Here is a 72,089-nt window from a genome sequence, read left to right as displayed (position 1 = left end):
AAGAGTAATATCCCTTTACAAACTGCGGGAGTATATAAACTCGAATGTGAGTGTGGTTTATCTTACATAGGTCAAACAAAGAGAAGCATCGATACTAGGGTCAAGGAACATATAGGAGATGTCAAAAATAGGCGTTCTTCAAAGTCTGCAGTCTGTGAACATGCTCTGGATAAACCCAACCATTTTATTCGATTTGATAAACCACAGATCCTCGCTAGAGAACACAGATTCATTCCTAGAATGATACGTGAGGCTATTGAAATTCAAAAACATCCGAACTTCAATAGAGAAGATGGTTGGAGACTTTCTAACACTTGGGATCCACTTATTAAAAATTTAAAATCCCAAATCCAACAGACTGCAAGACCTAAAGATACAGTTAGTGCCTTCTGCGTGCAACCGGAACGCTACTCAAGATACCAATTAAGAAATCGTTGGCGGTAGTTGTAAATAATATTTCTTTTTAATTCGAACAGACAAATGTCACCTTAGTCTGCCCGTGACCACGAACACTGCAAAGTGCTCGAAACGTCGGGATGTTAAAATAAAATAATTAATATACGCGATTAAATCCGTTAAAAAACTAGTTTTATTTCAATAGCCTATGTCATTCCTAGGCGCTCGAGCTTGCTTAATACAAAATTTCATCATTCGATTCAGTGGCTTGGCGGGGATAACGTACCAGACAGAATTATTTTAAATAAAGTTTAAGTGTCAGTCAGCCTGTTCATATCCCCCCGGACTGAGGCTTACACTCTTTTTTTGAGCAGAAATTGCAAAACTTATTTCACCAATGCAGGTTTACTTGATGTAAAATAAAAATAATATTACACTTATTAATGCAGGTGACGTAACATAAACATACGACATAAGTAAATAAAAGCATATTACTATGCACACACACAGCGTAAGCGTCAAGGATCACAAGAGATTATTAAGCTTGTGATCGGGAAGGATGAAACGGATTTGTTTAAGTCGTGACGTAGAAAATTAATAGTCTAAGCACATGCTTGAGCTCCTAAACTAGATGTTGCATATTCAACGGGTGATTTGCGTAGGTAAGCAATCGCTAATATACATAATGGAATCTATGTATGTTCAATTAGACTGCGTATCTTACTTATTATTTTAAGGAAATTTATGTATTAAAGTTTAGACAAACTTCAAGGTAATTAGAAAACTTAATATATATGAAAGATGAAAACAAAAGCAAATCTAAATAGCATATTATAAAGAAAAGTTTGTAGGTTTGAACGGTAAACACAGAAACTAATAATTTAAAAAAAAAACATTACTTAATATAACAGTCCCTTTATATGGGCTATGATTTTATGCTATAATTCTTAAAATCTGTATAAAGTAAGGATGCATAATGTTTTATACCGATGAAACTACTGGGTACAGCTTGTTAGGTACCACCAGTTATTCAACAGTAACGCATCAGAAGGGTTTTAGCTGTGTATTCTAGTGTTGTGTGTGTGGGCAGAAACAAGGAATATCGTTGGCGGCGTTTCTTTTTTTATTAAATGTTATGTTTAATTTTAATGATTCTTGAGATTGGTTCAGTAAAGTATGGTGGACCAATGTTAATTGCATTGGTTTTTATACATATCCTTGATTTTCTCATTTCTTGTTATACATTATAAATATAATAAACTTAAAGGAACTTATGTACAAAAACAGATGTTTCCAAAAATATATTTATCTTACCCTAAAATCACATCCAAACATTGTTGATATTAGTCCGCCGTTCCTGTATTATATTCAATAACAAAATATTCAACATAACTTCCTTCATACTTTGTTACGTTACAAAAAATATATAAATATGGAGTTTTCTCAACACATAATATAATTCAAGAAATTTCTTACATGCAATATTCGGTAAAAAAGTTTAAAGTTATTCTTTCTTATTATTCCAGTATGCTGTTATACTCGGTCTATGCAAAAGTAACAATACACTATGCCCAGTACGTATATCCGGATTCAGGTCTTTGTAGCCGGAATTACCAAAAAGGTTTTAATGTTTTCTTTTTAATACAATTTGCTTTGTTACTTGTTTTTGGTACAAAGAAATACTTGAAAATGTATTTAAGTTATATATTAAACTTAAAATCTAAAATGAGTAATTAATAATAATAATTATAATTTAAATTTTGTAAGTTAGTTGAATTAAAACATATATACTGACAGAACTAAGATTTATTTTAATATATTAATTAAGAAATTATTCATTAATTAAATAGAGAGAAAAACTTTTGAGAGATAATCTTTACAGTTCATATTAAAGCATTAACTAATTTTAAACTTAACTCTAACGAAATCTTACTTACATAACTAATGTTTATTATAAATTAATAAATGTCAAAGGCTTTTTATTATTGAATGAATATGCGTAACTAACAGTATTTAAAACGGGATACTTACCATGTTTTTTATTATTATTCGGTGGAGCTCGATATTTCGACATTATCTACGAATGTCTTGTTCACGAGACTCGTAACTAGTTAACATTAAATCAACTAATACTCATAAATTAAAAATGGAGATTTTTACACTCTCCCGTAACATTTACAGCGCCTTTTTTTATTAGGCTGCTGAAACATTTGAAAAGTACCCGGCGCCTTGGAAAAGAATCAAGGTTTGGTTTAATAGTTCGTTGGTAAATACATTCAGACATCCTCTTTGCTGTTTAAAAGAACGCGCCTGACTTACATCCCCTAATGTGCCTATATGCATCAAGGGCATGCATTAGTTTGACAGACTCGTTTATTAGAAGGTGACTGATCTGTTGTCTTAGATTTTCGCGATTATTACACATTGAAATAAAACTAGTTTTTAACGGATTTAATCGCGTATATTAATTATTTTAACATCCCGACGTTTCGAGCACTTTGCAGTGTTCGTGGTCACGGGCAGACTAACCGTAATAATTAATATACGCGATTAAATCCGTTAAAAACTAGTTTTATTTCAATGTGACTGATCTGAATCCATATTCGTAAACTCTAGCTATCACTAAAAATAGTTGCACTTAGTGGTAGGGCTTTAGGCAAGGTGGGCCCCATTCATCAGAAATTCCACCGCCCAACAACAGTACTCAGTACTATTGTGTTCCAGTTTGAAGATTAAGTGAGCCAGTGTAATTACAGGCACAAGGGACATGACATCTTAGTTCCCATAGTTGGTGGCGCATCGGGGATGTATTGAAACAGGTGGCCAGGCGGTGAATATATTTCGTAGTATCGACAATATGTGAACAAAACCACGACAATAATATTAAAAGAAAATAAACGTTGGTATCGACAAAAAAAAACAATTACGTAATAAAATAAACACAAATAACACAAGAACATTTTTGTGAATTTAATGGAGAAAAGATACGTAACTTTTAGTTAAAAGTGTGAAAATGAAGTGATTAATATCGAGAAAGCATTTACAAATCAATTATTTTTTCTTACTTGATCAGTCGTCCCTCGTGAAAACAAAGCAATTACGACACTTGGACGTAACCAATGGCAATTAATTTATTTTTGGGTGAACGAACACGCGCTTCTAGGCATCGTGTCGGCCTTTATGTTTGTTTCAATAAAATATTTCAAAAGCCAAACAAATTCTTAGACTAACTGTTTTTAGCGGTTTATTTATTTCACTACATACTAATAATTACTCCGACCCCGCACGGGTACAATAAGAGTCAAACTTTAAGATATTGTAATTTTAGAGTGTCAAATAAAAAGTTAAGATTATAATTAATCATTCATGTATTCAATTAATAAATCTTAAAAAATCAATCTCGTATGTCTATGCACCATCAGTCACGATCAGTTTTCTCCTTAACTAACTAACAATAATTGTTGAAATTAGGTACACACAAACAATTTTGTTGATCAATAGTAAAGTAGCAGCTTGTATGTCCCACTGTTGGGTATCCGCTCCTTTTTGAGAGGAAGATTTCGAACAGGGTTTTCCATTACGGATAAAATAAGATAAAGGATATTAATAAATTTAAATTATAAGGAAAGGTTTGAAATTGGAACGAATATAAAAAATAAGAGCGTCATGTAGCATAAGAAGTGAAAGATTTCGTATAGTTAAAAAAAAATGACAAAGAAAATATAACGAAATTGGCTTTTATATTTACGATAACTTTTTGTATAATTTTGTACGAAAATCTGAAACATTTAAATTCGTAATATTAAATTATTTTATTAGATTACAACTTATTATATATTATGGGCCCAATAAGTTGTCACATTTATGACGATAAGTACCCACGAATAAGTTATGGGAACGCTTATAAATGTCTTATCGATTGTTTCAAGGGTATAGGGTCATTTTTTCCAGGATCACGAGAGAATAGGACGTTAAGTTGAAGCTTACTACGGTAAAACAGAAAATGACTTCAAATACTATGGCGTGATGAATGGACACCTAATGTGTTCTGTGTTATTCGAAAGTAATTTAAAAATGTAATCATTGATTCTCAAGCAAATTATCTGGCTTTAAAGATTCCATTGCAAAGCTAAGGCGTCCTGCCTTCTTGAAATATATTCAACACTGATAATATTACATCTGACAGACACCAGTTTTCTCAAGATATTTTCCTTTACGGCGAGCTCGAGATGAATTATAAACACGAATCAAGCACATGAAACTTCCGAGGTGCGTTCCCGGGTTTGAACAATCAATATTGGGATAAGATTAATGTGTTCTTACCACTGATTCATCTCAGCTCTCGAGTATAATATATGTAATAAAATGCTACAAGGAAGGTGAAATTCTTCGTTCGTTTCTAACGCCCCGTTCTGCAATTTCCGATTGCGCCACCGTATTTTTTAAATTTTCATCGAAACATAATATTCATCCTTTGATAATACTAATAGTATTCGTCGACACGAAGCATATGGCATCCAAAAGCATTTACAAACATAGCTTATTTGAACAACACTTATGTACCTATCTAAGATTTTAAATAAAATTTACGTATGTATTAATTGATTCGAATTTTAAAATTAATTCAATTTCGCATAGTATTTAATATATTTGAATAAAGTTTATTCGTACATAAAACATACGACTTAGCTTATGTACAATCTCGTTAAATTACATATATCAACTAAGATAATCTTCATACTTTAAGTATATGTGGGTAAGAAATATTCAGTGGGATAAGATGGGACGAAATATTCAAAACCTTTGTCTTTAACGAACTGAGAAAATTTACTTTATTTACTTTGTATTTAATAATTTCAAAATAATGTATATTTTTTGCAAAGTAATAAATAGGTAAGCGTTAAAAAGTTTTTACTTTTTTTTATGAATAGTTTATTTCTTCTGAATATAATTAATTGAACATCACTAATGCAAGGATTCGTTACACAAATCTATGCATCTAGCAATGAAAAAAAAAAGTTACAAAAATAATAAATAAAAAGTATTACATCTAGTAAAGATAGGAATGGAATTAATATATTATAATCTATCATTCATCAAATATTGAAAAATATACACAAGTACTCATTAGTTAACAAAGTTATAATTATATTCTAGAAAATGACAAAAACATTAAGGACTATTCAATTCTATCTCTTATGTCAACTAAATATGGCTGCCTCGCCGCGTGTGTCATATATTTTCTTATGCCACGTCGTCTGTCCGGTGACGTCACTTCCCAAGCCACGTCACTCAGTCTGCGTTCAACACGGCCTCTCCTGACATGAGAACGTCCTCGTTCTCTTTTGTTGAATGTGTCTGTACTTCTCTGCTAGGCCCCGCTTCTGACGAGGTATTAGGTTGAACATCTTCAGTTCCAGCAACTTGGTCTCGAATGGCCTCATCATTTGATGAGTCTGCACCTACCAAAAAAAACATAAAACATCTTAGAAGATAAATTACGCTATGAAGCTATTAACAAGTGAGATAGAGGCACAACGTGAAGCATATCTCATAGTTTGTGACATAAGGGAGGAAGCACGACGTGAGGCTATCCCAAATGTACGAGATAGAGGCACGACGTGAAGCATATCTCACAAACTAAACATAAGGGAGGAAGCACGACGTGAGGCTATCCCAAATGTACGAGATAGAGGCACGACGTGAAGCATATCTCAAAAACCAAACATAAGGGAGGAAGCACGACGTGAGGCTATCCCAAATGTACGAGATAGAGGCACGACGTGAAGCATATCTCAAAAACCAAACATAAGGGAGGAAGCACGACGTGAGGCTATCCCAAATGTACGAGATAGAGGCACGACGTGAAGCATATCTCACAAACCAAACATAAGGGAGGAAGCACGACGTGAGGCTATCCCAAATGTACGAGATAGAGGCACGACGTGAAGCATATCTCAAAAACCAAACATAAGGGAGGAAGCACGACGTGAGGCTATCCCAAATGTACGAGATAGAGGCACGACGTGAAGCATATCTCAGGTACATAAGACAGAGGCACGACGTGAAGCATGTCTTTTACTTACTCTCACATTATGCAGCATAGGCTTCAGCAGTTGACTCGCCTCGTCAAGGTACCATGGATCCACAGATCCCTCTGTATGCTCGGCTGTTCCTGACATAACTTATTGTACACACTTCTTGTTGATTGAAAGAACGCTTTCATAAAGTTATGGAAAATCGGACATCAGTTAAATTTTTCAACACTTACATTTAGTAGTAAACCTGTCTTTAATCATGTTACTCAAAATATCATAGAAAAGGACTTTACCAGATTCGACGGGGTGACGGAGTTTGTTAAAAAGTATCCACTGTTTAACAATCAGAGGAGGTAAAAGTTGCTCGCGAAAATCAATGCACATACAATGCGTGCCGTCTTTTTTCGTGGCTAAATGGATTCTCTTACAATCTTTATGTTGAGGAAGTCGCTGACACTTACCTCTACCTAAGAAAGGCGATACGTTCGAATATTTACTGATTGACATAATACCTTTTTTCTGTTGAAGTTCCCGTTATAAAATATCCTGAAAACTTACGAATAACTTTGTGTAAATGTTGTAAATTATCATCAATAACTTTGGTTTTTAAGGGTATATTTCTATGAGACTCAATCATAAACACATCAGTCACCTCATTGGAAACATGTTTTAAATATTGACGATTACACGTACGAACGTATGTAGCTTCTTCACGGCTAAGTACATCAGTGCCTATAATTACAGAACTGTTTATAAGTTCTGATGAAACTACGAATAATTCTACCTCTAATGTAATTTCATCAAATTCAATCGGTAAAGTGACATATTGAGTGGTTTCTATTTCTTGTCCTCCTATACCTCTTAAAACACGAAAACATGGTTTCCGAACACAATCAAAATGTTTCAGTAAAGACAAGGAAATTAAAGAAATAGTTGAACCGCTGTCAATTAAAATGTCTACTGGTACACCACATATAACTGCTACTACCACATCATTATCGCGTGTATCTTTTTTTTTTCTTACAGAAGTTAACATTGTCCCTATTTCGTGTTTCTGACTTCAATTTAGCAAAACAAGTATCAACGCGATGACCAGACTTTTTGCAAAAATAACAGGGCTCGGTTATCGTAACAGATTTTGAATTAGAACTAATCCCATTAAACGAAGAACCTAGTTGACCTGACCGACCCACTTTGACTTTCTTTTTACAAAAAGCCTGCCTATGTCCTGCATGGCCACAAGAAAAACATCTACCATCAACAAATTGACGTTTTCTATTATTAGTGTTACCACTATTAATTTTAACAAAATCATTTCTATTATGCGACACGGAAGCTACCACATCGCGTTTAGAGAAATCAGGTTTCACATATATAGAAAAGAATTCTACCAAATCATTAGGCATCAATTTCGCGTTAGTCGCTGCAGCGCGTATCTGTGGATCTGTGACACCACGAATAATTATTGCAGACATTAATTCATCACTTAATCCCCGAACGATTCGGAGACGAAGTAACGAACGACGTGCATAATCTGCATAGGTGGGATAATTATTTGAATCCGTATTCATGACATCAAATAAAATATTTGCAGCATCGGGTTTTTTGGACATAGTGGCTTAAATTCTCTCTTAAAATTACTCCAACTACGATCTGTTGTAACCCACTCATTAAGCCATAATCTAGCGTCACCTTTAAGACAATTCCCTATACGAGGGAGGCATTCATTATCACTCCATTTGTTAATAGCTATCGCGCGATCTACCTCACCGCACCAAACATCAATGTCATGAACACTGGGATCAAAGTTAGAAATATAAAATGAATGATTTACCAAAGTATTTATAGAACGAAATGCATCTACAATTCGCTCAGTGGTGGTCATTTCTGCATCAGTGATACCACTCACAGATTAAGTCCTCGAGGAAGACCCTGCGCCTGCCCCTTCTACATTCTTTGTCACCTGCGGCGTCCGTGTGCCAAGGTCCGAAGGTACCCGTGTAGTCGCGGCTTCCGACGTTGGCGATTGTTGCACATTATTACCTTCTAATTTATTTAGACGTTCAAGAATCAAATCCATCTGACGTCTAACATTACTAGAGGACTTGTCACGATGCCGGCCATGTCGACTTCGTCCTTTTTCTCGGCTACGTCTTTCACGCTTTTGGTCAGACATTATTAACAAAATACTAACAACGTTAGTATAACCATATAGCATAAAATCTGAAATCAAAAATCAAAGTAATCATCACACGTTTAAAGAGAAAAAATTTAAAAACGTTAAATTCAAAAAAATATATGAAGGCTATGAGCGTCCATGCGTGAGAAATATAAGAAAATGTCAGAAGGCGAGTCGGAAAGGGCATAAACCCAATCCCACTTCTGATATAATCTATCATTCATCAAATATTGAAAAATATACACAAGTACTCATTAGTTAACAAAGTTATAATTATATTCTAGAAAATGACAAAAACATTAAGGACTATTCAATTCTATCTCTTATGTCAACTAAATATGGCTGCCTCGCCGCGTGTGTCATATATTTTCTTATGCCACGTCGTCTGTCCGGTGACGTCACTTCCCAAGCCACGTCACTCAGTCTGCGTTCAACAATATATTTATAAAAAATACGCACATATATAAAATGTACCTTAAAACCTTGATAGGAATATTAATTACGTGAATATGTAAGAAGTATTTACCCAATTAAAGTCTTTCTAATATTATTTGGATACAAAATATATGAAACATTATTAATCTGTATTTCTTAGAAGCTTTGCTCTAATAGAATATCTATTTCTGTTCGTGAATATTGACATCAAATTGTTTTTTTGTGTTTTGCCATTCACTTAGCCAGAATATTTAAACGTGATATAAATTGAAGTCACCGATCTCCACTGATTGGAGTCTTTTGTTATTTTTTTAATTAATATAGATAGGTAAACAGTTTAGAGAGCAAGGCTTAAATATAAAACTAGCTAATGTAGTGATGATAATTGTCGATTCAGTCGGAGAAGACCTGAGAGCTTCCATAGCGTGCGTTTTGCTGGATAAAGTTAAATAAATTATTGAACATAAACTAGTGTCTAATTGGATACACGTCCAAAAAGACTTCATAAAAATGTTATGTCTTCTTATTTGTTCGAACTATTTGTATTCGTATAATCAATCAACAAAAACACAGCCCGATGAAGAAAAAGATTCAGCAATAGGCTGTTCGAAGTCACAAATTATTAAAATAACTTTAAATTTTTGCTTAACATAAAATATTATTAATAACGCCAGAATGTAGACCCGTATTACGAAAATTACAACATTTAACAAGGCCCTTTGATATGAAAGTCTGTCGGGTACAACAGTTACACGGTCAATCGAACACGTATATTGGAAGACCGGGTCACGGAGGGAGACGAACTCGCAATAAACCGGCTACGTGATATCTGATTTAGCCCATTTTGTCTTCTTGGTAAAAGGAATGCTCGTAATTGATGGTGTCCTTTCGGAAATGTTCGAAGGGAGTCCACGTCGTTGCATAATCACGTCATTGAGGTGATACTTTTCCAGTTTCGTACAAAAGTAAGAAAAAACAATCATTAGGTTATGTCTGATCACTTCTACGTATTTCAAGTGTTTATAAGAACGGAATATAGAAAACTAATAAATATAACATAAACACGAAGAATTTATTACTATATACATTATACATACATACACACTAACTGAACACGTCGCTTGACCTCGTGGAATTTGATTTGTGATCATATGTAACCTTTTTTAAAAAACTGTATAACCATTTGTACGTATTAAATATTGAAAATATCGATAAAATCTTATCTCCAACTTTATGAAGGGTTGAATGTGAAAAAGTAACCAATAAATATCATGAAAAATCTAGGAACACATACACATATATTGGAGCAGTATAGGGGCTTAAAGCAACCTCAAGAGGAGAGGAGGGCTTAAATTAATTGTATGCCAGAACTAGGCTATTGTATTATTTTATACATAGTTAAGAAGTTAGAACTGAAGGCATTTTATATTGTAAAAAGTAAAATAAATAATTCATGACACTTATATCACAATGCGAAAACATGCGTAACCCTATTGCGTAGAGTCAGCACTAGCAGCGTCCTTAGCATGACTGCGAGTAGATTTGATTGCAAGAATATCAATCATTATTCTGAAATATCTAATGGGAGGAACATTGTTCCTTATTTTATTTTTATTCATTGTCCTAATACTACGATAAGAAATTTGTTATTAACAAAATGGACACATAAAATAAAATGTATCTTTTGTATGGCATAGGTAGGCGATCGGACAAATGGGCCATCTGATGGTAAATGGTCGCCACTACCCATAAACATTGGCACCGTAAAATAAATTAATCAGACCTTACATCGCAAAGGCATCACCGGCCTTGGAAAATAAAATTTTATGGTACCTATTAAATAAAAACTTCGTTTTAACTATTATACAATAGTATATTATCAATAAGAAGTATTTATATAACTTCGAATGAAAACTAAGACATCGAAATTCGAATCGAATTCTCTAATACAAATTAACATCTGATAAAACTAACTTCAGCTTCACTCGCTATGTATGCTTTAGTACTTTTCTACTCAGTGTATTTTAACTCGCAAGACATGTTCCGCTATCGTACGGTATTTATTTGTTCCACTCGCGCACTGCAAGGTATTAAAAACTTTACCTGGTAATAGTCTAACGTGTATAAAGTTATATTGAAATCGTATTGCATTTATAACAAAACTGCAGCACTTTCTTTATAAATGTTTCCTAAAAAATCTTGTTGTGTATAGAAATACTCGTTCTTAATCGCGGGTTGCTTCTGTTTAATCTGTTTATTTGCGGATTGTTTCTATTTAATCTGTTTAACTCAAAAATGAGATGTATAGAGTATACATCTCATTTTCAGTTCCAACATCTCTTCGAACGTTTCAACTCAAATTAAATTAATACTCAAATAAAATAAACAATTTTTCATTCATATCAGTATGAAATTAAATTTGCATGGTGTAACTCGAATTAATACCAAATCGATTTCAGAAGGTGACTGTGTTTACAGTTGTCTCGACTCGTGTAAAGATTTTGGTTGAGCCTAATCGCAGTCCCGTCAGATTTTGTAATTTACTTTTCCTCCGGAGGGATATAATTATGTCATTCTGATACATTCCGTTCTTTCTTCCAGGGAGGCAGATGTTGAATTTGCATTATAATTGTAACTAGTTAGCTTACCATCAGGTGCCGTTCACTTATCTAATTTATCAATAATAATAATAAGCCTAGAGTTAGAACATCAACAAAAAGCAATAGTACAGGACAACAGTTCAAGCGCATCATTTATAAAATGAACACGAATGGCGCTATAAAGTGGAATCATGAAAGTTTACAACCTGCTTTAGCTTAGGGCGGACCATTCAATCGCGACGTAAAAAATTTACGATCACGCGTCAAGAGAAACACCAATGAGGCAATAAACAGTCTCCCCAATACTTAAGTACTTGTTAAGTTCATTAGCAATTACAAGTGTTGACTATTTCGATTGTCTAGTAGCTCGCTTATTAGACCTCAGATCCCGAGGTGCTGGGTTCCGGATCAGGCCAATAAAATATTGCGTTTTTAGGCTAAAAATATACAGTTTTAAGCCCGGAGTTTGGAAAATGGCCGTGTACAAGCCCGTGTCTCGCAAAGCACGACAAGCCGTTATTCCGTACGAATCGAATGTGCTTGAAGCTGAGATAAAATACATAGAAAACTAAAAATACTAAATAATACTCTTACATGCATTGCAATCTATATTAATATATTATATATTGAAAATAGGTTTTATCATAAAGAAGTTTCAACGAAAGTTTAACTACTTACTTTATAAACTTTTTTATAGATAAGAAAAGTATTAGCCGCGGGGTATATAAGTAAAAATGATTTTGTCATCTTTAAATGTGTACGTCACTCAGAAACTGATATGATTTTTAAAAGTTTCAAAACTAATACAGTGATATCGTATGTCCGTTGCTTAATTGTTGCCAGTGTTTGAGTCAATAGTATTTTCATATCCCTCTTCCATGTAACAGAGTTACGTGAACCCTCGTTGTGAAACTAGATGACTTTAACGATACATTGGTAACAAGCTGTTACCCCCTTTGAACATCCACAAATAAAATTTGCTTACTTTAAAAAGTTTAAAAAGTGCCCAATATTTACCCCCCTTTTCATGATATAATCAACTTCTATGACAAGCTGTTGCTGTTGATGCAATGCCAATTGTAATACTTATAATCAATTATGTAGAATTATCTCTACTAATATTATAAATGCGAAAGTAACTCTATCTGTTACCTCTTCAAGTTTCAACCACTGAACCGATTTGGATGAAATTTTCCATGGAAATAGATAGTCTGAGTCCCGGTTAAGGATATTTTCACCCCTGGAGAGGGTAAAATGAAGGTGACGGTTTGTGTACTATAGGTAAAGTTTCATATATTTAGCGCGGGTATAGCTTGTAATAAATATATCCACATATTGTGCATTATAACTTTCATTAAAGTTTTTTTTAAATTAATAACAAGTAAATCGATAATATAAACATCTATTAATTAATTTGTTTATATTTTATGATAAGGTTTTGAATCTAAAAAACCGTTATGTCACAAAATTAAATTTTAGGTTATTTTTAACTTTTGGTACATATAAGTAATCTTCTTGTTATGATGAAAGTATTTGTGAAAACTACGGAAAAAATATAGCAAAGGTTAATCATGACGTCATATTTGTAATGATAACATATTTAATTTTAAGAAAAAAAAACTATAATGCATTTTAATTATACCTTATTTATTAATTTATAAATAAACCCGTACTATTAAGCCTTTAGTTAAAAAGGCTTTGAGATCTGACATATGAAATATAACTTTTACTTATTAATACAAACTGAATAATTTTAATATGACTGATTATACTTTATGATACCAATTTAAATTATTTTTAACCTATAAGATATAACTTTTCAATATCTTTAGAATTTTTAGAACACCTATAAAAAGTAGTCAATTGACTCTTCTTATTTTGTATATTTGTTCTACTATTTGTTGATTGGTTGTAGTTGACATATAAAATATAACTGATAAGTTGGTAGTACCCACCCACATAACCTAACAAGCTAAGTTAGAGTCGTATGACATAAAGTGTACAATCAATATTGACTATAGATAGGGATGTTAAATGTTTTATTTTTCTCTTTATTTACCAATTAATTCATATGTCACATTATAAAATATGTTTAATACAATGAAAATTAAACTATATTACAATACCATTAGGTTCATTTTAAGCTACACCACAGTTGTAATATTTTGATATAATATGATTAAAGAAATTTCTTACCAAAACGACACTCAAACACACACTCTTGTTGAAGGTAAATACATATTTTTTTTGTATTTTTATATCAAAGTAACTCAAATATTTGGTCAATGAATTGTACGTCAAAGACGTTTATGATCTGCAAATCATTATATATTATTCAGAAAAAACTTTCTAACTTTTAGACAGTTGCTTCGATAGGTCAATCAATCTGTCAATTATATCAACCATATATTGGAAATCTTAAATATATTATATTGCCTGCTTTCAGCTCTTATCTTCGCTTGTTTAGATTACGCAATATATTCATTTTGTTTGTTATGGGTAAATATAAAATGTATTAATAAATTATGTCCATCGGACTAAGATTTTGTGAATATCATTTTTATCAGTACAGTCATTCATGTCATTGCTTCTATTTGTGATTAAGAATTAAACATATTTTGTTATAGTGTCATCTATCATCCTACAGATATGAACTCTTTTCTTGTCAAAACAAATATTATACATATAATATTATGAAGAGACACGATAAAAAACATAAACACCAATAATTATTATATCTTTTAGTGTCTCCTCTTTGCTTCTGTGTGAATCACAGTCATTTAAGGTTTTCAAAAAAACATCAAGTGTATTTCTAATGTTTCGTTTGTTTGTCCTAGCAGTAATACTACGAGTATTATATTTTTTATGTCTTTTTGCGTTATATCTTGTAAAACACACACCTTACACTTTCTAGACAATTTTCGCTGCCTCAAGATTAAGACAAGGAAGATATCTATGTTTAAAACAGCCTTATGTAACATCTTATTATTTTGACTCATTTTCGTTTTTTCTCGATATGCAATATGGTTGTATTAATATTCTGTAATAAAAAAAAACTTTTGGTCCATATTGTAAACTGCAATTTTAATGTCAAAAAACTTTAAATGAATACGTTGTTTATAAGGATTAAAACAGCGTGGCGAATAAATTAAACTCCAGTTATCTTTTAAATTCCACCTTTTTCGCAGATTTATTCGTAAAATCTTTTTTATTTTCACTTAATCCAATATTTATCATGTTATCGCTTATCGGGCGAACACAATTTTTCGTATCACATTTTGTTCTCAACAACTGTTGTAATAGCAAGGTGAAAGAAGTAAAGAAGAAGAACAATAATTACACTGGTTCACTCACCCTTCTAAGTACAATAAAGCGATATAAATATGATAGAATAATTGATGAGTCCGTGGCATCTATACCGAAGATGGTGATTTTTAAACAGCTGCGTAAAACATTTTACTATACTTATTGTTAGATATGTAACCCTTTTTTAATTGCAAAAACCAATTCATTACTTTAGCCAACATTTAATCATATGATTTAAAATTTATAAAGAGCAGAGAATTGGTTGGAAGCGTGGTCTTATAAATTTACACTTAGAATGAGCCCGCATGTAAAAATACCTGAGGTAGAGAGAAATAGTTTTTGGACCAAAAACTCGTTTAAAAACGGATATTGCATTCGAGAGCGTTCCAGTTAGATCGATGCAACATATACTATAAACCTGATGCGTATTACAAGCGCACGAACGTCAGGGACATAAAGAAATGCAAGTTACAACATATTATAAAGGTACATTTAATGTAATTTATGTATAGAAAAAAGTAACTTGGTATGTACCACAAACAGTGTTAACCCGTTTCCTTCAGTGGGAGCTGAAGGTAAAGGGTTCCTCTCCTCATAAAGTGAAGATTTAAAGCTTATACCACGCTTATCCTTATCGATAACATGTCGAGCACGAAATGAATTATAAATAACGTCTTAAGTACGACTATGTCTATTTTCAGCAGAGTTTAAAGAAAATTATCGTATTATAATAATAATTGAACGGTGCTGCTTGAAATAGGCTAGGCTGTTAATTGAATGGCTACTTAAACTAGTGACTTGCGTGATATAAATACAAATGAAGCACTTGAAATGTCAGTAGTGTTCAGACTTTATACCTTGGTCATTCGCGGTATATACATCGGGCGATCGGATCTTTAATGAAAATCAGGGTCAATGTCCATTTTGCCCTGTTTTTTTATTCCATATGATGATTTTATTTATCCATTGACTTGTCTAAAGGTTGAGAATCAAATAGTTATATCAGTTCTATTAATAATAACACTTATCAATAGAATAGAGTTGAACTCGGACGGGACCAGAAATCGATATTTCCTTTCTTAGTACATATTATTAAAAATTAGGGGTAACATAACGTAACAAAATACTTCTTCAATTTTCAAGCCTTTATGTCGTATATGCTATCTTTAAAATAATGGGCGAGGAGCCTGTAAAGACATTTTGTAAATTAAGATTCATATTTTATTTTAGTTCAGTTTAAATCAAACATGCCATCGGTGCTTAACTATTCATCGTCCGGGATCGAAGCGAATCCGCCTAAAGCCAGTATGACTCTAATATATTTACCTACTCTAAAATTGCTAACAGAATTTTAAGTGAGCTCCTGCTTGATCCGGCAATTTTTTCATTATATCCAGCGAACCAACCAGCACCGCAGTCCGCAGATGAGAGCGAATTATTAATTACCTTCTGGCCCAGCATTTAATATTTCACCTGACTGGATCGCCACAACCGCCTAAGCCTTAATCCCCTCTTAATTCGTCATATTTTGTTCGTGCCAAACTTTGTAAGCAAATGTTATTTATTTATAATTTTATATAGTTTAAGCAATGTTTCCATAAACAGTATGAAGGATACAAAGATTGGCACGTGTTAAATTTAAATGGTAATTTTCTGTAAAATATAGAAGTTTTCAAAGACAAAACTGTGTTTTTATTATTATATAAAATAGCCTCCCGATCGTACGGTGACTGAAAGTGTCCATCTGGTCACCAATCTTGAGATCTAAGATTTTATGTCCATAGTGCCTGTTACTTTATGCTGACTTGCTCACTATTCTAACCGGAATACAATAATACTAATTATTGTGGGTGAGTGTGTGGTGACCACCCAGACGGGCTTGCACAAAGCCCTACCACCAAGTGGTAGAAGAAGAGGAATTTATTTTATCCATATCTATATCCATCACACGCATACGTTAATGTTTTACGGTAGTAATTATTCATTAATTATTATTATTAGTCTCATTGTGCTTATAATTGATAATTTTAAAAGCTTTTTATATTTGCTTATCAGCATCAATTTGTTTGTTTTTTAATTTCACTGTAAAAATAATTTTCTGATTTTCTTTTATATTATTATCATGCATTAAACTTCCTTATCATTAATTTTATAAGAAGGACGATGTTATTGTGATCTTTTTATTTTCTTTTATTTTTGAGAAGCAGATAGTAAGCAGATGATACAACAGCTGATTATGACATATTTTAGTCAAGTGTAAAGTTCGATTACTGAAGTTAAACTAATTCTTCATCTCTCAAGACTAAGTACGTCTAAGTACTAACTGTATTTGGTTTGAGGTTTCCTTAACGTAGACTAGATTGAAACTTCGAACTTGTTTTGCAATCACACGAATCGCTTGCAGCATCTAATCTCTGACCAGATCTTGAAATCAACTTAAGAAGGAACTTTACCATGCATTATTTTACACAGTAATGCGGAATTCGTAGTTTGCTATTTTCTTTTCATATTTTTATTATAAATCATAGCGAGTTTAAATAATCTTTAAAAACTACAACATTATAAAGTTAAACTATTATATAGAAGTTTAAATTAAAAAAATATTAGTAAATTTTATTTTCATATAGATTGGCGGACTGGCAAATAGGCCACGTGATGGGATCACCACTGCCAATAGACGTTAGTACTGAAAGTAATAATATTCATTCCTTATATTACCTACGCGCCACCAACATTCGGAACTTAGATGCTATATCCCTCAGATTTGTAGTGTCTGACTGATGTCGTGCCAGATTAACTGACTCACTCATCCTTCAAACCGGAACAACAATACTAAGTATTGCTGTTTGGTGGAAAGATGTATGGCAAAAGAATGTATGTTTTTTGACGTATAAGCGGAAGCAAGTGAACTGACATCTCAAAATATATTTATGATTTATTTCCTATAATTTTCAATGTTAGAATAAATTTCTTATCCACAAGCTTTAATCCCTGAATTAGTATGCATAAATAGCAATAAAATGTCACATCCAAAATCGAAGTTCGCCTTGTTATAACTTCCTGAAAGAGCCATCAACAAATATTTTGTTATTGTAGTGTAATCCGACGAGAATGTTCTCGCCCAAGTAAATAGTCGAGCTGAGATCGATTTAATAAGTCAATAAACCGGCGTCAATTGAACCAATCTCTTTTTACGACTCCCCCGACTACGGGATCAGACATTCGTGTTAGAAATACACATTTTATGAATGTACTGAAACAATAAATAATTTATAATCTATAGACAATTGCAGATTTAAAGATTCACGATGAGTCTAGAATCATCTGGATTATAGTGAGGTCTTGTTAGAGCTCGCGTAACGTTTGATTGACAACTGGACGTAAGTAATTAACATGGAAGTCGTTTGAATTTTTTTTTTATTACGTATGCATTATGCAAAAGTGAGAAGAGGTAATCTAGCGGATAAAATACATTCTTTACAGAGCGAACATACATACGTATTTTACGAGAAAAAAATTAATAAACATTATTGTATTAAACTTTTAATTATTTTCATTTGAAATCGAATTACTGCAGCTAAGTAAAAGATAACAACACTATTGACTATACAAATAACCACTATCTCCTAAAAATATAAGGCTAACAGAAGCGATGCAAACAGTTAAAAATTCAGCCACAAATACGATTTTTAAAACCAGTAGAAACAAATAAACGAAACAGCAAAGACATAACCGACCGGAACTGCTGCCAAAGCGCGAGATCGCGTGAATTATATCCCAAAGCCCCGAGGGCGACACAAATTTTTACTACCTTCGCCATCAAATACTACGCTTAAGACTTATTAGATGTTTCGTAACATTTAACCTAATATCATATCAATGCAATAGTGTATATATAGATACTTAAACTATCGAAATACTTTAACAAAACATTAACATTAATTGTTAATTTTCCATTTCGAACTTCGATTTAAATGATTGTAGAACGCATTTTAAATATTGAAATTATTATAACCTTAGTAACAAAAGAGCGAAAGTAGATATTCAAAAGTGTGTTTCCATAACTTGAGTGGTATTGTGGTGTGGGTTTGTTTTACGTTAGTGGTCAGTCGACTGCGGCTTGACAATTATTAGCAGGCACGTACCCGAATAAAATAGCTGCACGGAAGCGGGTATGAAAAACTTGCATTATAAAAATTAAAGGAAAATTACTAAATTGTTTAAAAAAAATATGCAGTCTTTTGAAACTATGAATAAAATCATCATTACTTGCTTAGTTTGATGCCTTCTTGTAATCATATATATGGATTAATAAAGAAGGTTTGTTGTAGCACAGAAATAGGATCATCGGTTGCCAGTTCGAGACCAACTGGCAACCGACACGATATGCGACCGAAGCGTGATGTGTTGCGAATCGGTATTTTATCCAGCGAGATTCCGAGAAACAAAGTTGCAAGGAATCAGACCTTGCATATTCAAAGTATCTATCCGAAAGAGAAGAGCCTATTCCATAATCTTTAACGTGTTGATTAACTTTTCAACACATGCTTAAGAAACTTTTACGGAAAAAAATCAAATTATAATCATAAACTTACTTGTGTTGATAACAATTTATAAATAATTTTCAACTTTTATATTCTAATTATAGACTACTAGTAAATAAAAGTTAGTTTTCGAGAGAGTACAATTATAAAAATTAAAACAATGAAGAACTTGTTTTAAAGTTCTATTGCTTTTTAAATGTATTTTTATTTCGCCTTCCGTAGTTAGCTAAAAGAAAAATACATAGATTATACATTACATTTGTTATTCAGTTTAAAACATTTTCATCTGGACAAAAGACCTTCTATCCGCTAAGTCCGAAATGGAAAACCCGCTTTACACATCCATTAGACATTCTTTCACAATTTCTAGAAAATTCCCTTTATAAAGTCTTGCACTAAATTGCATAGTATTAAAATGTGCTCGTTAAAATAAAGAGGCCACTGCGAAAGAATTCCGCAAAAGACAATTTTCTTTTAACAGTGTTTTATGTATATTAATGACAAGAGAACAAGAACTGAACGTACCGGCGAACGTACGAGTCAACTCTCTATTGGAATTCTTAATTAGTAGATAGAATAAACAAAATGTATATATTTATTAAATGTTTATAAATATATAATCTAAGTTAATAATGGGACTAATTTGAAAAGGAAAGTTTCATAAAAATTATAATTTCTTTAAAAGTGTCGCTTGCGAGTTTTACTAAGTTTTTTTTTTTCGTTGACTATTTTGTCAATTTTTTAGCATAATACGCATGCCAACTATATATATATATCGTTTTTTTATATCTTTATAATACAAATCTAAGAAGATTTTGTATTGGAATTTTTACTTCTGCTTAGGCAGTTTAACTACTAATAAAAGTTCCAATAACGACACAACCACAGCTGTTTCGAGACATATAAGGTCCTTTATTTCTAATTTGTTCTCCTTATTTCTTATTTCTTTTCTCTGCTTTCTGACGTTCGAATTTTGGTTTTCTTTTAAGGGTAAATAGTTATCTAATATTGACTCATTTTGCTGTATTATTCCTACTAATAAACGATTATGCCCTAATTTTTTATACAATTATATAAGTTCCAAGATTTTACCATTGCCGAATGCCATTACTTTCTTCTATATTTTTGTGTTGTTCGGATCTGTGTATCTGGTCGTTTCGAACTGCCTCCTATTCGTCTTTAATATATATCTAAAATAATCTACATGATAATTTTTTCGGCAACGGTGGCATATTTAAGTGTGACAAACCGACAGCTCAAGACAAATTATAGAGTACAAGCGTGTGCGCAAATACAGATGCACTCTACATTCCCTCGCTCTAATAATCTGATGGGATGACAAATCCAATAGGATCGGTGAGAGTTCAGGCGCTGAAACTATTTTATTTGCTTACTAAAGACAGGAGCGTACAAATAGCTCCCGCACTAAGACATTTTTCAGAAAAATAAACTTTTAGAGTATAAAGTAATGACACTTTTTTTAATTAAAAGTTAATTTGATCGAATTCTCATTTATATTATGTACATTTATATTTTTATATGATATAACATATAACTTCAAAGACACTGAGAAGGTTCTTTAAAACGACACGTTTTAAATATTATTCTACGTATGTATATACTTTAGAAGTTACAACACTAGAACAAAGGAACATATCTGTATACAAAATTTTTTTTAACCTTTATCATCTTTTCTATATTACTTTTACTTTCAGTTGTACTTCTTCTAATTTGATATGCTTCACTTTTATTTAAATACATACTTTTATTTACAAAAAGACAAATGTCAAATCAACAACATTTGACATCGAATTGACGCAATATCATTAGTTGAGAGCTTCAATTATCAATAATATACATTATGAATTATCGAAAAATAGTTAAGTTTTATAGTGCTGTTTTATAAATAAATAAATATTAATCAGGAACTGTTAGGAGCACAGAATATAACTGTTCTATTAGAAAATCGCATGGAATACGTAAAATAATAATTTTAAATAGGTATTCGAACATGTTTTCATTTATATTTATTGTGATTATGTATTAATATTCATTTATATAAAATACAGAATGGCACTATTTTTTACCAAAACAAAGTATTACAATATTCTAATAATTAAATGACCTTTCGATTTCTTTTTAATCAAAAAGGCCAAACCATAGACCCGATGCTCCGTTAGATTACCAGTAACATTATTTTCATAGACACGCCTTTATATATATTAATTCATTATGCATCCGTTCTTTTTGTTTTCTCTGTCTTAAGTTCGCTCGAGCTCCAGCGAGCTTATCAATAAGGCCGCCTCTCGTACATAATCCTTGTCTATATTGTATGTTTAAAAAATACATTTTTCTCATATTCTCTGTTTTCTCGTACGTATAAATCGCCTAGCAAACTATTCCATGAAATATGTGCTTAAACGTAGCGTTTACAACTAATAACTAAATTACTGAATCGAAAGGTAAATACAGGCAACACGTACCCATTAATCAAATATTGAGCTGTTTAATATAACATTTTGAATGCATAAATAAATATAATAATTGAGGCATAATTAATAACATGGTATTAGTTTCCTATAATATTTATATGATTAAAATAGACATTGCGTGAAATTAGATATTTCTCGTTTTAATTTGTTTTCATGTGATTATACATTTTTGCGCGTAGTGATATAAGCCGATGATACCACCGATTAAATTGAGTTAATTCAACAATTACATTATAAGTACGATAGCCCAATAGTTAGATGAAAATATTAACACGAAAAAGAAAGAGAACACAATACTTAATTCGAGTTACATTGATTTCTTTTGTCCCGATAATCGTTACCGGAAAAACTAGTAATGAAATATTTGTTAACCTACATTGTATAAAATTTTCTTTAAGTCTCCAAAAAAAAATAAAACAATTAATAATAAGTATGCAAAATATTTTTTATTTATTTGCTTTTTTTTACTTGATATATTAACTAAGGGATTATTCAGATTATTTTTGCTAAATATATGTATTTTTAAATAATTTAAAGATTTTTTTTACGTTACCGGTAAGTGCGAATCGCAGTGCAACCTATGTAAATCAGTACGAGACGAGAAGCACAATTCGCGTGGCATATTTTTCGGTACCACACAATCGATCAAGGTTAACAACGTATACCTCTTAATTTGCGCTTGTAATTTGTCCCATGCTCGACGATAAAGAAAAATTTCCTGAGAAAACCTGTGCCGGATGTAAATCTGTCACTTTGGTCGCCAAACAGCATTGGGGCAACGTGGTGGACTACGCACGAAAACCTTTCATCAAATGGAAACTTAGCCTAGCAGTGTAACATTAACTTACTTCAACATAGTTGACTCATGACTTTGTATTATAAACCAGAACGCCGCTAAATAATTATTGATCTCTGTAAATTGTGTCAATAAATAAAGCTAGCATAACGGTGACTGTTCGAATTACTTTTAAAACGTATTTTTCTTATCATTACTCTATACATATAAAATCTTATTTAATTAATAATAAAATTTGATAGCAATAATCTTAAAGTAAAAACAAAAACACACATCCAGTATTCATGTGCGTAGGAACTATATGAAAACAAACTTTAATTGAATATCAACATGTTAGTGTGTAAGCAACTAGCAACTGAATTTTAAACTAGTCCTACCCAGCCGATTGAAATAAAATCGGTATACACTTTTTACCATACTAAAAATAAAATCTATTACAAAATTGTACTAGTTTTAGTCTATGGAAAATTAAAATCTTATATTTAAATAAAAGAGATTCTAATTTATTTAAATAAAATAATAACAAAATATGCATATTACATAAACTAAATGAAATGTATATAACGAAGTCAAAAAGGTAGGTATTACCATGTTAATCGAATTTAGCTTTTCCGAGTTTTAAACAGGAAAGTCAAAGTAAAGGGCTTACTTCGGAGGGTAACAGCCTCTCAGGATGAGTGGACGTCTCGTGAACATCCCTTTGATCCCCCTCAGTTCAGGCTTCTCGCCTAATGATCCGACAGTCATTTGAGAAAAATCAGCCAGCTGTACTTGTAAACAAATCGTTGAAGTGCTTGTCTGTGAGACATCCAAAATATTGAAGTAGGCGTATATTACAAGTAAATAGAAAATTCAAGCTGCTTAAATGTTTTACCTATGGACTCCATTATATTGGATTAACAGGACATTCTTATTAAATGTTTTTTTCTCGTATATAAAATTTCTAAAGAAGCTGAAGCTTACGACCAATTTGTACCACTAGGTATTTAAAATATATTAAGCAAAAACTTTTTACCCTTGCAAAGTAATTTTACAAGTTACATTTCATTTAGATAAAATAAAAGAATGACATTTAATTTTAAAATAATTCAAGTATTAGATTTTGCGGCATAATAAAAGATCCCTTAAAAACTCATTCATTAAATTAAACTAGTTCCATGCCACTAATATACATTGTAATTAACCAGACACACGATTTACCTTTACGATATTCGAATTTCAAATTCTAAAGCTGATATCGGTAAATATTCATTTTTATAGCGAATGCCACTAGCCAGACTTACAATTTTGGATACATCGTTGGACTGACTAATATGTTTTTTTTATGTTAGAGTTGGTAAACGAGTAGGATCACCTCCTGCTCGTTTCTCTCACTCTTTCTCATAATAATGTTACTTTCTGTTATTGAAAGATAAAAAAATAATCGAAAAATGAATAAATATAGAACAAATTCCACATTAATTCATACATTTAAGACTGTTTCAGACATTTAATGGTTATTTAAGAGTTAGGAAGTTAAAAAACACTATGTTTCTCTTGTTAACCGGGTGTACTGTGAAATTTTTGATACTTAATGTTTATACGGAGGAGGAGTGCAGAAACCTAAAATATATATTATATTATTAAAATCGATAAATATTTTATTTCGACCAATTTCGCGTGTTAAATCAAATGTTCATGATTCTACACGAGAGTCTAGTATTACATACGTAATTATATACTTAATTCAAGGGAACCGTTTTTCTAATTCCTTTATTTCACTTACAAAGTAAACTTACACACAATGTTTAAACTTATACAGCCGTATACAAAATGAGAGTAAACAAATGCATATCAACGTTTTCCTTATATAAATATAAATAACCAAATAAAAATTATTATGTATTATGCTATTTGATAGGAGATATTATAACCGGAGCTATTTCTATTTGCAATAATATGCGCTTGACATAACAGTGAATGATTACGCTTATAACCTTATGAGTAGAATTTCGATATTAAGTGAGATTCCTGGCGTTCATCCAAGTTTAAGTATAAAGAGTTTCTCAATAGAACGATCTCATTCTAATGTCATATAATACAATCCTATTATTTATTAATAATATTAAATTAAAATTAATATTTTTACTTGTAAGTCATTAAATTTATTCTTGTTATCAAATTTACACCTATGTTGGGTTATATAAAATAATACATATCTACCACGATAAACAATAAATTAATATATAAAGATATACAAACTTACACAAGTAAACATTTGTAGCGTACGTCGACGTACTATCCTACCCTAATCTAGCCGTACCGCTCTGAGCATCTTGGCTGCTAGCGACCGGCTACTAAACGCCTCAAATGATGGGCGACTGGATTTCCATACGGTTCCGTTCTGTACTGGGACAAAACTATTTCCAGATATAACGATGAAAATTATGTCAATATATTCCATATAAAATCTCGTTATACTGATACTTTTTTCTCTGCCTCAGCTCTCACGATGATTGTCAAATAAATGGTCTTTAAAAAAAAAATTGAGTAGCAGCAATGCTCCATTTATTTTAAGGAATGACTAATATTCCTATTTACACTTCCATTTAAGCTTAAAACTTGTGTAAGAAATGGGGACGACAATAGCCCAAGGGGTCAGGATCGATCCTGAGACTTTTCTTTATCGCTAAGCAGCCCTTAAATCATTAGGCTATAGACGCTTCATTATTGAGGCCTCAAACGGTACAAATGGTGATAAGTGATCACGCTTTCGTTGTAACAATTGTACGTATTTCGCTATATTATAGTCAAAGCACTGTCTAATAGAATATCAATTACAATGATATCGTATACCTTGAGCGTATAATTACACACTGAATTGTATCTAAACCAATTCCATATATTCTCATATTTCTCAGTTATTAAAACCACCAATCACCGGTTTGGATTGCAGTTTCCACTAAAAATAACCGGCAAGAAATTCAGAAGTAACTCCTATCTATAAATTAAATACGTGGATATGTTAATTCAATACAATTAAATGTATATATACCGCATGAAAGTCAACGATATCCTTTTCATCATTGTAGTATTTTATCGAGTAATGAGCATTAATTTCCTATTGATATTTTTACTGTATAAAATTTTCTGATACATACTTACATGTAAATAAAAAACATTAGAGCAGCGTGAAGCTACCAAACATTCTAAAGAGGAGGAGTGGAAACACTTAATCAAAAATTAGAAACCCATATATGCATTCAAAAGCTGCTATTTTTTGTAATTACATACAAAGTCAAACAAAGTTTACAAATTCATATCTAGCTTCATTAACGAAACTGATCCCGTTCTGGATATTAATATAAAAGAAGACTCCTGTCGCCTTTTCAATTTTCTCCCAAATGTTATTTACCGGAAAAGTATAATAGCGGGAAAGATCGTTAGCATTTACATAGGCCAACAATTTTTTTGTTTAGTTAGTTAAATTCTTTCGTGTTCCTGCTGCCAATAATGCTATTTCAAGAAATAATAAGCTGGTATTACATTAGGGGACTCATTTGGACTTTCTCATTTCGCATAATATTAGGTTGACGAGGTATATTTGGTCACGCTACGTCGGATTTTCCACTTCAGCGATTACTATCAGAATGTTTGATTATATTCTGAAATATAACTAGATTATTAAATAACCTGTTCTTTTATGAAGTTTACTAGATATCGATATTTATGAAATCTTTTAATTATTTAATATAAATGAAAATGATATTTGTTTTGAAGTTTTTGTAAGAAATAATAGTAATAAGTATTGTTTAAAAGTCACATAGTGTAATTCGATATATTTAAAAATAATCCTTAATACGAGTTCAGTAGTGATTTTGCATTAAATGATTAATTATAATTAATTAATGATTTTTTATTCTTTCATAATTATCTGCATGTAAAGTTTAAAACGTAGAGATTTAAGAACAGGCTGTATTTATAATTATCTGACAAACTCAAGATGTCTCATAATTTATGCAAAAGACAGAAACAAAACTCTTCATTAAATATTTATCGTAAAACAAATGAGGACAGTTTAAACCCTCATTCCGAAATAGGGCGTACGTAACGCACAGCCGTAATAATTTGTTTAACGCCTGAGACATAGTTAATGGGCCAGTGAAATGTTAACCACGAAATGCCTCAGGAGCAAACGAGTGCCCCTCGCCGCATCCCCACTAATTTGCTTAACATTTAAAGGCTAATACAAAATAATTAAAGCTTTATTACCAAGATTACACCATAAAATTCACCCAATTTAGTTAGTAATTCAATTAATCATGGATTGCCAAAAAATATCACTTTTACTAAAAATTAGATATTTTTTTGTCAAAATATGGGTGCGAATTTTTAATATTAATCGTCGCTTTTTCGTGTTTATTTCCCAAGTTACAGCTTGTTAACTTTGTAAAAGGCCGCTGGGGAAATATACTTTCTTGCTATGAATTTGTTTCTTGACCAGCCATGCGAGAGTTCAGTACTTTTCATATACCATAAAGAGACACTTTAAAATTCCATATAACAAGAGCCGTAAAGTTTTACATAAAATCAAACATTTTTCAATTTATAAAGTCCAATACATTTACGTCATTACATTTTTTTTCATATGTTATGTTCAACGTTGTCATATTCTCCTCATCTCATATGTTCAATATTATTTTAGGCAAAACCAATTTTATCGAGTTTCAGTCAACAAATATTTTGACTTTATTAAAAGTTATTAGGCTAACGATAATGTAAATCATCACTTCATGTGAGCTAAAATTGATTTATTAAAAACTTTTACTAACCGCACTGAAATAGCCCACTCCATCATGCATGTTCGGTCCCTGGGTGGAAGTCATATTCATAAACAAGTGCAGGGAAAGTTTGGCAGCAAAGTTTTTCTGTATTTATAGCGCCGGGAGGGCCAAAGCCGGCCACTATCAATATGAGACTTTTGGCAAACGAACTCGATGTGAAATCGCTTTATTGCGCTTATTGGGGGTAAGAACATAAATGACAGCAATAGAGATTAGAACACAAGTAATGCAGTGGAAACGTTCAAGTATTCTTTGTTTATATAGCTTCAGCGAACTGCAGTGTTATTCTGTAAAATCTTACTTTTCTTTCTCACTCGTGACCTATTAGAAACGCTATTTTGATATAATAAAATATACGTGTGTACGTTGTATATTTATAACAATTATTCTGTTTTCTGCTTTAAGTTTCTAATTTGCTCTTAAATAACAGCTCTACTGTTCCGAAGCATCTATCATCTATCAACGTGGTCAAATGAAATCATCATTATTAAATTTAAATAAATTTCATAACAAAAGACAATACTTTAATGATATTTAAAACTATATTTTTATCTCCTCTCTTAGTATACAATAAATCATAAGTATACGTCATAGTCTATTTTGATTTAAAATACTAATCTACTAACTATCTAGTATAAGTTTGGTCGTTTATTACTTTCATGCAATCAGATGTACATAAACATGGGCAAGTCTATGAGATAAACTATTAATGTTTACTTAAATTTCATTGATCGATTAGTAATGATTATTACATTTAAAGCATTTTTTTTAATATTCACTATTAAAGTCTTCTAACAATATAGGTACATGACCAATAATAGCTTACCTTTACCGTGTATAGACTATTCAATTAGACCTAATACGGCACATAATTTAGGCTCCATCTTTATATTTTATGGTAGCATAAGTAACGTACTAAGGACTTCGCTACTGTTGGGCAACTGATTTACCCAGAGCTTAATTTAGTCATTTCCAACCTCAAGTGGATAAAAGCCAAATAAACAACATTTAACATCGAATTGACGAGGTGTCTCTATGATATTCAATATGGATTTACGTAAAATCCGTTTTGAACTTCGACTTGAACTGTTATCGAAACTTTATAGTGGAACAATATAGTGGAGCCATTAGCAAATCGTATGAAATACGTAAATCTAAGGTTTATTTATCTTCATTTCTTCTTCGATTGGAATAGGCTATAGTCTAAATTGTAAATGGCTATACTATGAATGATATGCCTTTTATAAATCTTAACAAATATACAATACATAAACTTACTTTATGTCAAATCCGCATACTAGCTCCGCTCGGTTCAAATGCTTTAACCGTTGCTGTTTCGCTTCTGTGTATCTTGTGTGATATCATGTTATTTATATAGTTTATAAAATTTCTTAATCAAAGGGCACGTTCTGAGATTAACATCTTAAATAAGATTTACAATCTCTAACTCCAGCATTAATTAGTACATCCTACGAAGAGGATAAATGTTTTTGGGTACCCCTTCGTATTCACCCGTCTATTGTAGTAATATAATACTAAAATAAACTTAAGAGTAGAAGATATTTTGGTACCAAACTAAAACCACCGTAAGTATTGTTTCATAATTAAACGAAACGCAATCGGTAAATTTAATTGAAATTACTGAATTCAAAAAGAAACAAATAAATATACCTACTCCAATAAGTAGGGGGCGGTACGTTTATTTAATCTGCATACAACGATATCCTAGACTTTTGATATACCGATAGAATACTGTTAAAAGTTTAAATAACCCCATTAAACAGGAACTTCTTTACTGCTGCACGTAAAGCAAACACATAAAAAGTTTCTCACGCTAGTAGTTTTGTACTGCAACGTACAACCACGGGGCATGGACGTGTCGTTCTAACTGCACTAAACATAAAAGTCATAATGCGAAGTTGTCAGTTTTAAACGACGTTGAACATACATTTACAACTGATTCTTCTTATGATAAACCAATGACATCAAAATATTATTCGTTCGGTCTGAGATCATTCAGACGCGTATCCAATGCCATCCTATTTTATTGATAGTGTCCAATTGCAAATTTAAATTATATTTCATTTGACATATAATTTTTTATTGTGCAAAGTAAGAAAAGTATTTTCGATAAATATAATTCAGCTGAGTATCTGCCGACGGAACCTCGTAGACGCAAGACGACCCGTTTACCATTTAAAATCCATCGTCATCTGCTGTAGCAATATTGTAGCAGGATTTGACATTTCTGACAGTATAATTATTTTTAACCGGTAAGTAGAAAATATAAATTAAGTTAGTTTCTAATGTAAATAATTGAAAAAGCTATGCAATGCCTTAGCAAAATACTGACTTCAGACATATGAAGCTCAGTTCTATACAAATATAAAGAGTATTATTCTCATATCTAATCTTATACCCAATTTTAACTTTCATAATAACAATTGATGCACCGTTCGCACTATCATTGTAATAAATAAATAAATTGTACATCTATTGTACGTATAAGGTAAATTATTTTTTTAGTTCGTTTGAGACTTTTTTAATCGCCACAAAATGGAACTTGAGAAATCACATCTACGGGCTGTTCTTTGAGATCAGCAACACATCAATATTATCGTCAAGGATCGTCGATTAGTAATTTAAGTAAAGTAGTATTCGAGTATAGTTATTATAAACATTTAGCTTGATAAAATAATTACAATATAATATACCTAACTATTATACTGTCGCTCTAGTCGAGTATTCTAATAAAACCTTCATATATGGATCCGACTAAGAAAATCAGTAGTCTATATTCTATAACCAGTCTATAACGGCTAGTTATTACTAGTTATAAAATTTTTAGAACATATATTTAATGAATTCCATAAAGTTTCTGTGGAACAAATCAATAAATATAAGACGTTATTAATAATAAAATCTAGGTTTAAATTATACATCATGAATCACGGTTACTATAGAACCTTTGAACCTTTAAACCTAAGTAATGATGAAGCGCTTTCCTTTTAAAGATGATTTGGGCCACATCAATGGTCCGTATCATTACGAAAATCCCGCATCTAGAATGTGTCGATTACGGATCTAATAGTAATCAATCTTTGTAGGAAATATTCCAGATAATGTTAGAAATCGTAAATAGGTATACCTCTATCATACTACTGCTTTATTTACTTTTCTAGCCGACTTGAAACGCGAGTTAGGTTATAAAATACTCGATATTTTTGCTGATTGAAAACCGATTTTGATGATTCCTTCATTGGTCGAGGAGGTTTTATGACGATTTAAATTATAAAGATAAAATCCACACATAAGAATAGTACGCACGAAGATTCTATCCCTTGTATGCGACGTTGTCTCATTCGAGTAGTGCATTTAGTAAGTATTATAAAAACCATGTATAACCATGACTTATTTAACATATGTGAATATTGAATAATAAATATGTTATTAAAAACTTGAAAATGACGACAATATAATAACTAATTAAAAATAATTAATTAGGTAATTTAAACAATTTAATATATTGTGATAATAAACTTTTCTTCAAAGTCATTAAAAATTTTACGTATTTGTAGAGACACCTGTACAAAAGTCACTTTTTATATTTTATTGCCAAAATTATTGCTTTTGTGATAAACACGATTGTTTGTTGGTTTGTCCTTCCTTCAGGAGCCATTAATAGACAGGATTTTTTTTATAGATATAGTTTATGACCAGCGAATACATTTATTAAAAATTTTAATTTTAACACTAAAATTTTGATGAAATTTCACACCAAATAGAGATACTTATAATTTCAGAACAATGCACAGTCTTTGTGAGACAGCTTTATAGCATAATCATGAAATTAGCTCATCACGTTTAAATTACATCTTAGATTTTGAAATATCACACAACATACTTTCTATGCCGAAAACATTTAAGGTAGATTTAAAATCTTCCATCATCAGCCATCAGTCACAATTCAGCGTTACCCACTTTATTTTAAAGCGCCTGAATAAATTTTAATAAAATTTCGTATGACGGTGTCTTAGATCTTGGAACACATCGCCAACATACTGGCCGCTTCACTTGTCGTAAAATAAGTATAAGTCAAAAATTATCATTTTGGGCCTTAAATATAATGTATAAATACGCAAATATATAAACTTTCCAACTCTTGGGATTTCATATTTTTTAAACAATAACCTTTTTATACTTTAAAAATTTGACACCATGACTCCGAATTTGTGTTTTGATAATAATATTTTAGCAAATCCCTACAAAGCTTACGGAACCAACCTGTACCTGATAGATAGTTATTTTATTAGGGTGTGATTCTAAATAAAAACACCTCCATAACGCTCGATTTAAATAAATACCTAATATAACTTTTACACATTCGTTCCTGACTTGTGCAGTAATAAAACATTACATTGATATTTTTAATACTGTAAAGACAATTATTTGAATTTTTTTCACTAAAAATCTATCGACGTTTTACCACGTAGAATATTTTCTGTGTTGTATAAAGTATATCGCAGTAGTTTAGTAGGGTTTAAAAAATATAAAATCCTGAGTATGCGAATACGTTACATTTTCGTATTTTTTAAGTGATGACCGTTTGCAGTCCATGGCGGCCATTTTCAAGGCAAACTGTCATCTGCCCGGGACATATTATATTACACAAATGCGCGCACAAATGAAATGAATCCAACACGACGGAATAGAGTTCAGGCGCAAGACCAACAGCTTTACGTGGTTTCCGAGGCGAAAGAGTGTCATGTCAACACTGCCACCTAACTTGGGCAGCATTTTATTTTTTATTATTTCCTAGTCGTGTACTCGATGGGATGTCCCAAATGGTACCCATATCTTAATATCAAACAGCGACATAGACACAAATTTCATCCCCAATATAACATTCTGTAATGATAAATTTCCAAAAACGCTGTAACAATTGTCTTTTATTTATTACCAGATATATAAATAACGACTGCTATAGGTCTGGCCTTAGAAATGACAAACTTTCATCCTAAGTTCTATCCTCTTAAGTAAAGAATTTTCGGAAAAACATTACCAAATATTAACAGCATAAACCAAAATACCGATTACTAAATTTCTAATATAAGAAATGATGTATTTATATACAAAAATGAGGGAAAAACCAAACAGGATGCAAAGAATAGTTGAGAAAAAAGCTATTGTTAAATTTCATTGTTATTACCATAATCTTATTAGGTCATAAATTAATGTACACAAATGTGTTAAATGAACCCACATAGATACAACAGTTATTTTATACTACTTGAATGTATTTTAAATTATTATTTGTAATTCATTCTCAAAAAGGGTACAACAAAAACTTTAGATGTTTTTAACCGACATTTAGGGAAATTTGGAAGTTGATCCTAGGGGAACATTCTATAGGAGTTGGCATCACTGAATAAAAGTCAAATGGACAAGCATTCTTTAAAATTCGTCCTATAAGAGATTTATAAATCTATTTAGTATTTACTTACAATACGCACTTCCACGTTATATTATCGGATGATTATCGGCGTGAATTAATGCATTACAGCATGAGTGACGCTTGACAGCAAAAAAAAAACGAATTAAATTATATTTGTTAATGCAAGCCGATAGTATAGTATTAATCGGAGCATGATCGGAGCAGCCCTACGTGAGTTAACAAATCTTATAATAGGTTCAAGATAAAGATTATAAAGTTAACAAAAGAAAAGAATAAAAAGCTAAACACAACACAAGATTATATACATAAAAAATATAGTGAAGTTATTACTTGTTGACTTTCAGGCAAAATATTTAACAGTATTACCATAGTGTATTTCAAATGTTGGAAAAGAGTAAATACTGAGTTACTTCCGTTCTTCTCGGAAGTATCTACAGTAAAACCTGGTGGTACATTTACTAGTCCTTTAAATTAACGATTTAAATCTCTGATAAACACTTCTTGATAACCCACTTAATAAATAAAGTATATTATAATTTTGAGCACGAAAGATTAATTAATTATTATTAGTTAATAGTAGAAATATATATATTGGTGTTCAAGTAACTTTTTTCATGTAAATTAGCGATGTTTTTTTTAACTTCCCTCTTTATAAAGGTCTCACACATAGTAAAGCGCATCATTTTCGAAAACAAAAATCTGGAATTCCTGTAGTCTCTCTAGTTTGTTTTTAATAACACATAAATGAATACTCGCCACAACCAAAGGACGGACACTAATAAATGTAAAGAGTGGGCAGTTGCCAACAATCCATTAGCAAAGTCTTGATATTTCCTGTGATTTTACTAGTTATACCAACCATAAATTTCTTCAAAAGGACCTCATTAAGTCAATATTTTGAATTGAGATATTTAGGTTGAATATATTTACACCTTAATTTATAAGACCTTTAGCTTACTTATTACTATACCACAATACTACCAACATATCCAAAAAAACTAAAGTATATTAGTTTCACAGATTTCATATTAATGGTTTGTTGTTGTTGGATGTTTTAGGCAGAATTTAAAGTTGTTTTCAAATTAAGTACATTTATTTTAACATACTTTACTCTGGACCTTAAACAATATGTTCATTAAGACGTAGTAAATGCATTTTTGTATAAATTAATTTGTTTTGTGGATGTGAAACAGACGAAATTTTACATCTAAGTGTGTTCTAAAAAAATTTTAGTTCTTACAATATTTATGTTTTATAAAGAAAAACAGATTTATTAAACCAAAATAAATATAATATTCACTCTAGAGAGAACTTCATTTAAAAAAGAGGAAATACATCTGAAAGTCAAATATTACTTATTACAAACATACTCTTCACTCCGTCAGATCAAATTACAACTTCACTCTCTATGTACTAGTACATAAATTGCTAAACAGCCAAGAACAGCAAACTGAAATAAGAAAAAAAAAAAACATTTTTAAATATTTTTATAGATAGAATATTGGATACATCTTTGTAATAAAAAATTCGAGGTTATTATTTTGCTAGAAACAGGAAGGCCAGCTTAAAATAGACATGATGAAAACATCCATTTCAGTAATGAGTACTATATATAATCCACCCATAGACATTGGCACTGTAAGAAATAAACCATTCCTTACGCCAACAATTTTTTACCAATGGTGGGAAAGCAGAATAATTTTTGATAGCTTACCAGATGAACTTGCAGAAAGTTCTAATAAAATTATACCTCCAGCAATATAGCAATACATGGATTTTCTTCTTATGGAGGTTATTTTTAATGTATTAAGCAATGCACAAAATATTAGATTAACTTTAAATTACCTTAAACTTAGGATATTCATTCATATAAATTGTGACCATTCCAACATAGGGTAAAAATCCTCTAGTACGACCAACAACATCCTTCTTAGTCAGCCAAAGCTGACCCTGAGCATACAGACCTCGATCATCAACACTATTATTGTCACCTTTAGTCAAAAATTTAACAGTGCCATTGTTCCTAAAAAAAAATGTATAAAATAATATTTCAATTATAAGTAGCTATATATATAATATAAGTTCAAATAGTCTTGATTTAAATATAATAATTAGAATATATTGTGTTTTACTAAGCAATTTAATAAGAATTTAAGAAAACCACTGTATACTTTAAATTAACTATAAATTCATATTTTAATATAACTAAAGATTTTGGTCATTTGAGCATCACCACTGCACTTCACATGTGCTTCACTTTAGGTAATAATTATATTAATAACCCCATGCTTAAAACAGTGTAAGAAAACATGCTGTGGAAAATAGCAAGTGTTGAATTAAATTTGGTGCAGTTGCTTGGTGGGATAAGTGTCAAACCTTCTACTTAGGCTGTAAATTTCAAGGTATAACCAAAGACCCATTTATGTATTAAGAGCCCTTGCCATGTATCACTTTAAAATACTTATTACATTGAATACTGAGAGCATAATTATATAGTATGTTGAAAAATTGTAAGATACCACCATGAGTTTGTACAAGTCGTAGCTATATCACTACATAATATTTAAATTTTTGAATTTTTTTATGTCAGGATACTTACTTTTCATGAAGCTTCAAAACTCTGTGAACAATCGGAATGTCACGGCCCTCCACTTTAAAAACTACAATTTCACCGACACGCACTGGTTCGTCGGGATAGTTAGTGAGAAACAATAAATCTCCTCTATGAAAAGCAGGTTCCATACTTCCTGAGAGCACAACAACAATAGGACTCTCACTGCCTGTTACGACCATTAAACCCTTCCATATCATAAGAGCTGACGATACTATCATACCAAAGCTAAGAACTTGGTAAATAAACTGGAATGAAAAAAAAATCATGAATAAAGGACCGGTACATGTTCACGTCATCTATACATTAAAATAATCAATGAAAGTCACCTGTCTCTTGTTCATTCGCTTAACATCGTCAAATAAACTGTCCAACATTTTTGTTTCTTGCCTTTTTCAAGGGTGCTAAAGAAAATAAAAATCGTACGTTTTGGTTATCCTTAATGTAAAGGAAAGGTAAGTTTCTGATTCGACAGCTCGACAGCACCACGTCAGATACAAAACTTCAAAACATCCAAGCTAACAGATAAAAAATATATCATTCTAAACGTTATTTATTAGGTAATTGATTGGCTCTGCTCCGTGGCTTATTTAAACAATCGATTATATTACTTATCGGACACTTTTATGAAGTATAAAACTAAAACCATTTTATTATTGTGATAGTAAATTGTGTATTGCATCGTAAAAGTAAAAATTATAGGAATACAAGGCTGCTAATATTTAAATACCAATTTAAAAAAATATTTCTAAAAATATAATTATTAACAACTTTGCATTAATAGTCGGTCAGAAAAATAATTTTATAGGTATAGAAGTATTACCAATATTCTATAGTTTGACAGATTGTATGGTTCGATTATATTAAATACCTAACTCCTTACCTATAGCCTATTCCAATGGAGGTAGGAAAAAAGATAAACAAAACTTATATTTACGTATTTCATACGATTTGAGAATAACTGAGCTACGTTGTGCACTACAAAGAATTTATGATTAACATATCTTTATTTATAATATAACACTATTGCACTTAACCAATTATTTCCACTTTAATTCTACTTCTAAAATTCCAATAACAGTTTCGTCGACGTTCAAAACCAATGGTATATATATGATATATTTCTAGGCTACATACTATCTATAGCTATGTATTGTTTAAATCATAGAGATTATTATTATTAACGTGTTTGTTATAAATATTTGTTTCAATTATATGTTTTTTATGGAAAGTACTTCTCAAATAAAACTTATAGAAACAATTTTAAAATAATTTATTTAACTTCTTATGTAAATAATACAAAAGCAAGTGAATACCATTCACAGCATTCAGCAATTTAAGTAAGTAATTAGAAATTAGTCTTTTATCGCCCCATATCAACATCAGAATTTTCAGAAAATTTCAATTTTATTGTTAAAGTGTTAGGAGTTGTAGCATCGGCTACAAGTATATCACATCCATTGTATAGTCCTAACTCAGTAATTTTCTTTTTTAAATTATCTCTTGTTTTTTCTTCAATACTCTTGATTGATGACATGTACAAAGTTTTGTTGCGACCATTGATAATTGTTGTAATTCCTTAAAAAAAATTTATTGAAAGATTAAATATCTGATAATGAGTTAATGTTTAGTAATGGAAAACCTACATGTCGGAAGAAATTCTATTAGATAATTATTAACCCTCTCACTCTCTTTCTATAGGAGGATTTTTAATAGATTCAAGTACATATTTTATAGTTTGTTGAAAACGTTACAGGCATTTTAAAATATAAGTAGAATCAAATTCAGTCAAAATCTAACAAATCTATCTATATACAAAATATGTTTTTGTTAAATCAATATAGTTACATAAAAAAAACATTGAATTTAACTGAGTTTTGGTGCAACAAAACAGTGAACTTACCTGGACTTTTCATTAAATATCCTTTATCTTCACACAATTTATCATAGATTGCCTGCAATGTTGCATCAGATTCAATTTCCATTACTCTGGTAGTATTACTACAAGCAACACAATCTTGACGTTTCTCAGCCCCAAATGTATAGGTATACACTCCTTCAGACATATTGAGAACCATGTAGTTGTTCATATTAGTACAGCAGGAAGAAGCTAATTTGAATACCTGGAACAATGAATTTATATATCTTTAAAATATAATGTATATATTAATGTAATATAAAGGATAACATGTATATACTGTCGGTAGCTCAGTCACCATCTGAACAGTGAAGGTAACAGGTGTATGTAATTAACACACTTAATAAATATTATTACAGTTTATTTTATATTTTAGAGTTTCTTCTGATAAATTACCTTAAACCAGCAAACAAACATGTAATTCTTCTTATGATCTTGCAACAACTTTGAACAAATACTTAGTATGTAAAAATTATTATTTTTAATGAATCTATTATGTGACATTAATCACTAACTTATCTATGTACCCTTCTATACAATTATTGTTTACCTCAGTTGCACAAGTAGCCGCAATTGCAGCATTAGTACTGGCTACAGCTGGTATAATATTCTTTAAGACACCCTGAGTTAACCTATATGTAACTGAAGTAATCCCATATTTCATGGCTCTTTCTTGTGCCTTCTCATACACCCAGGCAACATGCTGTGGATCGTCACCATCAAGTGTAGTTGAACTTCCCCAGGGATTTTCTTTCGCCCATTGTAAAACTTTAACATACTCAATACAATGCTCTGGTAATCTGCAAAAGCAAGAAATAATTTTTTTTGTAAATTCTATATTGAATATTCTTCATAAATGACATGGGACTAAATTATTTTTACATATACATAGAATTATAGCTAAAATTATTTTCCATTAATGGTGTAATGGTAACTTTATTCAAAAAATCTTCTAGTTAATCAGTAATTACATTGAACAATTAAATTCTTAAAACACTTCTACCAAATTAAAAACTTGAAGATATGTCATTATAACCTGATCAGGTTATAACATACCTTGGAGTGTTAGCAATAGTACATAGGGGGAAAGTCTTCTGTGGTGGGTAAAGGTCTAGAGTGCATTCAATACAAGCACTCATTCCTGGGAGGATGACTCTTGCATTTCCTTTAAATCCCTCTGTACCACCATCAACCAATGGAATAACACTACTTTGATCTAAACTTCCTGTAAACAAGAATTGTTAATTACTTACGAATCAACATGTATCATGCAAATATATTCACATTAGTGTTACTAAATCTTTACTACTGAGAATGCATTCAGTAGATGACGATATATGTCAAGAACATTCTTTTAGCGACTATATCTACTATAAATAACCTGATTATAGAACAGTGATAGATCTGATAAAAATTTAAATACTTTATAATATAATATTGACACATGAAACTATATAAAAAAATTAAGGCCTTGAGTTTGTCTTGCTCAGTTACAAAAGAGCTGATTCACAATTTGCAATGGATATTTGAACAGTATAGAAGATTTTATGATGTTATGGAATAAAAAAAAACATTACTATCATCATTGTATTGCAGTAAAGAGACTAGCATTCCATTTAACCAACGCCTTGCAACAATTGAGTCAAGTCCGCAAACTACAATATGAAACTGGCGATAAAATCCTTCATCTAGGTCTTGGATGGCACAATGATGTGCTACTGCTTCACAACCTGGAACCCTAAAATATATAATGAATATAAATTACAATAATTATTACTAATGTAAAATGAAAATAGGGCTACTTTTATTTTTATTAATTACCTCTTATTTACAAATTCAACTGCACATTTGGCTTTAGATAACCCAATATCATTTTTTCGAAATAAAAACTGCCTATTCAGATTTGATAGTTCTATAGTATCCATATCCACAATATGTATCTTCTTAAAACCCATGAGAGATAAGTCCTTTAGTAATTCGCAGCCGAGACCACCAGCCCCAACTATCAAAACTTTGCAGGAATTCATTATGAAATCTAGTATTTCAGCTGACGGCTCAAAATCAGGATGACAGAAAGGACCAGATCTCTCTAATAATTTTCTTATGTTATGCCATCTTCTCTGCTGGTAATCAAGGGTTTGAGATTCTCCATCTGCCATTCTTTATGTTATGATTAAACAGCAACAAGAGTAAATTTAAACTTGAGTATTTTTACCGGCGATCCGTAAGCTGCATCAAAAAATATATTTATATACAAAAACTACAAATATGCCGCTAACTCCCATATAAGTTTGCATAAAACATGAACTCTATCACTAGAACTTTTTAAAATCGAAAGAATAGAAGTACAATTACTCTACCTACCATTAACCTTCTAACTTAATCTTATTTAAAAGTTTACATAAATTATTGACTTTTGTCTTGAGTCTTCTGAATATTCGTAAATGTCAAAACCGAATCTGCGAACTGCGAAGAATGACACATGCAAACATTAATTTGAATGACTACGTCTTAAAATATTTTTGTGAATATAGAAATCTTACAAAATATTAATATTTTTTTAATATTTATTACTTTATTTTTAAATTGCTTTACAAATAAGTTATATTTTTTTAAATTTTAATATTGACAGATATAAATACATACAAATGTGTTAGTAGATGGCTGGTTAGCTATATCGTTTGATATGTATTCATTTGTTAAAAATGGCGTGATGGTGGTGAATTTGTCGAAACATAAGGATTTTCAAGTTCGCAGTTTTCAAGATTTCCTTGTAAGTTCAAAGGTTTAAATACTTGGTTAGTTTTCTGCATTAAATTCAATATTAGTCGGGCGTGTTTTTTTAAGATGAGGATCAACGTTTTCGTCGAAATTCGAGGGAGAGACTGTCAGACTGTGAACATCTTATAGCACGTATACCTCGTGATTAAAAACCATGCTTTAACTAAGTTTCACCGATAGTCTTCCCGATTAAATAAAAAAGCTCTCATTAGAACATGATATCAATTCAGTCCTTCAATAGTGATTATTAGATAATAGATCCTTTGTAAATAGTAAGTTTGTATAGTTACCTTGGATGGTCGGCATTAATCGTAACAGTGCCAATTTATTATCTTATGTGTTGAAACGCGGTTTCCAAACTTCAGAAAAGCTATAAATCTATTAAATCATTTGTATACGTTTCATTCACGTGTTTATAATAATAGTGATATTTATAGATGTCAAAATGGCTGGTAATAAAATAAACACGAAGAAAAAAGAAGACAAAAATAAGGCAAACAGATTAAGTGGACAATCAATTGAAGAAAATGACGAAACAGATTTTTCATTACTTAGGAAACCCATACAGACAAATATAACTGGATTTTCTCAGGCTAGGAAAATTTTTGACCAAGCTACTGAAGAGGTAAAAATTTGATCTCAAATATTAAATGACATGAAAAAGATTTTAATCGAAATGTTTATAATTTATTTATTTTTTAATTTCAATCAATGTTATTAATTTATTTTGTGTTATGTTTCAGCTGAAAAGCTTGCTGACTAATGAATGTGATCTTTTATATGAATGTAAGGTGTGCCGGAATATATTTAGAAGTTTGGCAAATTTTATATCACACAAACGTGTGTATTGTAAAGAGAAATTTAACTCATCTATTCATGGCCATTTCTTTAAAGAAACTTGTTCCGTAAGTATTTAATAGAAAAAATTTGTAAGAAATTAATTTGTTAATTGTATGACCCAGTGGTTGAATATTTTCAAATGAGCACAGGTTCAAAGTTGACACTCATTTATATTTTTCATTTGCTATTTTTCAAAAGGAAAAATTATCGTGTGGAAAACTGTATAGACTGGGTTTACTTAAAAATCTTAAATTATTTTAAAAAACCTTATGTAAGACATAATATCTAAAGTAATATTAAAAATGGTAAATTACCTAGTTAAATATTAATTTCTACTTACAGATACAGGAGGTGTTAAAAATAAGGAAGTTAGAAGAAAGTTATCAGGAATCTTTGAAGGATATAAATGATTCAAACAGCTTAAAGGATGAAGACTGTGACAAGCGGATTCCCATATCCAAGGACATAACCGAAGTAGTAGAAAGAATAGTTAAACACAAGGGAGTTCAGGAAGAAAAATTACAGGAGCAACAATTGGTTTTCCAGAAAATTCCAAAGAGTTCAGTAGCCGTTTACCAAAACATTGCTGGTATAGATGATGAAACCAGCAGTGATAGTATGCAGCTCCAAGTAAGTTTTTGCCATCTTGAAATTAATCCTTAATGTTATCAGTCAGTGTCAGTTACATTTTGTAAATGGCTAAAGTCTACTCTCTTTTAAAGAAAAAGGGATGAAGCTTATTTCACCATGAAATCCCAGAGTTGTGTACTGCTTGTAAAAGCAGAATTTCAATGAACGCATACTGGTTTCCTTGATATGTCTTCCATTACATGATGACTAAAAGCAAAATTTAATTATTCAATAAGGTGCTTGTTCAGATTCAATCCAGTCTTGGGTAAAGGTTATTAACTAGTGTGTATATAGTTTAAAATATATTTTGTTATTAATTGTAGGTAAAAGAATTGGATAATATTTTATCACAAGAAAATGCAATTCTACAAAGCGATGGAACATTTAAAGTACAAAGTAATAACAATGTATCTTCAAATGTGGACAATGTAATACAAATAAGTGATGACGAAGAGAATGAAGATATGGATGAGCTTAAATGTAGAATCTGTAAGTATTGTCTCATCATAAATATATCAATTTGTTTTGTATATGTCACAGGCAAATAGCTTAAACAGCCATTCCATTTATACATTCAGGCCACTGGTTGAACAGCACCATTTAGTAAAGCGGCTAGGCGTTTAATTGGATGGCTGATTAAGTTATTTGTCAGCAACGTAAATAATAAAAAATAGTATTATGTAATGTTAAATAACATTCAAAGTATATATGGTTAAACACTATTCAAAGTAATCATTTTTAACTGTAAATTAAATGACAACCTGTAAATGTTTCGAGCCTATTGCCCAAACTTATAACAATTGGTACTAGTGGATATACATGAGGCAAATTTTCATCCAAAACTTACTAGAATTATAAACACAAATTAATATCTTGCAATAAACAAAATTCAGTAGATGTTCATCCTCTAACCACTGAGCCATCTTGGTTCTATTTATTTGAATGAAATTTATTTTATTTCTCTAAAAATGTTCTCAATGTGAGTGAATTAAATTGTTTAATAAATATGTCAAATCTATTTATAGTTTTGGATTGATAATTATTTATCTTCTTTGTTTATACACTAAGTATAATTTCTTGTCTAAAACTTCAGGTGATCTTCAATTTTCTACTCAAAAAACATTAAAGTTCCACATGAAGTACAAACACCTGGAGAGTAGGCTGGTCTACCCTTGTCCGGATTGCTTGGATATATTTTCAACCTCTTGGAGTGTTTATCGACATCTATTTAAAGTTCATAGGTAAGAACACATATTGTCTCTTATTTGTTATATTTATGTTTTTTCTTTTATGCTTTTGCCAGATATTCATAATGTAATATAAAATAATAATTTTTAGAAAAACAGCTGCTCAAATTCGTCGACTGCGTGAGTCAATACAAGCAAAAGCATTCCGAATGAACAATCCACCCGCATTTTATGAAAAGCGAAAGACAATTCCCAAGAATGTTGCTCCCCAGAAAATAACTGAGGAAGAAAGACTCGACCAGGAAAATCAGGTACATAACATTAAGCATACCATGATTAACAAACAACCGCAAACTCTACCGCCTAACAGCAATACTTAGTATTATTATGCTCGGGCTTGAAGGACAAGTGAGTCTGTGTAACTACAAGCACAAGGGACATAACATCTTAGTTCCCAAAGTTGGTGGCGCATTGGCGATGTAAAAATGGGTGGTGGTAACCACTTTTCATCAGGTAGCCTATTAGCGCGTCCAAAGTTTTTCAAATCCATAATAGCTATCACTGACAAAAAATCAAATATGTTGTAGGCGTGGTTGGAACAGTTAGACGGCGAAGGTGATGGACGACGCTGCGGCGGTTGCGGACGAACCTTCGAGCGTCGAGCTGCACTTGCTGCGCATGCACACACGTGTGCGCGCAGGCATCGCCGGCGTATACAAATTCAGATTCGGAAAGATTACGACAAGACACAACACAATCCCTACCTGCCTCAACCTCGCATCGCTTCTGTCGCAGGTATTTCGCGTTTACGCCACAGTTACGTAGGAAAACCGCAAAAACATTACTTTGTCTCGTTTGTTTGAAAATTTATGTAATGTAAAAACTAACAATTAAAAACATTGTAAATAAAATATTGCTTTTTCTTTTTAAGATTCTGCAACAGTTGTTGAAGATATTGAAATAGATGAAAAACCTGAAGAAAAAGTCAAAATTGAGGAAAAGGATAAAAATGAAGAAAAGGAGAAATATGAAAAAAAAGATGATCAATTAGAAAAAGATAGAAATGACGAAAACGATAAAAATAAAATAAAAATTAAAAAAGACAAAGATGAAGGACAATTAACTGAAGCAGTCATGACAATCATAGAGGAGAAACAGGAGCAGGACGAAGACACTAAAGATATGGAAATCGATAATACTTCTGTCCAAAATATACCATTCTTTTATGACAGTACACTAATGAACAAATTGCCATTTGCTCAACAAGCTGAAAAGAGTAATTTGAATGCTCTTAAACAAAAAATGCAATTAGATACAGAAATAGACCAGCTTATTTGTAAAAAATGTTCCAACAAATTCAATGAATTCCTTGATCTCTTTGATCATATGGGTGCACATTATAAATGGGTGCGATATGCCTGTAAATTATGTAATTTTAAACATTTCAATTTTGATAACCTTCTAGAACATGTGAAAGTTGTGCATAAACTTAAAGGCAATACTGATTTTTACTATAGCACGGTTAAGGCAATTGATGGAGCTGAGGCTTTAGAGCTTGCAGAAACAACTGATGAAGTAATTGTTGCAAATGAAATTAGTCCAGATTCAAGACGCCCTAGCAGGTGTTCTAGTGATTCTAGTCGGTTATCTGATGATAGCTCCAGCAGCAGTACACGAGTAATCGAGGTCGGGTCTCGAAAACGAAAAGCCAACCGTTATAAGAATAATTTAAAGAAGAAGAAAGAAACTTTCATTTCAGGTTTGCATTTTTAAGGATACTTTGAAATGAACATTATATAATGTATTTTTTTTAGCATATTAAAAATGTTAAATCTCACTCATAATGTAACAGTTTATTTTATTATTTTTCAGATGATGTTGATGATCAAAAAGCAGATGAAAGTTTAAAAGAGGTTATTGTCATAGAAAATGATTCTCCATCGAATCCTAAAATATTTGAAGAGAACTCTTCAGACTTTGATGAACTTGATGAGAAAACCACAAAACGTCATCAGATTGAATTAGCTACTGTAACTTCTCGTAGACCTGTTCGTAAGAAAACCAAACCGAAAAATGAAGATTTTGAATATGATTTGTCTAACTTATTAAAACTGGAAGCACAAGGGTATCGTGATTATCAGCCGGTTACTACCAAACCAACACAAAATAAAAAGAAAATACAGCAAGACGTTCAAAATAACTATGATCTAATAAATAAAGATTGTTGCGGGGCATTAACAACTTTATCCCGTAAGTCAGTAGAAAATGCACAAAGTCATATGAAAACTCTTGATTTATTTAATACTCCTAAAGAAACACGATCATCGACTGTTTTTGCTCGGCCAATGATACCGAAAGTTACCAGAGTTGATAAAATATCCCCAAAGAAAGATGAAAAAGAATTGAAGGATACACCTATTGTAAATAAAGTATTGGAAACATGTCACTTGCCTAGTTTAACTAAAGTCGTTCCTGATAATGAAATTTCTAGTACAGATTCTCTAAATAAAAAGTCTAAAACTGCTGAATCAGAAATAAGTAAAGAGTTACAAGACACGTCTATTAAAGTATACAGTAACGATAAGATTAAAGTTGACTCTAACAAAGAGGAAGTCAAAGATAAATTACGTGTTGAAACAATAAAAGTTGCCGGAGTTCCGGTAATAGATTCAGCTAAATCAAATTTAAACGTGCCCATGGTGCCTATAAAATTTCGTCGACAAAGCTTAGAAGTCATTAAAAATCCTTTAATAAAGAAAAATATAACGGATTTTACAAAAGCTGGTATGAAAACTAAAATTTTAGTTATAAAACCCATCAATAGAAACTCCGATGGGACTCAAGCATTAAATTCACCTCTGAAATTTCAAACTATTAAGTTAAAAGATCCTAATAAAAGTATAGCTTTGAATGAAGATAAAAAGGATCAAGTGGTAGTAGTCAAAGTACCTAAAGTTGATTGTAATGTAACTAAAACATTATCAAGCAACATTGTAGTCAATAACCTAAATCCGGCAACTGTTGAAGAAAGCAAAAGTCCTGTTGGTGATGAAGAAATCATTTTAGACACAACTTCCAGTGAAAATGATGAAGGTGTACTAGAAGATAATGTAAATACTTGTAAACAAATAGACTGTGAACCTACTCCTCATGTATCTGTTATTAAAACCACTGAAATGATAATTAATAATGATACAACAACAGCAAATGTATAGAGTTAAACGCTTTCGCAAAGTATTATTTCTTTTTCTGGAGAAGATAATTTTATGTTTGTACAGTTCTTAATATTGTAAGTTTAGGTAGAAAAAATAAAATTTAAGCTGCCAGCCTCTTACTTATTTTTAATATTTCCAATATTCTAAAAATGAATACATCTACATAATTCAACCTTTGTTGTGGATAAAATAATAAATAATGTTATTAATTATATGAAAATAGTTATTTCATAATTTAAAAACGCATATTATTTATGATGGAACGGTTAATCAATTTTGCTTACGAAAGTTGGTGGCTCATTAACATTACTTGTTAAAATTTCTTAGTGCCAATGTATGTTGGTGGAGTGACGATCCATTACAATTAGGTGATCCCTTTGTCAACCTATGGTAATGAATATATAATAATATGTATAATAAAGATTTGTTAGTTATTTTCTGGCACTCTACCTAAATAAATTCGAGGGTTGCCAATTGGGCTTAGACGCCATACCAATTAAGACATTCATTTTTTATTTATAAAATATGTATAGCAAGCTCATTCATGGTCATGCTACACTATCCTACAACATTACTTAAGTACAGGATCTAAATAACTGCATGACATTCATTTCAACCGATTTATTCAAAGTAATATACTGTAACACCTTCTGCCTTAAACCAGGTGTGGGGCATTTACTATTGTAATGAAAAAATAAACTAAAATTATGAAATGAAGTTCTCATAATAAGCATTTTGCATGATAGTTGTTTTACGGTAATAATTAATTTCTTAATTAGATTGACCGAAAATAAGCCACGTTGTATTTAAATAAATAACTTAAGAAAATCGTAATGGTGAAATAGCTATTTGACCATTCGAGTAAGAGCATATTTAAAAACAAGTTTTATTGCAGATAAAACTTTTAACCGTAACATATTTTAAAAATGCACCTTTATGTCATTTTACAGTTATGATACATCTACAAAGCTTTATTCATATTTATTTATTATATAATTCATTTATTTTATTTTAATGCAATAGTTTTAAGTTATTATTTTTTAATTTATTCATATTATTTACTCTCTATAATGGAGTATGTTCATAAAATATTGTATAAACAGCTTCTTTCATTTAGGTTTTTCTTAAAATTAAAATATTAGAGTAGAACAAGATTAGTTAAATAAAAAATCTAGAACCCTCTTAAACTATATGTTTGTAGCAATAAATAGACATCAGTTACAGCTAAATTTATTAAGAAAGAACATTAATTACAATCTTTCATTCGCTTGATATTTATACATTTTTAGCCAATGTTTCTGCTTTAGCTACAACTTCTTCGATTGGTCCAACCATGTAGAATGCAACTTCTGGTAAATGATCATACTCTCCTTGAAGGATTTGAGAGAATCCCTTAATAGTTTGCTCAAGAGGTACAAGTTTTCCAGGATGACCTGTGAACACCTCAGCTACTTGGAAGGGTTGAGAGAGGAATCTCTGGATCTTACGTGCACGTGCTACAGTCAGCTTGTCTTCTTCAGATAACTCATCCATACCCAGGATAGCGATAATGTCCTGTAGAGATTTGTAATCTTGCAGAATTTTCTGAACGCCACGTGCAACATTGTAGTGCTCTGCGCCGATAATGTTAGGGTCCATGATACGTGAGGTGGAGTCTAGAGGGTCTACAGCAGGGTAGATACCCAGTTCAGCAATAGCACGAGACAATACAGTTGTAGCATCCAAGTGAGCGAAAGTAGTGGCAGGGGCAGGGTCAGTCAAGTCGTCAGCTGGTACATAAATGGCCTGCACTGAGGTAATAGATCCCTTCTTGGTGGTGGTAATACGTTCCTGCATAGTACCCATGTCAGTGGCGAGGGTGGGTTGGTAACCTACAGCAGAGGGAATACGACCCAACAAGGCGGATACCTCTGAACCAGCCTGAGTGAATCTGAAAATGTTATCAATGAAAAGTAATACATCTTGTCCTTCCTGATCACGGAAGTATTCAGCAACCGTCAGTCCTGTGAGAGCGACACGAGCACGTGCGCCAGGGGGCTCGTTCATCTGACCGTACACAAGCGCTACTTTGGATGTCTTGTCCTTCAGGGAAATTACACCTGATTCAATCATCTCGTGGTATAAATCGTTACCTTCGCGAGTGCGCTCCCCTACACCAGCGAATACAGAGTAACCACCGTGGGCCTTAGCTACGTTGTTGATCAGTTCCATAATAAGTACAGTCTTGCCGACACCAGCACCGCCAAAAAGACCGATCTTACCTCCCTTGGCGTAAGGCGCAAGCAGATCTACGACTTTGATTCCTGTTACCAGAATCTCTTGTTCTACGGACATGTCGACGAACGCTGGCGCTTCGGCGTGAATAGCGGCAGTCTTGTCGGTAGGGATTGGACCGCGCTCATCGATGGGTTCTCCGATTACGTTGATGATACGCCCGAGAGTCTCAGCTCCAACAGGAATACGGATGGGTGAGCCAGAGTCGAGGACAGCTTGTCCACGAATGAGACCCTCTGTACCGTCCATGGCAATGGTACGTACTGTATTCTCACCCAAGTGCTGGGCCACTTCAAGCACCAGACGTGGTGTACGATTTTGTACTTCCAGGGCATTTAGAATAGGTGGAAGATCATCCTCGAATTGTACATCGACTACGGCACCAATGACTGCGACCACCTTACCTTGCCCTTTTCCGGAGGCTTTAGCTGCATAATCCCTCTTGTTTCCAGAAACAGCAACAATTTTGCCACACTCCGCTAGAGCTTTTTCGGCAACAGATTTTGCGGCTAAAAAGCCGCCACCAACCCTACTTACAGCCCCTAACATTTTTTTAAGATTGAGCAATCGGGCAAAGTGTACGGGCGGCCGCTAAGTAAAATTATGTAACCTATAAAATTATCTAGTCGTACAGTCGATCATTCGCCGACGTGAAAATACACCACAGATAAAGTGAAGATTTGCAATTTGAAACTGAAAGCTTAATTAAAATATTAATAATATTACATTTAATACCGATTAAGCGAATGAAGGGAACATTTTATATAAATAAATAAGTTGAAATTGTGAAATAGTCATCAAAAATACATACTTACTCAAATAAGGAATAAAACTTAATCAATTAAAGATTTTCGAATTATGTATAATATAAATCTGCTATTGTGTCTGGTTTAAGAGATACATGAGATAATGTATTATGTATTAAAGTACATAATTTTGCAAGAATCTACGTGAGTCAATTTTATGACAATTATAAAAAAAATATTCATAATAATGTGGACGTATGTCAGTATTTTATGATGTAATAAGTTAGCTGTTTATAAGGTGGAAGTTTTTATTATATTATAAGCAATATACTTGTAATAAACATAATTTATTTAATTAAATTTTCCTAGATGTATTACATTTTCAGGTTTTAACAAACATTGACCACTTTGGATAGAGCAATAGAGTATTCTACTATATTTGAAAAAGTAACCTTTTTTTAGTCCCCCAAAAACGCTGTCAGTCATTTTAATTACGTCAGATTGCTAAAAACAACAGTCGTTTATGTACAACCGGTACTGTTACTGATTTATTTTAAAGTTAAAACGACTAAGGTATTAGTTAACATGACATTGTCATATAAGATTCCTACAAGAAATGCCTAATAAATTGACACCCCAGCTTTTTTAGTTTTGAATTCTATTATTAAGATAAAAAATTAAAAAAGTCGATATAAACGAATTGCTTGCATTATTACTTTGTTATTTTAGTTCAGAATGCATTTATCTTTTATGTACCGTTTTTCAATTCAAAAAGTAAATAATTACGACGTTACGTTTTAGTCTTTCTATGGTTAGTAATGAAAAAGGATCACTGTTTAGTAGACAGTACTCCAGCACCGTACAGAAAAATCCTACCAGTATACTATTTTATTTGTAGGACAATGTGTCCGTTATATTATTCATGTAATTAATAATAGATATAAAAAAAACCGGTCGGTTATTACAAAAAAAAATCATTTTATAGGACAAACAATTTTTCTGATTTAACGTTGAAATTATTATTTAATTGTATAATAACCTTTTTTTATAGATCAGACAATTATATTCCTTATTTAAACATTATCTTTACCAATATTACCCAAAATGTTACCATACCTACTCTCTACTACCATTGAAAATGAACGTAGAGAAAAGTTAGGAGTTTCGTCAAAATTACGTATTCGAAGTTTCAACTGAATACTAATCATTAAAAAATGGGGACGGTGTAATATTATACAATATGGAACCTATAGATCAGCAGTTACCTTAGTGTCTTTAGTCTTGTACCTGAAACGTACTTATTGTATATCATGGTTATTTTACAAAAAAAAATAATGTAAAATTACCACTAGAGATATATAATCACGTTTAATTGACCAAGAAGCGGCATAACAATAGCCATACATCATAAACATTACGATATCCTTGCGTTTTGCCAGTGTTGTAGCCACCAATATATAATTATATACTACTAATTGTACTACGCATCGAAAAATGTATATCAATGGTCATGGGTCATGACTTGCTTTGCTTATTAGATCTGTATTGCAACTGTCACTAAAATTCTGGCTTATCTACTTGCTTATTTTAGTTCATAAGCTCTTGTAATAGAATCTAAAATATCTTGCAGAAATCTTGAAAAATAGTTCGTCTTCATTACAATTTAATGTTTGTTTATATTTTAGATGTTAAAATAATTAATAATTAAGGAAAGAAAAATATATTCTATATTAATATTAAAAAACTTTCTTTAATAGTTCTAAAGTTACAACATGTTACATGTAATATAAAACAAAAGTATTTTATTGGCGATAAATTGTGTAAGATATAATGTTTCGAAATCGAATTTTAACACGAGTAAGCTTCTATAATAATCTTATAATTATAGATACGAATTAGAAACAGAAAGTATTTATAATCATATAAATAATTTTAGATATTGTGGCGACATGGAGCAAATAGTAAAATCGATTATGCAAGACCTAGTGCAATTCGTTTGTGTACGAATTCAATAAATATGAGAGAACAAGGCACAGTAGCGCTCAAGGAAAGTTATATTAAGAAATTTATGAATGCTGTAGGATGGATGGACCAAGATAGGACTGTAAGTTAGCACCCAACCTCATCACATATAACCTCACTTTTAATGAACCATTTCCTTTTTACATTCAGTATAACAACAATTCTTCACAATAACGGAATAATTTTGTATTGTTACAGCGTTTAAAGTTAACGGGATACTTTCTCTATGAATGTGTGCCTGTCAAAGTTGCATACAATGAATGGTTTGAGATTCTAGAACTCCCAGACACATTTGCATCCTGGTTTATAATAACTGAACTTCATGTGTGGTTACTGCTTGTACGTTATATGGCAGAAGATGTAACTTCCTTAAGTGGTCAAAAAAATAAGTATGTTAAAGGAGATGGACATTTTGTCAGAAATTGTGTTATAGAAGCACTATGGGCTGATGTTGCAAATAGAATTAAATTATTAGAGGTAATTAACTGTTCAATAAATTTAATTTTAAGTAACATATTTAGGATATAATGAAAATTAATGATGTATAAGGGTATATTTGTAGAGAACAGATTAGAAATAGCAAATAAAAATGCTGGTATATAAAGGTTTTACTATATCAATTACAAATATTTAGAACTTATAGTATAAAATTTTTAGTAAAGAATAATTATATAATAAAATTATTTTTGAAAAGTGTCAAAGATGCATCAGTAACAACTATAATTGGCCCCATGCTTGGCCAAAGCTAAGTCCACCGGTTCACTGCCTGCACTGTTCCTTGTATAACTTGAAGATTAATACAGTTATATGAGATCTTGGCGTGATAAGTGTACTCATTATTTTCAGAATCCTTCTATTTTACAAAATATTCATTACATAGAGCATATAAGGATGCAGTGCCAATATATATAGTGTTATAAATTTAAAAATATATTTAGTAAATATAAATATATTTATTTATTATTTTAGTTGAGTTGGTTAAGTTTAACTTCAATCTTTAATAAAATTCTAGGGAGCAAATCCAGCAATAGCAAGGAAGCAAGTAACAGAACTATCTGAACAGTTCCAAGCTGCACTAGTTGGGTATGACGAAGGACTTAGTGATGACAAAATATTGGCTGCAGCTGTTTGGAGGAGGTTCTATTCACTGTCCGAAGACACAAAAGCAGAAAACATTATCAAAATTGTTCACTTTATAAGACATCAGGTAATTTCTATATATATATATAAATAAAGCAAAAAATTGCCTCAAATTGATCAAGCACTGTTATAAAAACAATATGTCTTCAGCTTTCTTTTGCCGCAGTTTAATATTTATTTTATTTTATTTTTACTTTATTAGGGAAACAAACAGTACAAGTCATTCTTAAAGCTAAAACATAAAAATTAGCACATATACCAGTAAAGTTTCCACTTATAACTAAAAACATAATAAGAGCAGAACAAAATTAATTATAATATCTAATATAATAATAATAAGAAAAAACAAACCTATGAAAAAAAGGGCAAATTTGAAAAAAAAAACAAATTAAAGAATTAGGCTTTATGGTTCTAGCACAAATTTCCTAAAGTTAGCAACTGATTCTGTAAATATATCAATAATAATTATATTTATTACTCCGACCTCTTTACTGTATTCAAGAAATAACTCAAAAACAATTGGTTACTGATGTACAGTGATGATTCCTTAAATATAAGATCTTGAATTTCATAACAGAACCTTGAATTTTGTAAGGTTAACATTTGATTTTTGTTTTATTGAAATAATTTGTTTACTTTAATCATGCTTTTGTTGTTTCAGTTGTCTGAATTAGATAAAATTTCTAGTGAAAATTTGAGATGGAAACCCGAAGTTAACTGGTTGAGTATAATGAAACATTGAAATTAATATTGGTTGTTAAAAAAATATTGAAGTTTGTTATAAAGTAAGTGAAGCTAGACTGTTATTTTATTTACAAATTGTAACCCGTTTTCTAAATTTTAAAAATAGTTCTTTATACATTTTCTAACCTATTTTTATATATATCAAAGAAAGGGTTCCAAACTATACTACCATACTCCAAAACGCTACGAACCAATGCAGTAAAGAGCGATATTTTCGTCTCAGCGTTTTTGAAACTCTTGCAATTGCGCAATACAAATCCCAAGATCTTGAAAGACCTACTTACTATGTCGTCAATATGTAAATTAAATCTCAATTTAGTGTCTAATATGATACCTAAATCTCGAATGTGTTCAACTTCCGATAGCGTATTTCCATTAATTGAGTAACTTCTTTCAAAAGATGTTTTCTTCCTACTAAACTTTATTACATAGCACTTCGAAGTATTGAGACTCATGCAATTTGCCCTACACCATTGCACTAAGTTGTTTAGATCATTCTGAAGACAGGTGGCATCCAATTCAGTGCGAACCGTTCTGTAAAGCTTAAGATCATCGGCGTATAAAAGGCATTTGGAGTTGCAGAAGCAGGAGCAGATGTCATTGATGAAAATATTGAAGAATAGAGGCCCCAAGTGAGATCCCTGAGGTACTCCAGAAGAAGAAATAAATGATTTTGAAGAGTAACCATTAATAAAAACTATAGATTTTCTAGAGTTAAGATAGGATTTACACCAGGTTAGCATATTGCCAGTCACACCAATCATCTCAAGTTTTTGTAGCAGTAAGGTGTGACTAACTGTGTCGAAGGCCTTACTGAAATCAGTGTAGATAGCGTCAACAGAGTTTCCTGCATCCATCACCTCAACAAGATCTTCAACAAAGGATGTAAGATTGATTGTAGTAGATCTCGCTTTCAAGAATCCGTGCTGTTCCGGGGCAATGTTTGCCTTAAATTGTGAGAAGAAAATTGGATAGACAGCTAGTTCGAATAATTTGGCGAACACAGAAATGATTGATATTGGTCTATAATTACTAATGAGACTACGATCTCCATTTTTATATACAGGAATAACCAGAGCGTCTTTCCATTGTGATGGATAGATGCCTGTGCTCAGAGAACAGTTTATAATATACGTAAGCGGCTCTGCTAACTCTTCAGGACAACTGGTAACAAATATAGCTGGTATACCATCTGTACCTGCGCCTTTTGAACTGTCAAGTCTTTTTAAGACTCTAAGGATTTGTTCTGGTGTAAAGGATATTAAGCTTAGACAATGGGTATGATGCCAAAGGAAATGGCTGTGATGATGATAGTGAAGAGACGTTAGTGTAAACAGATGAAAAGTAGTCAGCAAAGAGATTAGATATATCTGTGCCTTTAGTTGCTTCAGATATATTAAATTTCATTTTCGTTGGATAGAAGTTGCATTTTTTCTGATTTTTTAGGTAGAACCAAAACAACTTAGTATTCGATCGCAACGACTTTTCTATATTCTCCAGATACTTAGCGTGTGATTCCTTTAATAATCTATCACAACGTTTTTTTAAAAGTTCAAAGGCCATAATATCACGAGGGTTACAGTATTTACGTATTTTCATTCTGCATTTATATTTTTCTTTTATGCAATTAATTAGACTTCTACTGAACCAGAATGGGTATTTGTAATTTTTAGGTTTGGATAAGGGTACATATTTGCGAATAAGAATATGTAACTGTGCATAAAATATAGCCACCATAGCATCAACAGAGTCACACTCACCGAGGAGGTCATTCCAAGGAATGGTTTTTAACTCTTGTTGAATTTTCACGTAGTCTGCTTTACGAAAACAGTATTTAGGAGTGAATATATCAGGAAGCAGATCTGGCATTTGTCTAGTTTCAAGAAAAAATGTTAAAGGTGGATGAGATACGTCTACAGAAATGAGAGGGTCCATGCACTCACATACATCAATTTGTGATTTATTTGAAAACACTAAGTCAAGAATTTTATTTTTATTATGTTTTTATTATTCACACAACAAAACACACGCACACATTAAAATTAAAAGATAAAAAAGATACTCATTTGATACATGTTATTTATTAATTAAAATTATTTACCGTGTAGGGCAAAATACAGTTCGCGTAGTTCATCACACTTTTTACGCTCCCACAGAACTGTCACAACGCTTCTGCATATAATGTTAATTTTACAATCACTATCGCAATTTGGCCATCGCTCGTCACTAACTTTCGAGAAAAATGCTGAATAAAGATCTAATATGTTTCGTTTATTTGTCACCATATCATACGTTAAATCGTTAATAGTAGAAGCTGAGAGGTCGTTTATTTCGAAACTGTTTTTCATATCGTAAAGTTGGAACCAGTGCGGTCTTCTATGTGGCGTGAGGTTCGCTTCGGTGAGGTTATATACGTAGTTCACAATATTATTCAGTTCCTACAACATATGTACGATATATACAAGGTATGTGCAAATTTTAATGAATGATTTGAAAATTTTGTGAAGCAGCTTTTTAGTCGCCGTTAGTTCGTTCGTTAAAAAGTAAGATTTTTTTTGAGACAAACAAAACACATCCTTTGATTGATTAAAGACATTAAATTTTCCTAGTGCTTAATTTAAAGGTCTCGATGTTACTTCTGTCGCAAGAAGTCTTAATATATGTCTACACAACTAAAAGCCATTCAAATAAGAATTGAGTTTATCGTCTTTTTATTTAGACGTTTGCTTTTGTTTCTATTTTTTTACTTGGTTGTGAAAAAAAATTCTACGCAAGAGTTTTTATACTTACAAAGGATGTATCGAATGTAGCTATTTTATAGTTCATATTGTAGAACGAATAAGCAGTAGCACTGCCGGTTACCCACGCCATATTAATGGGCGACCCGTTTTCTGTGCTGTAGAATATCTTGTATGAGTCTGAATGTGTGTGACCGTTGAATTCTCCCTTGATTGTTCGCGAGAAACTGTAAAAATACATTAATTATTGTATTAGATATTATCGCTTAGGTTAACTTTGAAAAATGCTCAAGAAATATATTGGTAAAAATTAGTAAAATTGTCTTTGTCTGAATTTCATTGTCTTTGATTTCAATTAAATTACATTTTATCATTTTAAAGGTGACAATCATAATGTAAATTTTAGTGAGGAGTCTAATATGCCTTTCCGATATAAGGAACATATCATTTCATATCAAGATAAAACGTTGTCATGTTGGCAGAAACTATATATAAACAAAGATAATTTAAAGCATAAAAATCATCAAAAATCTGTTAAGCAGCAAATATTACATTACCGAGTAACGACTCTGTTGTATTCTCTTGTCCATGTATATATCAGGTCTTGGACACCAGGCGGAATGTGAGCCAGAATATGGACGCTTTCACCTGCTAATTCAGCTTTATGTAACTCGCGAACAAGCCATTCTAGATGCCTTTTAGAATCTAATGGATCGTAGACTAGCCACCTATAAATTTAAGTCAAACTATGATTACGTTAAATTCCAGGAATTGAGCCAACTGACTTTTAGTTGTAGTAAGAATCTAAAACTACAGAGTTATTCTGTAAGAACTTACTTTGTAATCTATCTCGAAGAAGACAAGATTGACAAGTAATTTCTACGCTTGGGTATAAGCGTTTAAATGGTGTAACACAGACAATATTACATATGACTTTCTGACATTTCACGATCCTGTGCGTTGAGTTTCGAGCTTCTTATAGAATAGCGTTACAGTTAACATTTGAATTATAGTAATTCATTATATTAATATATAAAATTCATTCATACTTACCAATTATATATGTAAGCAATATTGTTATTAATAGAAATAACTCGTAAACCCGGTCTGATTAGGATAGAGAAGCCACCGTGTTCCCGCACAGTAGCCTTAGCGTCCTCAGTCAAATAAATATCCCATTTACTAGCAAAGAATTCGTACAACCATGTCGTGTTTAGCTTGTCGCCTTTAATTGAACTTGGTGCAAATCTATGAACAAAATATTAATGATGCTCTTTGCTGGTCAATCCAACAATATTTTGAAAAATTCTTAAAAATCGATTTTTGAATTGGCTTATGAGTGTAACCGAAATTTTTCGTCTTGTCGTGAACTTTTATTAGACAGTTTTAAATTAATTTTAAACAATTTTAATTACACCTTGATAACGGTACTTCTATCATTATCAAGATATTATTTAAATTATTTACAAGAATAATTTGAATTATCTGTAATTTGAGTATTATCTTACTGGTTCGTAGGTTGAGATTCGTGATTTCCAATACAAGGTAAAATTAAAACATTATCATCAAATTCTTTTCTCATCTTGTCGATAATGTACATGTTAACTTCATTGATAAGTTCGTACGTTGTTTCCCATATGTGATGGTCGATATTATCTCCCATATAATAAACAATATTAATATCCTGAAAAAATACATAACAAAAACTTTAATCAGCTGGTATTTAACTCATTTTTCTCTTCCATTACAAATTGAGGAAATTAACTTACTTTTAGAAAACTAATGGCCAAGAATGTATTGAGAACATATATTTTTAAATTGAATTTTATACATCATAAAATTCTGGTTTCGTGAAATCATTATATTTTTTTTGCGTATCTTTGGTCAAAATTGGACGACGCGACGGTCCGATGTTGCTTTATTTTATCATATTTTAGTAAGTAAGACTGACTACTTGTCTTTACTAAGAAAACATTAATCTTTTATGGGGCCGAAACAAAATTTGAAACAGGTCCTTATGAATCAGCTCTCAGACTAACAATACATCCTGCATTGTTAGTTTGGGAGCTATATATTAAATTTTTCATAGTATATTTATTCTAAAAGTTTCCTTACCTTGTGTTTCGAAACTGTTTCAATGATATCATCAAACGCCCATTTCGGCGTATCGCAACGTCTGTAGTCTCCCCAATATCCAGCTGGCGGAGAATTTCTAGTTCTTCCTTTGGTATTTGATAAATTTCTAATGTCTTTTGCTAAATCTAAATCCAATATAAAGTCATCTCCAATTTCAAATATTCGATCCCTAAAGACTGAATCTGCTATATTAGTGTTATAATCATGTGATCGTGGAGTTTGACCTTTTCTACAGCAAGTCAAATCGCTACAATCAGCAACACCATAAGCCTCATATAAGGGATCGACGTGAGTGTCCGCGATCAGAGCTATTGTCAATGGACTATTGCTATTGGTAGAAATCTAGGTGCAAAATATACTAATTTATAATAGGAAATTTTTAGACATTTTTAATTACGCTTGGTTCAGCTATATAATACCTATATACCTTTAAATAATCACTTGTTGTACCATCTTTTATTGAAGTATTTTCAGGTAAATCGATTGTCCATTCAAACCTAGGATCGTTGAAAGTGCAGGCGTTCGGATCATTGGCATTTTGTAACAAGAGACCACAAAATGTTCTAGGCGCGGCCTCTGGCGTTGTCCTCATTATGTGTGATATGATAGGCTATTAAAGCAAAATCTCTTTAATATTAGTTTTTTTTCCTCTCAGTTTCATTGAAAATAATTAATTGATCTGATGAAAATAAGTTTGGGAACTTCCGGAACTCCATTTATATATATTAGTTGGAATAAAAATACTTACGATATTTAATCTCATAATTCCTGAGCAAATTTTATAACTAATTATTAAAATTATATTGCAAAGAGGTGTCACGGTTTCTATAATCTTTTCATCAGTGTTCCCTTCCTGAACGAGATATTTCAGTACAGCAAATGCACTACTGCATATTAGACAGATAACACCCTGTAGTAAAAAAATATGTTTTTGAACATTGCACGGTTGATCTAGAACACAAGGAGCATGTATGTATTGTATAAAGAATAATTAGAATCTTTTAATACTATGTTGGAAACTTTAAATACCAGCAAAAATATCAAAAGGCTGTCGAACTTAATAACTAATGAACTGAAAATAGCCTTTATTTAATTGTTATTTTTTTAACAATTGGTGGAAACTAATTCGTTTTGTTTTTAATACATTATATCAACATGATTCTTAATTGCTTTCCTCAAAAGTAAATAAATACATTAAAATGATACTCACTGATCTACTATTTGTTTCATATGTCATATCAAATGCAGTGGAAGCTGGTCTGTAGATTTCGAAAACATCTTGAATCGTTTTCAAGTCAGCCTCTGTTGTTTCGTTCTTTACTACTTTTATAAATAAATTTTGAAGTGCGTCTAAAAATAATTAAAACAAAATTTTAAGATCCTTTGATTTTTCAGTAACATTATTATTATAAGTTATATAACCATAATCTAAAAAATATTTTAATAACAAAGCGCACACGTAGACACGTTGTCTTTGTGTTTCTGTTTTATTCATATAATATGTTTTAATTGTGTTTGTGTAATATAATTATTCCACTTAACTAAAGCCTAATACATTAGCAAACCTTCGATGTAAACATTTTTGTAATAGACCTATTCTATTCGTCACGGATTCCAGTTATAATAAATGCAATTTTACAATAAGTCCACCCTTTTGTTCCTATTTTAAATATATTTAGTTTTCCTCTTTTTCCTTGACTTTGGATGTTTTTTACTAATATCTCTATCCTGAGTTGTATTATTTTAGTATATAAATTTACAAAATCATATCAAGAATTTATCCATGATGTTATGAAGATGAACCTTTGGTTTCTAATTCTTTCCACGACTGAATCATTTAACGATTAAAGACAACATTTGATCTTATTTAAAATGAATTCCGGATTGTCAGAAATTTAAATAAATCAACAGAATATAAAAATAATTTATAATAAAAACATGCAATTGTAATAAAGATAAGATTCATTCAAGAACCTTGAAAAACTTTGCACAATATACATTGTAATGATGACACTGAGAAAGTTAAAACCGTTGCAGTTAAAAAAGTACAGTTAAAAAAAAATGCAATATTTTCAACTTACCTGAGGTTATAAGTCTAGTAGCAACACTTGAATTTAGTATCAACAGTACCGCAATAAATATTTTCATCGTAAGCGCAGTCCTCACAGTTGTATAAAACACGTTAGAACTACTTAAAAATATTAAATCAATTAATTATATCTCGTCGTGTATCGTATGTAAGGTAGTTCGCCGCGTTTGTTATGTATTACGCAATTTAATCTGCTACAATCACACAATGTATTATCTCTTAAGGACTGCAATCCAAATATTTTTTAAATTGTATTCTTCACTGGTGCGATTAAATCTTTTTTTTTTTAATTTATACTTATGCGTGTATTTTCACAATAATATTTTTCAAAGAAACGGTTACGATCATTGTACAGACACGAGGAAGAAAGGGAAACTAATAACACGAGAGAAACTAGTTCTCATTTCATAAAGTCACCTTCTTCAGCCTTCCTGGGCCACGGTAGTATTTACATAATAAGATATTATAGTTTTTTTAATTTGTCCCATTAAAAAATTAAAATCTCACGAAAAATAAAAATATTGATAAATATTACGCAATACAAGATTAAAGTAGTTTTTCTTTATACTATGATAATATAAAGCGTGGTCTTATTTGTTGATTTATTGACACTTTGTAATTAAAAGGGTGCAAAAGAGTAACTACTGATTTTCTTGCCGGTTCTTCTCGGTAGAATCTACTTTCCGAATCAAAAGATCGATCCTATCGATCGAGCCTACTTGAATAAAGAATATTTTGAATTAATTTTATTCAGTAATGTCAATTTTTAAGATAATGTAATGTAAACTTCGTTCATATATTTTTATTTCCCGAAACATACTAAGGCCATACTACCTCCCAACTTCGCGCTGCTGACTGAGTATTTCTTTCTCATACTGGGGTTGAACCCAGAATTTCAACATTTACAGCCTAATGAGCTTGCAACGAGGTTATACATAATGGAAAGAGTAATCTTTAAAACATTTACATACATTAAATGTAAAAGACGAGCAAGATTTAAAAAAAAAATGTATGATTGTGCACGTAGAGAAATTTCACGCGCGCACGTAAAAAAATTGTGGTGTCTTCTATTTGGAGTGAGATTTGCTTTGGTAAGATTGTATATTTAGTTGGCAAAATTACTTAATTTCTAGAACATTTTCAACACTTTCATAGTATACATTCGAGTTTATATAAATAGCCCTAGTTAATTAATTATTAATAAAAATCCTGAGGTAAGAATACCTCCAAAAGGAGGCTTACTTTCTTGTCAACGTGTTTTTAGTAAATAGGGTGGACTAATGAAAGACCATTTCATGATCAAAGGGTAATTTGTAAAATAGTAAATTGTTCGATGGATTTATCATTGATATCATGATAGATAGCTATCATTGAGCTAAAATTGTATTTGATAATTATTTTGCAAAAATCATTTGCATAAAAAAGCACGAATTAAAATAATGAACATTTTTTTTAACTTTTTTTTTTAGCTGTGACTTTGGTAAAAGAAACATTAAGACCTTGAATATAATGCACCTTGGTAGTATAGAATTGTCTACTGACCGATCTTTGTTTTCGTAATAATGCCGTGACATGGACACCTGCCTCGCGGACTGTAAGACTCTGACTTCTGTGAACTCAGTTGCTCATGCAACTGAGTTCACAGAAGCGTTGCTTTTGTTATTGACTATTTAATTTGTGACAAAAACAAATAAAAAACGCCACTAAAACACGTTTATCAATAACATTTCTACAGTAAACTTTTTGGGTCTGATTAGGGCAACACTTCAAGGTCAAATTTGATTACAACATCTACATATATACTCCGGCATGAGATAAGAACCAGTGCAACATACTACGTATTTATTATTAAGAGATTTACTTGTTTGTATCATTGAGTATTTATTATAACGTGAAATGTGGAAAACGTAGAACATCAAATCTACTTGGGTTGAAAAGTTGTATTGAACTTTGCTATCTTATAGTTTACATTATGAAACGTATAGGATCTATCACTGCCAGCTTCGGCAACCCGGCTGAAAGTAGACGATTCGATGTTGGTGTAGGCTTGCACCAAGGGTCGGCTCACAGTTTTTACCTCTTTCTAATGATATTGGGCGCTCTGACTTCGGATATTCAGAAAAAGGCACCCTGGTGTATGCTATTCGCCGATGACATCGTGTTGTCAGCTGAAATTGATGCAGAGGAGAGTATGTTGGAGGAGTGGCGGCAAAGATTATAGAGGCATAAAAATTAATAGAACCACAACCGAGTGTATGTTCTGCGATTTCGGCGGTCTCTCCAGTCCGGTGTCCATAACCCTAGCGGTAGTACTCCTACCAACCTGGTACAAGGTGGTCGCGATATTGACGGGGACGTAACAGATCGAATCAATTTAGAATAGGTGAAATGGCGACAAGTAACTGCAACAACGTGTGACCCACGGATGCCGCTCTATATAATATAGTAGGGCAAAATCTACAAATTAGACCTGTCGTCATGTACAGATCAGAATGCTGAATTAATAAGAAGGATGAAAAAAATTTGCATGTAACACATATGACGATGTTGAGATGGATGTGTGGAGTTTCACCCACAAGTTTTCAGATCAACGGAATTCGGAATCAATAAATAAATCAACATTGAAACGTACGGTAGTCAAATGTACTTAGGAAATGTTAGTATATGCAGTCTCAGAAAGACGCGGTCAATGACTTCGTCTATTGAATATTTAACATTGACGTGTTATTAGCATCAAAATACCTGATATCAAAGGTAATTGAAATCTACGTTAATTACATGATAAGATTAGAGCCTAAAAGATTTCGTCTGATTTATTAGTAAAATATTATTTGTATGTATGGTATAACACAATAATACAGGTAATAATCATTCCCGTATAACATAGCTCATAACTACGCTTAAGGTCTACGAAAGAAATCAATATGATTTTTTGGATCACAATAGGAAAACTACGGATAACAGTATTCCGGTGGATGCCGTATTTCTAATATGACGTATTTAAATCAAAAATTTGATTCAGTATACGATAATCGAATATGATCGTTATCTGCAGTAGCAATAAAAACTATTACTGTGCATTGTTTTTATCTTTGGTTATTAATCATGTCGATGCTTAAAATAAATTATGCCATAAATTATGTATCCATCAAACATTAAAAAAATAATTTATTATTATTATCATCAAGTAATAACTTATGAGATTTTATCAGGTAGTATAAGGGTATGAATATACAACGTCAACGTCGATAAATTTAAGGTCATATTTATAATATAATCGTAAATATAAAACGTTATCAGTATCTGAAAAATTAAAACTTCTATCAGATTATGATTGTGGAAAGTCAAAAAATGGAATAACGGCATTTTCGACCTCTGTACGCGGGATCCTCTGTAAATGAGATAACTATAATTTGAAACCTGCTTAATTGGAAAACTGGATTATTTGAAACCCTCAATAATTGGTACATATGTCTTGGTCCCTTGAGATTCCAATTAACAAGGTTTCACTGTACTATGAATACGAAAGTTTGGATAAATGGATGCTTTTTACTAAATAAACGTATTTCAATTATACTCGATGATCTAAAATTTTTTTCATTGCATGTGTAGAATAAGTAGTAAAAAATGGTCTGATTTAGAAAATTTTAAATCTTTTTTAAATCATCTTATTCTGTTGTATCATTCTTTATAACTTAAATAAATAATTTTTGGGGTTCATCTACATTTGCCACGTATCATTTAGAATAACGATTTTTTATTAGTATTAGTAAAAAAGTAATATTCAGCGATTCATTGCTCAAAGGAAAGTAATTATAAAACAGATTAAATGAGTGCCGGATAAGTTACATTACGGCCGTCCTATACCACAAATCTTTACAGTTTGCCAAAGTTGTTAAATTTTCTATATATATATAGAGTTGGAGGAGTCAATTTTGTTAAGTTATTCCTAGTACATGTAACGTTGTGGTTTCAATAGCAATATGATACTATCAAGCATATTAGAGCACTAATAACAATTTATTGCAATCAAAAGTACTCAATGTATTTCATATTTTAATTTAAGTATAGCCCAATTTGCACTGACCAACTCGCGAGTAGTAATTAAAAAATCATATCAAATAATTATATCTCATTAAATTATATGGTATATAGGTGCAGATGTACTTTGCTATGCTTAATACGTATTACAGAATTTATTATTATCGCTACATATTTAATCTGCAATCAATCACAGAATTATACGAATGTAGTACGTTCAATTTATTCATGTTCAGGCAATCAAAAACATTTCGTATTATTATAAGCATCACAACTTTTACATTGAAGAACAAACATTAAAATAAAAATCCTTGTCCTTTTCAGCCTGGGAATGTTGAAATTATTGGCTTTCCTCTGTTATAATATGCATATAGTTCATATAAACCGTCCTCTATAAATCGATGAAAAGGGCATTAAAATCCGTTGCGTATTTTAAAAGATCTAAGCACATAGACGGAGGGAAGCGACTTTGTTTTATAGAATGTAATGATTGTTTACTATCAAGAACATGGCAAAGAAATTCAGTAGGTCACATATCAACGGAAGATCCCCACACAATGTAAAGAGAAGATTTTTAGTGTTGGTCAACGTTTTGGTTACCGCGGTTGGACCCGACACGCGGACCATACTACCCCCTTGGTTATTCTCCGCACCAAACTACTAAAGGGAACGCAGTAAGGTTTCCATTGTAGACAAAACTGACTTGGCAAAGTACCATATATAATATATAGTTTGAAATCTCCAATAACTATATTGTGACTAAGTGAACCATTGAATCAGGACACCATCATTTATCATTCAATTTTATCTAAGAAAATACAGAAGAAATAAATGATACAAGTTTTATTTTAAAATAATAATATAATTATAAGACTTATTCTTAATATAATGAAAAGTACAATTCTCGCAGTTCATCACACTTTTCACGTTGCCACAGAACCGTTACAACAGTCTTACATAAATTGTCAATTTTACAATATCTATTGCAATGTGGCCATCTTCCATCGCTTAATTTTGAGTAAAACGCTGCATACATATCCAAAGCCAATAAGTTATTTGTTACCATTTTATAAGTCAAATCATTCATAGTAGCAGCTGAGAGATCGTTGATAGCAAATGTATTTTTCATATCGTAAAGTTGGAACCAGTGTGGTCTCCTATGTGGAGTGAGGTTCGCTTCGGTGAGATTGTATACGTAGTTCACAATATTACTTGGTTCCTAGAACATATATTGTAAATCATAAAATATAATCACCTTATTATCACTATAGGTATTTAGATTAAAATATCTCTCAAAACTCAATATGCTTATTCCTTACTATAAGGCTATCTGAGACAGACTTATCAAATATATTTTAACTAGTTAGACATATTCCTAACAGTATGTATGTATATGTACGTTTGCATGCAGGAGTAGTTATGTTAGTTTCTTATACTTACAAAGGTGGTTGTGTTAAATGTAGCTATTTTATAGTTGACATTGTAAAATGTGTAAGCAGTCGTGCTGCCGGCTCCCCAAGCCATGTTAATAGGTGATCCATCTTCTGTGCTGTAGAATATCTTGTATTCATCAGAATGTGTGTGACCAGTGAATTGTCCCTTAATTGTTGATGAGAAACTGAAAGCCCATATTAGTTATCAGCTTAGTAGATACGACCCTTTGAGCACGTTAGATTTGTGCAAGCCCGTCTGGTTAGTATATATATATATATATACTGGAATGTATAATGCTATGTGTATATGTAGAGTGCCAATGACAATGGGCGGTGATTGCTTGATTGGTGGCAATCTGGTGTGAGCTACTTTGTAAAGAAAAATTTAGCTATAAATTATGAAGATATGATGATTTTTCTTAAGTAAGTTTTAATTTGATATCTGTTTCTTTTAGATTCTAATCTTAAGCTGTTATGTTGATTATAAGTATGTTATTATAATTATTTATTGTCTAATCAGTTACAATTATGACCATTGAAATAATTTCACTATAATACTCTTAGGGTCAAACACAAAAATATCCAAACAATTGTGCCACATCTGCGCGATCGTATCAGCTTAATCACTGAACTAACTTCCTCTCTCGTTTTCTGTCACTGTGACCGAATTTTAAAGTTGAACAGCTTGTCTAGTAGTATACATTTAGGTCAATTAATAAATTATATAACATAAATATTATATAGTAAATATTAAATTACCGAGTTACGACTTTGTTATATTCTCTTGTCCACGTATATATGAGGTCATGAACTCCAGGCGGAATGTGAGCTAGAATATGGACGCTTTCACCTGCTAACTCAGCTTTATGTAATTCTCGAACAAGCCATTCCATATGTCTTTTAGATTCTAAGGGATCGTAGACTACCCACCTGGAATTATGTATGCCAAAAAAATTAAATTAAAAAAAATGTATAATTATATATAGAATATAATCTTACGGCATTTAAATATACAATAAATTGTGCTATTATTTGGGTAGCCCTTTTATCGTCACTTAAATCTGGTACAGAATAAAATACCTTGTTTACTTATGGTAGTATGTATTTTTCTAACATGATCTATAAAGCTTGGTGAAGCAGATAAGAAAACTGATATCCTTTTTATTGAAAAGTGAAACTCCTGAGTAAATAGTAACTCCTGTAATTTCAACGACTCACATGTGAATCGAACTTACCAATTTGATTTATAAGGAATATTATTATTAATAGAAATAACTCGTAATCCAGGTCTGATCAGCATAGAGAATCCACCGTGTTCCCGCACAGTAACTTTGGCGTCCTCTGTTAAATAAAAGTCCCATTTTCTAGCTAACGATTCGTACAACCAGGTTGTATTTATTTTGTCGAGTTTAACTGAACTCGGTGCAAATCTGTAAATAGAACCAAAATCAATGCCAGCAGCTTGCTGTCCTAATCAAAAATAATAAATGAGGTTTTTAGTTCAAGTAACAATCAGATCTCTTTGTTTAGTTTAGAACAAATTTCCTCTGTCTAGAATTAAAATAAAATATTTTTTTTCCTTCAAATATATTCGTAATGAATACTTGATTAATGGTTAAAATTTTCATTAATAAAATGCAATTTTATTAAAAATGTCCATGTTATCAAATGCACATAATAGGTTAAAATCTTACTGGTTCGTAGGTTGAGATTCATGATTTCCAATAGAAGGCAAAATTAAAACATTATCACCAAATTCTTTTCTCATTTTGTTAATAACATATAAATTAACTTCATTTATACGTTCGTACGTCGTTTCCCAGACGTGATGGTCGATACTATCTCCTATGTAATAAACAGCATCTATATCCTGAAAAATACGTCACAATAAAATAGTTTGTCACATACCAAGAATGATCTTAAAATAAATCAGTTTATTAATTTTAAAGTATTCTTTTATATGGTTATGGTTATGATACGACTTTTTGGAAATAATGAAGTTGGTAATAGTATAAACAAAAATAAGCATTAATATACATTATACATATATGAGATTTAAGGTATATCCTGTCTTACCCCATGCTTAGCAATTGTTTCAATTACATCATCAAATGCCCAATAAGGCGTATTGCAATTCCTGTAGTCTCCCCAGTACCCAGCCGGTGGTGAATTTCTAGTACTTCTTGTTGCATGTGATAAGTTTCTAATATCATTTGCTAAATCTAAATCCAATATATAATCATTTCCTCTTTCAAATATGCGACCTTTAAATACCGAATCATCTACATCAACGTCATATTCATGAGATCGTGGAGTTTGGCCTTTTCTGCAGCAAGTTGGCTCGTTACAATAAGCAACACCATATGGCTCATACAAGGGATCGATGTGAGCGTCCGTGATGAGAGCTATTTTCAACGGATTATTGCTTTTGGTATTAATCTACGGTTGAAGTGTAATAAAGATAATAAAGAGCCATGTTAATTTATGTATATTCATTTATATTATTTATCCCAAGCGAGTTTCGAAAACAATGAATTAGTTTTATTAGTCAGTTATGAAGTTGTCAGTTAAGTTATTAGAATAAATGATTCATTGAAATTCTTACTTACTGTATCAACTCGAATTGGATTTTTTTCCGGTAAATCTATTGTCCATTCAAATCTAGGATCATCAAAGCTACAGGTGTTCGGATTTCCGACATTTTGTAATACAAGACCACAAAATGTTCTAGGAGCGGCCTCTGGAGTCGTCTTCACTATATATGTTAGGATCGGCTATTAAAAAAACTTTTGCATTATAAAATATGCTTACAAACAAGATCAATTTTTACTTTTACGAGCACGGTATCTATAAATACATGAAAACATTTTAGCACCCTGATATTTAGACTAATAGGCATTATTATATGTGCCAAAGAATTCCGGTAAGGGAAATTATCCATCTTGGTCTAAATATGAAAACGTAGAGAAAAGAGTTTATATTATGTCAGAATTTATATGTTAAAACATTTTTTAAACTTAATTAATTAAAAAAATATGCCTATATTATCTCTTGAGAAATATTTTGGTAAATATACATTTCCTATCATATCCACATGTCTATTCGCGTCCTAATGTGAAGTGGCCAACACCTCCCATAAATTTTGAAACTTGGAATCAAAGATATTATGTCTTTTGTGCCTGTTGTTACACTGGATCAGTACCTTTCAAACCGGAACACAACAATATGAGATATTTCTAAGCAGCAATGCTTAATATTTCTCCACCTACTACCTACACACATTAGATGAGAAAAACTCATTTTTTGTCAATAACGTCAGTACAATCGTCCGAACTATTTTGAGGATAATTGTTAAAGTCTCAGTTTGTTTAAAATTAGAAACTTGAACACTGATTGGCTAATCAAAGAGTTTATTATTGTACATCTTTATGCTAATTGACTTTATTAGCCAATCAGCGCATTCGTCATGACCATAATGTTAATATCAGCTAATCAACGTCCATAAAGTGATGATTATTCGCGACTTACCTACGATAAGTCGTAATTTTGCAATGATTTTGCATAGATTTATATTTATCTGCCGAATTAATAGAATTAAATAATTATACGTAATTTATTCATATTTCATAAAATGTAAAAAATATATAAACTTACTATGTTTAATGGCATAAGTCCTGCGCAGGTTTTTTCACTAACGTTCGCTAAAGCGATACAGAGAACGGTCAATGCCTCTATAAGCATTTCATCCGAATTCCCTTCGTGAACCAAATCGCTCAATGCAGCAAATGCGCTATTACAAATTAGACAAGTTATATCCTGTAAGCAAACATTCGGTAGGGCTACTTTATAAGAATAAATTTTAAATATACCAAACACACAAAAATGGCGCGATAGTTAGATAACTATAACATGTAAAGTGAGATACGAAGTGAGTTCAAAGAATACCACGGCAATAACATCTAAAATAACAGGTGTCAATTGAATACATAAATCCTCACCGAAGATCGAATTCGGCAAAGCAAACGTTTTTTCTTATGTTTCATTTATGATTATAACTTATGTCGTACTTGTCGGAAAAAAAATCCTTTTTGTCATTTGCAGGATATGACGAAATGTGTATTCAGCAAACCACACTGGAATATTTATGTGGAATAAATTCAAAATATTAATGGGATTGTGAGCTAAATATTGTATATAAGTAAATAAATCGATTATTAATAGCATCTATAAAAAAACCTAAATAAACATTACTGATATCAAATTATTATTTGTTAAAAATGCATGTTTTCAAAAATTTCTACATTTTAGTGAAAATTAAACGCGGTTTTACCCATAAAAATGAGTTTTATGTTATTTCTGTAAACACTTCATAAACGATAATGTTTGTTCAGAACGAGGTACTATTTATTAGGTTCTTTAGCTAACCAAACACCTTAAATTAAAAGAAAAAACCTTAGTGTCATTAATTTAATGTATTCATTGATAAGCTGATAATTAAGCTATCATTTATAATTAAAATAGCAGTGTCCTTAACGGCTAGGGTAATATGTTTTTGTAGAATTTGCTTATCATACAAAAATTGGACTACAAGTTTATTACATACAAAATTATTCAAGAAATCGTAAGCACCGTAAAAATTGCAGTTACTGTGAGATACATTCGATTTGAATATATTATTCAGTTTTTATTTTTTATATATTTACTGTGTGTATATCCAATATATTACAATTATTTTAGTAATTTATTATGATTCATATGTCATTTTATTTCAATTAAAAATTAAACCCATAGAAAATATATACGAAATAAATAATGTAATAGCTTCACGATGCTTTACATCGATTGGGTTGGCTATAGTAGTAGTAGTTGTTGTTGTTGTTGTTGATGATATGCATGCACACACGCAGTACGCACACAAACTTAAAAATGTCAGAAATTGACAAGCGGCACTTAGAATAGGCGCTCTTGAAGTCAAGTTTATTGATTAGATAAGATAAAAATAATAAGATACAAGATCTGTTATCGAAATATTATTTGTTATTCAATGTACTTACTAACCGATCTAGTATTTGTTTCGTATTGCATTTTAAGAGCATTGGAAGCTGGTCTGTATATTTCGAAAACATCTTGAATCGTTTTCCATTCATTGTCTGTTGTTTCATTCTTTACAGCCTTAATAAATAATTTTCGGAGCTCATCTGAAAATCGTACATAAAGTTTTGCAATTAGAATATTTTAGACTATCGATTAAGAGATGAGTAACATTTGGCAGTGACATTTTAGCTACTACGAAGTTTGTTAAATTATAAATTACTAGCGACCCACTCCGGCTTCGCACGAGTGCATTGCTGATACTAAATATACCACAGAATGTCTTACAACGTTCACAGTTTTTCAGTTATTAGACAATACAAACCGCTATGTCCCTGTGCTTTAAATATGCAATATCTTCGAAAATATTCATTTAAATTACATCCAATGTATTTAAAGTACTTAATTGGATAAGGATTCTTGCTGTATTGCTTTAAAATCGCTTCGAAAATAAGCCATTATATCTCATAAAAATTGTTGTTGCGGGCTATCCCTAAGAGATAGACATATACAATCGCGGACTTTTTTGAAAACCTCTTTAAGGTGTACAATACTGTAGTACATTATTTTGATCTATCTTGTAGGGTTCAGTCAGCGTTTGCAATGTAAGCGCTAAAAATGTGATTTTTTTTTAGGACATAAGTTCAGAAACCTTTAAAATCATTAGTGTTTCTCTACTATATTGAGCATGTATTATACATATAAACCTTCCTCTTAAATCAATCTTTCTATTAAAAAAACTGCATCAAAATCCGCTGTGTAATTTTAAATATCTGCATAAAACTGGCTGGCTGCTTGTTTACGATATAAAATTAAACTATATTTTTGATATTTTTTTAGTTTAAATTACGTTACAATGGAAACGGCCGTCGTTAAAATTTCATTGCATTCAATTGTATTTTCGTATTAACGCCACTGCAGCAAAAAAAGTGTGGGTTAATGGATCCGCCGCACGATTATTATTCATTAAATGAGTACTTTTTAGAAAAAAAAAACGCCTGGATTTAGGCTCGGTTTCCATCGCAGGACACTAATTATTGTAAAAAACAGCATTGTAAATCTGTTTATTTGAAAAGAGCAACTATGCGAGTTTCTTGCAGTTTGTTCTCGTTGGAGGCTGCTTTCCGAAACGGTGGTAGTTTTTTTAATATCAATGATTTAAAAACACTTCGTTATGAAGTTTACTTGAATAAAATTGATTTGATTTGATTTTGGAGAAACATAATGTTGTATATGGTGGTTTGGTTGCTGATTACAACAATATGTTTATTGTGGTTGCTTTTGATCATTTTGTCAGAAGGCTTAGATTCATACATTTGATTCTGACTCTGTTAACTCAACATGGTCTTGGCGATCATACCCCTTGAGTAGTGTTTTTTAAGAAACCGA

General features: G+C 31.4%; 7 protein-coding genes across 10 annotated transcripts in view; 2 read left to right on the top strand and 5 right to left on the bottom strand.

Moving 5' to 3' along the window:
* Window positions 1–33,597: 33,597 nt before the first annotated feature.
* LOC125065213 (signal peptidase complex catalytic subunit SEC11A) lies at window positions 33,598–36,185 on the bottom strand. The gene is made up of 4 exons (XM_047672716.1): window positions 36,005–36,185; window positions 35,664–35,923; window positions 34,910–35,087; window positions 33,598–34,514 (listed from the first exon to the last, which is right to left on the bottom strand). Exons 1-4 carry the CDS (start codon window positions 36,050–36,052, stop codon window positions 34,464–34,466), a joined length of 537 nt encoding a protein of 178 aa, XP_047528672.1. The 5' UTR covers window positions 36,053–36,185; the 3' UTR covers window positions 33,598–34,463.
* Window positions 36,186–36,931: 746 nt separating this feature from the next.
* On the bottom strand, window positions 36,932–40,051 carry LOC125065222 (NEDD8-activating enzyme E1 catalytic subunit). 2 transcript variants are annotated; one of them, XM_047672728.1, is made up of 7 exons: window positions 39,958–40,051; window positions 39,415–39,822; window positions 39,171–39,331; window positions 38,650–38,818; window positions 38,144–38,393; window positions 37,579–37,798; window positions 36,932–37,253 (listed from the first exon to the last, which is right to left on the bottom strand). In XM_047672728.1, exons 2-7 carry the CDS (start codon window positions 39,750–39,752, stop codon window positions 37,039–37,041), a joined length of 1,353 nt encoding a protein of 450 aa, XP_047528684.1. In that variant the 5' UTR covers window positions 39,753–39,822; window positions 39,958–40,051; the 3' UTR covers window positions 36,932–37,038. The 2 variants fall into 2 exon arrangements, with proteins under 2 accessions (XP_047528684.1, XP_047528683.1); XM_047672727.1 differs by having other exon boundaries at window positions 39,965–40,039.
* Window positions 40,052–40,296: 245 nt separating this feature from the next.
* LOC125065221 lies at window positions 40,297–46,360 on the top strand. Its single transcript, XM_047672726.1, has 10 exons — window positions 40,297–40,366; window positions 40,812–40,999; window positions 41,118–41,279; window positions 41,557–41,844; window positions 42,168–42,333; window positions 42,938–43,085; window positions 43,183–43,342; window positions 43,619–43,826; window positions 43,963–44,790; window positions 44,904–46,360. Exons 2-10 carry the CDS (start codon window positions 40,820–40,822, stop codon window positions 46,244–46,246), a joined length of 3,483 nt encoding a protein of 1,160 aa, XP_047528682.1. The 5' UTR covers window positions 40,297–40,366; window positions 40,812–40,819; the 3' UTR covers window positions 46,247–46,360.
* A 1,100-nt stretch (window positions 46,361–47,460) lies between these two features.
* On the bottom strand, window positions 47,461–49,138 carry LOC125065084 (ATP synthase subunit beta, mitochondrial-like). The gene has a single exon (XM_047672506.1). The coding sequence runs from the start codon at window positions 49,067–49,069 to the stop codon at window positions 47,522–47,524; it is 1,548 nt and encodes a 515-aa protein (XP_047528462.1). The 5' UTR covers window positions 49,070–49,138; the 3' UTR covers window positions 47,461–47,521.
* Window positions 49,139–50,437: 1,299 nt separating this feature from the next.
* On the top strand, window positions 50,438–53,228 carry LOC125065085 (ubiquinol-cytochrome-c reductase complex assembly factor 1). The gene is made up of 5 exons (XM_047672507.1): window positions 50,438–51,123; window positions 51,203–51,370; window positions 51,487–51,765; window positions 52,301–52,495; window positions 53,090–53,228. The coding sequence occupies exons 1-5, from the start codon at window positions 51,097–51,099 to the stop codon at window positions 53,168–53,170; spliced, it is 750 nt and encodes a 249-aa protein (XP_047528463.1). The 5' UTR covers window positions 50,438–51,096; the 3' UTR covers window positions 53,171–53,228.
* A 2,003-nt stretch (window positions 53,229–55,231) lies between these two features.
* Window positions 55,232–60,240, bottom strand: LOC125065286 (sphingomyelin phosphodiesterase 1-like). 3 transcript variants are annotated; one of them, XM_047672816.1, is made up of 10 exons: window positions 60,128–60,240; window positions 59,257–59,396; window positions 58,795–58,956; window positions 58,474–58,656; window positions 58,026–58,388; window positions 57,419–57,594; window positions 56,964–57,158; window positions 56,468–56,638; window positions 55,963–56,137; window positions 55,232–55,610 (listed from the first exon to the last, which is right to left on the bottom strand). In XM_047672816.1, the coding sequence occupies exons 1-10, from the start codon at window positions 60,192–60,194 to the stop codon at window positions 55,266–55,268; spliced, it is 1,977 nt and encodes a 658-aa protein (XP_047528772.1). In that variant the 5' UTR covers window positions 60,195–60,240; the 3' UTR covers window positions 55,232–55,265. The 3 variants fall into 3 exon arrangements, with proteins under 3 accessions (XP_047528772.1, XP_047528773.1, XP_047528775.1); XM_047672817.1 differs by lacking the exon at window positions 60,128–60,240 and adding an exon at window positions 59,612–59,813; XM_047672819.1 differs by lacking the exon at window positions 60,128–60,240 and adding an exon at window positions 59,640–59,813.
* A 4,816-nt stretch (window positions 60,241–65,056) lies between these two features.
* LOC125065422 (sphingomyelin phosphodiesterase 1-like) overlaps window positions 65,057–72,089 on the bottom strand; it is a 7,330-nt gene continuing 297 nt past the window's right edge. The window contains exons 2-10 of the mRNA XM_047673002.1: window positions 70,668–70,807; window positions 69,264–69,425; window positions 68,219–68,383; window positions 67,686–68,048; window positions 67,304–67,479; window positions 66,845–67,039; window positions 66,369–66,539; window positions 65,617–65,794; window positions 65,057–65,395 (exon numbers count right to left, since the gene is read on the bottom strand). Of these exons, the coding sequence (XP_047528958.1) occupies window positions 65,057–65,395; window positions 65,617–65,794; window positions 66,369–66,539; window positions 66,845–67,039; window positions 67,304–67,479; window positions 67,686–68,048; window positions 68,219–68,383; window positions 69,264–69,425; window positions 70,668–70,807 (1,889 nt within the window). The remainder of the gene's footprint in view (window positions 65,396–65,616; window positions 65,795–66,368; window positions 66,540–66,844; window positions 67,040–67,303; window positions 67,480–67,685; window positions 68,049–68,218; window positions 68,384–69,263; window positions 69,426–70,667; window positions 70,808–72,089) is intronic.

The sequence above is a fragment of the Vanessa atalanta genome, chromosome 7, assembly GCF_905147765.1.
Source record: "Vanessa atalanta chromosome 7, ilVanAtal1.2, whole genome shotgun sequence".
Taxonomy (NCBI): domain Eukaryota; kingdom Metazoa; phylum Arthropoda; class Insecta; order Lepidoptera; family Nymphalidae; genus Vanessa; species Vanessa atalanta.
This window is presented reverse-complemented; position numbering and strand designations above follow the sequence as displayed.

Bases quoted from the DNA above. Each gene is read 5' to 3' on its own strand.
- LOC125065213 (XM_047672716.1), bottom strand. From the start codon at position 36,052: ATGTTGGACAGTTTATTTGACGATGTTAAGCGAATGAACAAGAGACAG. The intron at 35,924-36,004 runs GTGACTTTCATT...TTTTCATTCCAG, and splicing joins AGCGAATGAACAAGAGACAG to TTTATTTACCAAGTTCTTAG. The intron at 35,088-35,663 runs GTAAGTATCCTG...ATTTTTTTTTAG, and splicing joins GTTTTGAAGCTTCATGAAAA to GAACAATGGCACTGTTAAAT.
- LOC125065286 (XM_047672816.1), bottom strand. From the start codon at position 60,194: ATGAAAATATTTATTGCGGTACTGTTGATACTAAATTCAAGTGTTGCT. The intron at 58,389-58,473 runs GTATATAGGTAT...TTTTGCACCTAG, and splicing joins CAACAAGTGATTATTTAAAG to ATTTCTACCAATAGCAATAG. The intron at 57,159-57,418 runs GTAAGATAATAC...TTTTGTTCATAG, and splicing joins GAATCTCAACCTACGAACCA to ATTTGCACCAAGTTCAATTA.
- LOC125065084 (XM_047672506.1), bottom strand. From the start codon at position 49,069: ATGTTAGGGGCTGTAAGTAGGGTTGGTGGCGGCTTTTTAGCCGCAAAA.
- LOC125065221 (XM_047672726.1), top strand. From the start codon at position 40,820: ATGGCTGGTAATAAAATAAACACGAAGAAAAAAGAAGACAAAAATAAG. The intron at 43,086-43,182 runs GTAAGAACACAT...AATAATTTTTAG, and splicing joins CATCTATTTAAAGTTCATAG to AAAAACAGCTGCTCAAATTC. The intron at 43,343-43,618 runs GTACATAACATT...AATATGTTGTAG, and splicing joins GACTCGACCAGGAAAATCAG to GCGTGGTTGGAACAGTTAGA.
- LOC125065222 (XM_047672728.1), bottom strand. From the start codon at position 39,752: ATGGCAGATGGAGAATCTCAAACCCTTGATTACCAGCAGAGAAGATGG. The intron at 38,819-39,170 runs GTAATGTTTTTT...TCTTGTTTACAG, and splicing joins ACTGCAATACAATGATGATA to GAAGTTTAGATCAAAGTAGT. The intron at 37,799-38,143 runs GTAAACAATAAT...TCATTGTTCCAG, and splicing joins CGGCTACTTGTGCAACTGAG to GTATTCAAATTAGCTTCTTC.
- LOC125065085 (XM_047672507.1), top strand. From the start codon at position 51,097: ATGTTTCGAAATCGAATTTTAACACGA. The intron at 51,371-51,486 runs GTAAGTTAGCAC...GTATTGTTACAG, and splicing joins GGATGGACCAAGATAGGACT to CGTTTAAAGTTAACGGGATA. The intron at 51,766-52,300 runs GTAATTAACTGT...ATAAAATTCTAG, and splicing joins ATAGAATTAAATTATTAGAG to GGAGCAAATCCAGCAATAGC.